General features: G+C 50.0%; 2 long non-coding RNA genes across 2 annotated transcripts; one reads left to right on the top strand and one right to left on the bottom strand.

Annotated features, from left to right (window-relative positions):
• Nucleotides 1–13,126: 13,126 nt before the first annotated feature.
• LOC309635617 lies at nucleotides 13,127–16,796 on the bottom strand. Its single transcript, XR_014248934.1, has 2 exons — nucleotides 15,008–16,796; nucleotides 13,127–14,694 (listed from the first exon to the last, which is right to left on the bottom strand). It is a non-coding gene; the product is annotated as an uncharacterized lncRNA (long non-coding RNA).
• A 23,010-nt stretch (nucleotides 16,797–39,806) lies between these two features.
• On the top strand, nucleotides 39,807–45,160 carry LOC309635745. The gene is made up of 2 exons (XR_014248990.1): nucleotides 39,807–40,122; nucleotides 44,559–45,160. It is a non-coding gene; the product is annotated as an uncharacterized lncRNA (long non-coding RNA).
• Nucleotides 45,161–71,543: the final 26,383 nt, after the last annotated feature.

Raw genomic sequence — 71,543 nt, 5'->3', positions numbered from 1 at the left:
GATGGATACACCCTCGATTCATACCCCAGAGCCAGTGTCTTCTGACACCGGACTGTGTCACACTGTGCTCTTCCCCTCCACCCCAGAGGGCATGGCCCACACAAGGCCACCCCTTGGCCTGAGTCCCAAACGAACAGACACGGGGTCCAGCTGACCCTCAGTCTATGTGTAATGTGAGCAAAGAGCGAACCTTGGTTGTTGTGGAGATTTGGGGTATGGATGAGTGTGGGCAAGCTAAGACTGACCCTATGGCACCTGGCAGACCACAGGCGGCCACCTCCCCGTCCACATCTGTGTTTGTGGGTGTTAGAAAGAGCACTGAAAGAAAACTTGGGTTCAAGTCTTGGTTCAGCCCTGCCTTTGCTGATAACTTTCCTCAGCCACCTTACCTCTTTGAGCCCCGGGCTTTGTCACCTGTAACAGTTCTAAGGACACCAGTGACCTCCAGGTCACTCAGGCCAGCGGGCATCCCTCCATCACTTTCCCTCCTGCCACATTCACCACTGGCCATCACTTCCTCCTGGACCACTCTTGCCTTGCCCCCTGTGGTGGAACGCTCATTTGCTCTCTCCTCTGGTCTCTTTTGTTCCATATCGTTTGCAAACTGTCCTCTCCTAAATGTTGGGGTCTTTCAGGGCCCCCTCCTCAATCCTTACCTCTTTTCATATGGTTCACTTCCAGGAGACCTCACGCATCAGGGGCTGTGATGAGCTCACCTAAGTGCTGGCTCCAAGACACACCTCTGCAGACCTCCCCTCTGCGGTCCACACCATGTATTCCATTCTGCATCTCCACCTGGATGTCCCAAAGACACCTCAAACGGAACACCTGCAAAACAGGACCCATGGTCTCCCCTTTCTAACCCGGCCACCTTCTACACCTCACCCACTGAAACCGACACTCACTGAGCCCGAGACCAGGAACATCTGAATCATCCTTGACTCGTCCCCTCCCCTGAACCAGCCACATCCAATCTCTAAACAAGTCCTGTCTACAGCTCTTCCTAAATATCTCCCCAATCTGCCGTTCCTCTCACCTGTCCCTCACTCACCTTACTCTAGGCGACCATATCTGTTCATCAGGATCTTGGCAATAGTCTCTCACTTGTCCTCCACCCCCTGTCCTGCCTCTCTCCAATCTGGAGTCCATTCTACTGTGAAAGCGATCTTTCAAAAATGGAAATCTAATCGTGTCATTGCCTGGCTTCAAACTCTGCAATGGCTTCTCATTTTTCTGAGGATAAAGACAAAACTCCAGCACCTGTCTATCTCGCCTCCTCTTGCACCATCTCCTCCTCTCCACTCCTCTCTCCCTGGCCTTCTCGCAGTCCCGCACATACATCTCTCTGCCCCAGGACCTTTGCACAGCCCATCCCCCCTACCTGGAATGCTCTTTCCTCCTCCTTTGCCTAGTAATAACCCACACAGCCTCCAGACTTCAGTTTAATGTCTGCCACAGGGAAGCCTCCTCCGATCTCCTGAATGGGACCAATTCCCCTCTCCTCTGAGATAATTAACCCCTGATTTGAATGCTTATTTAATGTGTCTCCATTTAAGTCCCATGAGGACAGGCATCATGTCTTTTTATTTTTTGCCCACTGTGGTATTCCCAGCCTCTAGCACATTGGGTGGTACAAAGTAGGTGCTCAATAAATACTTGCTAGAAAAACAAAAAGAATAAAATTGTGATTAATACCTACCACATGGCACTGTAGGAACCTCTGTGTGAGATACTACTTTGCTGGCTTCATTAGTAAACCAAGATCCTATTGGTCAGAAGCCAGTCTTATTCATCTTTGTTTTCTCCGGACTCAGCCAAGACCTGAGATTAAAACTTGGTGATTGAATGTTGTATGTGTAAATGCTCCCATCGTACAATTGTATGTCGTTAAAACTGTGTCCAGGTAAATGTGAAGTGAAAATACTGAGTGCAGAGGTAGTGTGGCTGATGGAAAAGCTTCGAAATGACAGACCTGCTGGAAACCCTGCCCCTGCCACTTAGCAGCTGTGTGGCTGTGTGAGAGGTGCTGTACCTCTCTGAACCCCACTGGAATTGAGGAGCTGGAAGCAGACTCTTAAATGTTCCTGATTGTTAATGGGCCAGAAAAGCCAATCCCTGTGTCCCTGTGTCCTGTGTCTGAATCAAACTTCTCCAGTCTGATTTCCCTCCTAAAGGCTCCAACCCTTGGTAATGTCCAGATTGAAACAGACACATCTGGATCCTTCTTGAACTACAGACGTCAGCCCTCCGTGGAGCCTGATCTGGGAGGAGGAAGGGGGCAGTCCACTGTCACTTTTCCTGCAGGACCCGGGGTCCCCTTCCTGACGGGCCGCTCTCCTGCTTTGACATCCCAGGTACCACGCCGGTAGCTCCACAGCAGAATCAGACTGGGTTCCAGGTGGTAGCCGGTGAACTGGATTTTCCCCCTGCATTTGCCAAGCCTCTTAGCACAAAGGAGTGCCGATTTCCTTTTCTCTGCCGCCCTAAACCCGAGAGGACAAAGGGACACACAGGCAGGTGGAGAGGCCCAGATCTATGTGGACATCAAGACATTTTATAACCGAGGGTGACCTCTAGCTCTGGCTGGAAGAGACTCAGAGGACAGAATAATAAAGTCAAGAATGAATCAGAACAGAAATAATAATCACAGCAGTCTCATTCAGCGCTTGCTTCCTGTGTCAGGCCGTCACAGGCATCATCTCTTGAACCTTCACTACAACTATATGATAAAAGGACCGTTTGCATCCATGTTTGACAAAGAGGGGAACAATCTCAAACAGTCCTGCAACCTGCCCACGGTTACACAGCTCATGACCTGCTGAACCTGGACTCAGGCTCAGGAGGGCTGGTTCCAAGCAAACAGTGTCTTAAGGTTATAATGTTACTGATGGCTGTCGTATGCTAATCATGTATGCATGCATTCATGCATTCACTCATTCATTCATCTCACTGTTGAGAGCCTGTTCTGTGCCAGGCTCTGAGCTTGGTGCAGGGGGAGACTGAACAAAACCTAGTCCTATAGTCGAGTGGGGAGAATAGTGACTCACCATCATACACATACATAATAATCACAAACTGTGAAATGTACCAAGGGAGAGGTACGGGGTCCTGGGCTGAGGGCTGGGGAAACTGTGGTTGGGGAAAATTCCCAAGGAAGGACCACTGGGCAGCACAGTTTGCTCAGAGAACACCAATGGTTCAAGGTCCACCAGGGGAGCATGCAACCGTGTTTCTGTGGCACAAAGGTGCCAGGGCTGTCCGGGCAGGTGCAGGCGGGGGCAGAGGGAGCAGGCAGAGCCAGCGAACTGAGCCTGACAGCCCCTGATTTTGCCCAAATGATAACCTGCTGAAGGAAATGATCTCCCAGGCCCCCAGACCTCCCGTCTAATTGCAAACCACGCAACCTTAGCCGCAGCAAGATCTGCAGATAGCGAACACTGTCATCGCCTCTGCCGCCCTCACTGGCGCCCGCCCCACCCTGTGCCCTGAAGCAGGAGGACGCACGCCTGCTCGGGGCTCAGCGCCTGGTCCAGGTGAACGTCAGCGAGCCAGGGACCCCAGCAGGCCTCTCGGGTCCTGTCCCCAGCACTCAGATCCCCCAGGACTTCGGCAGAGGATATGGTAGCGTTTCCTGGGGCAAAACCACTGGAGAGATGTCCTGACTGTTGACATCACAGAGTTCTCCAGAAGGGCCCCAGGGTTGGGCATCAGAGCAAGTGGAGTTTCAGAGAGGGCACGACACCACCTTTGGATCTCATTCCAGAAGGTAGAGACAGATCAAACTAAAACTTTCCTTACCCTTCGTCATGCTGCCTCTCTTGTTTATCACAAACAAACTTGGCCTTCCTGTGTTGCAGGTGGTCGACCTAACAGGAAGCAGGGCAGTGATGGCCAGGACTTGGCGTTTTGGACGCGAAAAACTGGTTGTTCCTTATGTCGAGAATCCTCTCTTCTGCGCCCCTTTTGTAACGTTTCATTTCTTAATTACATAAGAAATATACATATGTGAATTACAGAAAAACGAGAAAGAGATGAGCAAGAAAGAAGAAAATAGAATGTCTAGTAATTTCCCCATTAGGGGAACACACCTATGATGTTCAGCCACGTGCATGCTTGTGTTTACAAAACTGGATCATCTCTGCATGCTATTTGGAGTGTGCCCTGTAAACAGTTTTCATGCCATGGAATATCATTCTGCGATATCATTTTCTTGGGCTGCATACTCTTCTAATAAAGATCCCTGTCACAATTTATTCAACTGATTACCGGTTACTGGGCATCTAAGTTGTTTCCAGTATTTCCTATTAAAAGAACCCTGGGGCTTCCCAGGTGGCGCAGTGGTTGAGAGTCTGCCTGCCAATGCAGCGGACACGGGTTCGAGCCCTGATCCGTGAAGATCCCACATGCCGCGGAGCAACTGGGCCCGTGAGCCACAACTGCTGAGCCTGCGCGTCTGGAGCCTGTGCTCCGCAGCGGGAGAGGCCGCGACAGTGAGAGGCCCGCGCACCGTGATGAAGAGTGGCCCCCACTCGCCACAACTGGAGAAGGCCCTCACACAGAAACGAAGACCCAACACAGCCAAAAATAAATAATAAATAAATAAATAAATAAATTTATTAAAAAAAAAAAAAAAAAAAACCCTGTAAGGAGTAGCCCTGAAGCTAAATATTCATGTGCACTCCGGGCACTTTTTGCAGAGCCTAACAGTTTAGCTGCCAATTTCATTAATCAATGATTAACAGGGTACTGGAATGGGAAAAGAACAGGGAGGGATGCCTGTCTGCATTTCAAACCACAATTGGGGGTCTGTATCGGGGTATTTGGGGGAGGTTCAAATAGATGAGTTTCTTTTGGAGCTATTTTTATCTCGAGAATTCCAGTAAACAAGAAAATGTTGTCCTGAGGGGAGTTTAGCTTTCCTTGGGTAAATGCCAGTATTATTTCCCTGTTAGAGAACCCCCCCTTAATTGGCAGTTTCCACCTCCATAAAAATTGCTGAATATTAACCCAACGGGCTGGGAAGGAGAAACGACAGAACAGCCTAGTTCAGGCTGAGCGTGAACCTCAAATACCTTAGACTTTGGCGCCCATAAAATCAGAGCTAACAGTGGATTCATTTTCATTTGTAAAAAGGCCTCACTGATTTTTTTGCCTTGGGTGGCGTATCTCCAGAAGGATTTGGAGTCTTTGTTTGATTATTCATAGTAAGTAGTTTGCAGACTGGACTTCACTTTACACTCCATGCAAATAAAGGTCCTTGAAGGGTGGTATCACACGGGCAGACATACGTGCCTGAAGCCTGGAATTCCCAAGTCCCTGAGCACTTTGATAGAAGGAAAGGAATTCAAGTTTCTAAATGACAGTGGCAGAGAGAGGAATGGGGAAGGCCGAGTGCTGAAAGGGGGCAAGGAAATTGTCCAGAAGTCGTAGGTGAAGTGGAATTCGGGGCCGGAGGCACCCAGGCTGGCTTTGAACTCCACCTTCATTCTGCAGCTCATCGTACCGCCCTTTGCTTTGACCACCTAGATGAGGTCAATAACCCCCACCAATCCTGGCCCTGCAAATGGGGCCTCCGATGGAGCTAATGCGATTTCTAGGGCTTTCTATGGATTCTCTAGTTCTCTTGGAGAGCAGCACTTGGCTATTTGATCTCTGCTCCAGCAGGAACAAGGCACTTGTTCCCCCAGCCATCGAGAGTGTTGGCTCCTGATGGCTCCCAGCCGAGGTCCTCTCCTGGATTTGCCCTCTGCCAAGGGAGCTGCCTGGCCCAGGGTTCTGCCTCTCCCCAGGGAAAGGCCCCAGCTGGGGAGAGGCTGACCAGTGACACAAGACCCATCGCCCTGTCTCAGTTCAGGGCCACTCTGAGGGCTGTCCAGCTCCAGAGCGCCCACCCCCAGCTGAGCTCTCAGCTGCCACTCCCCTCATGTCAACGTCTCCCTCTGTCCCCCCTGCATCCTTCCACACCTCACAGGCACTGTTCCCAAGGGCACCACCCGTGAACTTTCACCTGAGTCTCTTTCCCAGGAACAGACCTAAGAGTCTTGCCCACAATTTTTTTTAATGCCATTTATTGAACCCACTGATTGTCATGCCTGTAAACCGTTTCAATCACTGACCCTTATAAGGTCCTACAAGGTAGGTGTTAACGTCCTCTCTTTATAAGGGGGAAGAAAACTCTGGAGAAGTTGGAGGTTAAATCATTTGACCAAGGTCACAGAGGCAGTCAGGACTTGAATCCAGGGCAACTCCAAGACTTGGCTCCTCTAACACATCATGCTCTCCAAAACCCTGCCCACAGGCCTTCAGGATGCCATCCATGGTTTCCTTGACGACATTCTCATTCTCCCTCTCTTCCTCTCTGTACACCCCTCCCCCCATCTCTCTCTGCATATCTCCTTGTTTATACCTCTTTATGGCATTTAAGTCCTGCATTTCATATGACTTATGGGTCCAAGGTTCTTACAAGCTCCGTGAGGGAGACCCTGTACCATACGTACTGTTGAGTCAACTATACTGCCCGTCACGCTGCCTGACACATAACAGACACACAGGAGACAGTAAATTGAGTTGATCGACTCTTCACAAAAACAAAATCCTCATCTCCTCAGGGTTTCTGGCTATAAGGTTTATGAAAAGAAATGCCTGCTCAGAGATCTGCATGACATATTAAATCGTCAGCAGCACTCATAGCAATGTGCTCTTTAAGGACAATCGAAAACCTTGGATTCAATTTTGAGATTATAAAAAAGACTTCTAGAAACAAGAACCCTTGCTCAGGTTTTGAATGCGACGCAACTTCTAAAGACATGTGTAAACAAATTCTAGGACATTAAACTCTGAAACAGAGCTCAATCCTAAAGGCCAAAAGCAATCACTGCATAGAAGGATGAAAAATCTCTCTCTCCCCTACCTCTGGCATCAGAGGGCCAGATCACAGTTTATTACCTGGCTGGGTCACCAATCTACAGCGGGTTTCCTATGACCCATGTTTCTCCTTCTGGAAAGCCATCATCCCTGCCATCTTTATCATTGACCGAGCCCTTGCCACATACCAGGCATTGAGCTAAGCCGTGTTGGGACATTATATCATTTGGTCCTCCCAAGAGCCTTCTAAAGTAGGTACCATTGTTATTCCCATTTTAAGGATAGAGACAGTATAAGCAAATTGCCCAAAGTTATACCACTAGAGAAGTGACAGAGCTGGGATTCAAAGCCAGGGCTATGACCAGAGCCAAGAACTAGCTGCCTGCCTGACATGGCAGAAGCACAGAAGTCCCTGAAGCATGAGCCTGGATCTCCCTCACCCTAGACTTGCCAAGAGGCAGATAAACATGCATTTTGCTCTCTAATTCCTTAAGTCTGTTGCGAGACAATTCTACATGGGTTCCTTGTGCCTCTGCGTGTCGTGCGTGACTACCTTTGTCCCGGACTATCTTTTCAGGGATATTTGAATTGTAAACAGCCTCGGGAAGCAGAGATGTGGTCTCCTTCCAAGGCAAAGGACAGGTTGCTTAACTGACCAGCGTCATAAGATAACGTCTGCCTTTGGGCCCAGTTCTGAAGGCGTGTTGCCCGCTCTAAAAGCTGCACGTGGCCTAAGCTGTAGGAACTGGGTCTTAGAGAACTGCTTCCAGTACTGATACACCGGCTCCTGCTGTTGCTCTGGGTGATAAACTATCCTCAGTCTCTGACCCAGCAGTCTCGTGTCTTCTTCCAGCATCCATGAAACTGCAGGAGACTCTCTTGTTCACTTACAAGTAGGATAAACGTCTCAAACCCTCCACAGCTCTTGACAATTTCCTTCACCCTGAAGCAGCAGCAACCCCTCTGGGCTGGGAGTCCCAGGAAGGTCCTCCTGAGAGGTGGGACCCTTGGAAATGGCAGCTATGAGCTCATCGCTTCCAACACTTTCTCCACCACTAGTCATCCTGAGGGAGACACAAAATAAGAGGAGCTCGGAAGCATAAAAGTTAAAAGTCATGAAGAGGAAGGTGATGATGATGGTGACAAAGAGGAGGAGGAGGAGGAGGGCGACAACAATTTCTAGAGCAGCTGCCATGTGCTGAGCACTTACTGCAAGCCAGGCACACACATCGCCTTGTTTAATATTCGCAGCAAACCTACAAGGTAGCTAGATGCAAAGTCCCTCACGTCCTTCAGAAATCCTTATTCCAATCTCACTTGCTCAGCGTGGTCACCCGCCCTGCTTAAATTACAGAATTTAATCCCCCCCCACATCCTTTTCACACACATGTTCCCAGTGCCCTTAACTTGGTCTATTTTTCCACATTACAGTTTTTACCTTATAATTTACTAATTCATTATGTTTTTGCTTATGGTCTATCTCTCCAAGTTGCATGGACTTTGGTCTATTTTATTCACAGATGTACCCCACATCTGTATGTAGAAGAGTGCCTGGTCATAGTAGACCCTTGATAAATATTAGCTGAATAAATGAATTTATAAACTTGGATGTCTGTGTTTGGGGGAGTGTCTGGACTTCCCTGGACTTTAGATTCCACAGCCTTGAAATGAGAGCTTGGTGGCTTCCCTGCTTGACCCATTTCCGAAATGCTGGGGGCTCCACAGATGTTAAAGCATTCATCTTCCTGTAGGACCGCATGACAGAGTCATAATTTCATTTTGTCAACCGTTTCAGCTTAGATTTGATTCCTTAATCAGTCACTCATTCATTTAATCAATTAAGAGTTTTCAAATTTCTGGTTCTGAGCACCGTCAGCGAGCCAGTTGGAGGGGTTTCTGGCAGATGCAGGGCCACGTGGAACGGAGACGGTCCTCATCATCGTGAGGCTCTGCATTTCTAACAGCTGGAGAGAGCTGCCACGCCCCTGGCGGCTTTGGCTCTGCAGGTGCAGGTGTGGAGCACAGCGGGCCTGGACCACCTTTCACCTCTGCAGAATTGAGGTCCTCACTGGGCACGGGGCTTGGAGGAAGTGACTGTATGTGTGGATCCAGGCTTTGGATTCTCTGTCTTTCTTCACTTCCCACTCTTCACTGCCCCCTCGCCCCCAGCGCACACACACAGCTTAAAAAATGGATCACTGTGTCACTGACACATTGAACTTGAATACAGTTTCTTACCAGAGCAGAGGAGGTGGAAGTTAAGAATGCTGCAGGTGCTGCAGAGTATTCAACAATGTGATAAAAAGGCTACTGTGTGCAAGGCTCTGTGTGGAGTACTGGGAACACAAAGATGGCTCAAGAGGTAGACACCCCCCAACACACACACACCTCAAGCCTGGTCCAGCTCCAACCATCACAGGTTTGCTGGCGGGGAGGCAGGCTTCTAAGTGAAAAATCACAAAACCTCCGGATGCTGGCTTGATCCCGTGCACAGCCCCAGGGGCATGCTTCTGCCAGGGCATCCAGGATGGCACACAGGAAGGGACTTTTGATCTGGGCTCAAGCAGATGGTGTGGAGTTTGACAGGTGAAGAAGGTTGGTGGGGGAGGATGAAGGTGGTCCAGGCAAGAGAGTCAGCCCAGGCCAAGGCCTGGGGGGTCAGGGGGCTCACCAGGTTCATTCCGTGTGGTCTGAGCACAGGGGATGTGGGGAGGGCGAGGGGGACTTGGACTCCATGAAGGCAGTAGAGCTGACATCGTATTCACTCTTCCGTTCCTGGGATCCAGCCCGGCCTTCCTCATGTATTGGTGCCTAATAAGTGTCGGTTGAACCAGTAAATGAAGAATTTAGATGGAGAGAAAATCTCTGCCGCACAGAAGAGCTTTGAGCTTTAAGACCTGTCTTGTCCGCCTGTTGGGCCCCCTCTGTGGAATTCCAGTCCCTTGAGGGCAAGGCTGAGTCTTGGTCTCTGCAGAGCCTCAGGGTCCAGCACAGGCCTGACCACCTGGGCCCTGGCACAGAAGACTTGGGGGGTGGGAGGGACCTCTCTGCACCAGTCCAGGCAAGGCCACCCCTGGGCAAGCCTGGGGGCTTTGGGAGACCCGTGGAGAAGAGGGTGACCCCGTTCAGGGGGGAGAAGCAGGCAGCGAAGTGTTTGGTTCAGCCACGGTTCCCTCGAAGGAATCACTGTACACAGAGAAGGTGGTGGGTCCCCTGGTCCCCTGTTTCCTTCCCTTCCAAGTGAGGCAGAGACGCTACCTAGCCAGGATTTTGTCAGCGTTCGGGCTCGAAGCTTAGCCTCAGGAGATGTTTTCCCAAACCCTGGAGACACCCTGTTGCTCCCTGGGCTCCAGGTAATATCCTGGTTGGTACAGACAGTGGGGCTGTTCACTTAAGGGGGAGCAGGAGTGGAGGGGCATCTCCACTCCCTGGCAGAGACCCCTGACAGGAGAAGGGAAGGGATGGGATGCTGGGTGGTTAGGAGTGGGAGCACCCCCCCCAGCAGGAGGAGAGCTAACAGCTGGTCCCAGTGCCCCCAACCTCATCCTAGGGCGGGGAAGACCTCCCTGGGGAGGACTCTGGCTGCCCGGCTCCTATCCTAGACCTCCCTTGATCTGTGACCCTGAGCAGTTACTGCCCTTTTGGAGCCTCAGTTTCCCCATCTCTACAATGGACGGGTCAGATGAGGCAGCCTCTGAGGTCCATCCTGGCTTTCAAGCGGAACGGCTCTTTGGAACCATCACTGAGGTTCCCGAGAGGGATCTGTGTCCAGAGCTGCGTGCTCTGTCTCTCAGCCACGCTGACCCTCGTTTTCCCCGGGAGTGGATGTGGCACCGGCTGGGGCACCAGCGGCCGTGAGGTGGAGGTGACGCTGAGAACACGTCGGGAGCTGGGGGCGGGGTGAGCAGCGGCCAGGCGGCCGGGGGCCTGCGACCGGCGCCTCGGGAGCCCGCAGCAGCAACACCTCTGACTTGGGACAGTGAAGGGTGCGGTGGGGGTGTGGTAGCTGGTCCTTGGAAAGCATCACGTGGGGTCCCCATTAGCTCTGGGGAAAGCAAGTCCACTTTGGGGTGCATGTGAAGGACTTCCCAAGCCCACTTCCTCCAGAAAGGAGGAGAGTGGCTTCCTATTTGGAAGCCACTTGTGTGTCCTCTCAACCATGTCCGCGCTTCCTCCAGTGTCTCCCAATTAAACCCTGGGCCCCTTAATCAGAAAGATTGGTGGGGATGGCTAGTGGACAGTGCAGGACGATGCCTTTCCCTCGTGTTAACCTCGAGTCAAGACAGAAGAAAAGAAAGGCCGGGCAGAGCACATCTGAGGGTCTCTGGGAGCACAAGGTTCCCTGCGGTTATCCTGCAGCGTTCGTGGAACCAGGGCCCCTGCTCGGCCCTGCCTGGGCCGTCCCGTTCTGCTTTCCTCGCCCTACCTCTGCGGCAGCGGTGCTGCAGGAGCTTGTCACAGCCGGGTCCCCCCAGGAACATGCTGCCAGCCTCCCGGGCTTCTGGCCCCTACCTCCCAGGGGGGACAGCGGGCGCTCTGGTCTGTAGCTACATCTTTTGGTGAAAACTTTCTTCATCCTCGTCTCTGTTCTCGTCCCCTCACTTTTTTGATTGGACACATGTAATTTATGGGCTGTGATATACTGCGTTTCAGAATTGATTTTTGTGTTCAACTGGTGTAAACCATTTTGGGTGGACCAGTGCCGCCAGGGGAGATGTTTCCTAGTTATTTATGTGTGCGCGGGGCTTTCGTCCCCACGTAGTGGGACCCTCTGGCCAGGGGTCACTCCCTGGTTCCTGGCAGCCAGAACACTCAGCCAAAGGTGCAGGCAGCCTTTTGAACTAAAGAACATATTAATTTAAGACACTGTTTCAACACGAAATTACAGGAGCCTTCAGGACCCTCGTTAGTTTGATTCAGGGGCAAGTCGTGCATATGTCTTAAGGGCTAAGATTGGCCAACTTCTAAGAAGTTTGTTTCTGGTGAGCTAACGAAGAATTCCACAAGCACCCCCAGAGCTTTGATTCCCCACATAACCATTTCCAGTTGATTTGCCTGGAAAATCTCTTATTGAAGAAAGAAAAACAAAAATAGCCCTTGTCTTATCTTTGGTGACAACCCCAGCTGGGCAGTCACTGGGCCCATAATTTCTGAGGCAAGAATTGGACCATGTGGTCTGCCAAACGCGGATGCACTTAGGGGACCAGAGGAACAGCTAGACGTTGTGACTTCATGGACGATATGGATCCCGCGGTCACTGTGCACGTACCATTCCAACAGCGGCTCTCCACGTGGCTCTCCACGGGAAGCCCTGGCTTTCCCCTCTCCAGCCACGCCAGGAAGTGAGGTTGACCCTGGGAGGGCGGGGCTGAGACAGATGCCTCCCAGGAGGCCAGTCCTGGTCCTATACAAGCTGCCCATCCCAACACAGGGCCAGGACGGTGACTCCATCTTAAACAAAGAACCGCATCTTCAGCGACATCTAGCTTGACCCCCTCATTCTACAGATGGGGAAACTGAGGCCCCGTAGGGCAGGGGGCTGAGCCAAGCGGAGTTATCTATTCACCTCTGGAGGACTTTCCCTTTCCTATCCCTGCCTGAAGAAGATTAGCTACATTTCACATCTATCTTTTAGTGACCGTTGCCTGGGCTCATCAGAAAGGCTTCTTGGCAAATAAAGTCCCTGCCTTTTATCCCCTGCCCAGGTTCACGTTCTCCTGCCAGGCAGAGCTCGGAGCCCGGGTCCTCGAGCGGGTGATGGGGAACACGGGCTCCGAGGGCACAAGCAGGAACGGCGCACTATCTCCACAGGTGCCGTTAATTTTCAAGCATCTCTTCCATCCCTGCTGAGGGATGAAAACCCCAGTGTCAACTGCCTTCTACTCAGCCCCTTCGGAGGCCCGTTTGGTACTAACATCAAAGCCTTCTGCATATTTATCATTCTTCCCTCGGCATTAGGTAAAGACATCTGACAGACACACAAAAGCTCTATGGTTTCCACTTGGACTCTAAAAAAGGCATCAGCAAGTTCAAACCCAAGTTTAAAATTCCCTCAAATAAGTATATTTTCTTTACTGGGAACCTGGGAAGGATTATCACTTAGCATCCTCTCCAAAATCAATTTGCGTCCACTTACCACTCGCTTCTGGTATAAAATAAAGAAGCTTATGGTTCATCATTCAGGATTTAATAAATGGCACCCGGCTGGCTCTGATGAGAACATTTCTGGGGTGGAGGATGGGATAAGAGACAATACCCTGTCTTTGGTCTTACTTTTTTATTTTCAAAAGCAATCATGTCTCCTCTTTGAAATATAATGGCAACATGTTAAACTATAGATTCAAGTATGATCTGACAAAGGACAATATTCAACTCTGGTTGTGCTCAAAGTACTTAAGCTTTCTTTGAAAAGTTAAGAAAAAGACAGTAATCTTGAACTTTGGGTGAAAACATAAGTGTGCATTTGCTCATGAAAGAAACATGGATAGAAATCAACCTCTAGGGTGAGTGATAATTTTCTTACTTCGTGTTAAAACGTTATGTCTTGGTTGTAGGGATTTGCATGGATGTGTTGGTTTTGCCTCTGGTGAGATGCAAAGGAAGCTTGTGTAACTTGGGGTTTTTTTCTTGCAGTGGGGACTCCAGTGCATGCAACCTAGCCGGTGGGAAGCATAACAGGCCCTCCTCAACCTGTGATCTGAGCACTGATCCTCCCTGCCGTGGCCCCTATTCTCTGCTCATGGTGGGACCCGTGATTTCCAGGTGATAAACAAAAACTGAATTTTCCAGTCAAGATGCTTGGGTTTCTGAAGAAAGCTGAGTTTACATATGGCCCAGCTGTAGACTTTGGGCCACAGTGATTTTCCCAGTGATGCTGCCGACTGCGGAATGCAGCACCCTCACTTTAAAGATGAGGAAACAAAGGCTCAGAGCAGGGAAGGGGCTGCCCAGCTCACGTCACTGGAGAAGGGGGTTCTCACGCTGGACCACTGAAGACCACCGGTGCTGGATGAGCACCCACCCGAGCAGCTGCTTTCTTACGTTTTAGAGATGGATTTGCCCAAAGCCACTAGATGAGAAGGTTGAACAGCAGGATTCGAGTCTGTCTGAGTCCTTGTTGGGAGTGAACCCACTGTGTCATGCTCCTGAAGGGGGGCCCTATCCGCCTGCTGGGCCACGAATGGAGAATAGCATAACAGGGCAACAAGGAAGACAGGCAGGGCTCAGAGAGCAGAGCAGCCAGGACCCCAGGGCCAGTATTTCATTCATTCATTCATTTATGCATTCACGCATGCACTAAATATTAACTGAGCCCTTGGTGTGCACCAGCTGATAGCAACTCAGCTTCCACTGTGTTTCAGCTGCTCTGAAAAGCACCTTACATGCATTATTTTATCTAATCTTCACATCAAACATGAGGTAGGTACTTTACTAGCCCATTTTACAGACAAAGAAACTGAGACATGGCGGGCAAGTAACAGTTGGACCTTCCCAATGCAAAGCTCCTGTTCTTTCCATGGAGCCTCACGTCCTAGGGGCACCAGCCCGGGAGGCCGAGCTTCCCTGGAATCTTGTTCCTTAGCTGCGTGGCCTGGGACAGCCTTGGGCATCTCTGAGTCTCAGATCACAGACTTTCTGTAACTCCGAGGCCGGGGACAACTTCACTGAGGACCAACATGCTCTCTCTCTCTGTCTGGCCAGGGTACCTGGGGCACCTAGGACACCCAAGGCACCCAGAGGCCCCAGCTCTACCCCCTCTCGAAAGGTTTCTGGAGCTGACTTCTTTACAAGGCATTCTAAATGACATTGGTTCTCATCCTAAAATCAGGCCTCGGGGGCTTCCCTGGTGGCGCAGTGGTTGAGAATCTGCCTGCCAATGCAGGGGACACGGGTTCGAGCCCTGGTCTGGGAAGATCCCACATGCCGCGGTGCGACTAAGCCCGTGAGCCACAATTGCTGAGCCTGCGCGTCTGGAGCCTGTGCTCCGCAACGGGAGAGGCCACGATAGTGAGAGGCCCGCGCACCGCGATGAAGAGTGGCCCCCGCTTGCCGCAACTGGAGAAAGCCCTCACACAGAAACGAAGACCCAACACAGTCATAAATAAATAAATAAATAAATAAATAAATAAATAAAAAATCAGGCCTCGGGGCTTGCCGAACAAAAGCCTCCTGACCTTCTTGACTTTGTCCTGTGGTCCCCCAATTTGCTGGGCTCCCTTCTGCCTCTTTAAAATTCGCAATTACCAATAATTCCCTTTGTTGCACCCAAATGTGAACCACCATATTAAATTATTAAATATAAGTGTTTCAGAAATATTTTATCTTGACATGTATCTCCGGAGTCAAATGACCCCAGGCAGTGTTCATAATTAATTTCATCAAAAGAGAAAAAAAAGTGCTGGCAAGGGACTCCCCGAATGACCTGTCCTGCAGAAATACAGCTGACACTCGGCTCACTTCTCCTTCCCTCCCCTTCCCGGGACTCTGGAGGGCAGGCAGGACTGCGGAGCTTCTCTATTCTCAGGATCCCAGAATTTCAGGCCTTGGGGGTTGGGGTAGGGGGCACGTGATCATTTTGGCCAACCCCGTCTTTTTCTGGTGGAAGAAATCGGCCCAGAGAGGAGCAGTGACCTGCCCGAGGTGGCAGAGCCAGGGGACAGCGGAGCTGGGCACACCACCCACCCCTCTCTCCAGCTTGGAGTTCCCAGACCACTCCCTCCTCCAAGGTGCCCTCTGGGACCAGAGGGTTGCATTTAAAGGAGTGGGGAAGCAGAACTGCTTCTTCACATCAAGACTCCCCCGAAACAAAGGGCTTTTTTGTACACCTCCCCCACCTTGCTCGGAGAGAAAGAGAGATTAAGTTTGAGGAGTCACTTTCCAATCAGAAAGCTACCATTTAATTACAATGCGCAGGAAATTACAGAGTGAATGGGCAGACGGGCGATAAGGGACTGCCCCGCAGGATGACAGGCCTGAAATCCAACCACTTCATCATAGAGCTTTATCACAAGAGGCTGTCTGGAAGGCTGACAATCTGATTGTACTGTCAACTCAATTCATAATTAATATATTTATCAAATTAATTACTGAAAATATCTCCCTGGCGCTCGCCATAAAACAGTGGCTGGCTTCATGGCGGGCGGGCTTCGTTTTCTGCTAATAACCGTGCTGTCAGTTTAATGAGGGCAGGGAGCGGCCCCTGTTTTGCCTGCCTGACAGACAAATTGCCCTCTTACAGGGAATGATCCTTAGAATTTAAGAGAAGAAAAGAAATATGGCATTGTTTGGTGACAGCCGCAATCGCAGACTTGTCTCGGAAACTTTGCATCAATTCCCCCATACAAGAAAGGGAGGGTCGGGGTGCTTTTGGCAGCTAAATAAATGCTTTATGAATTCCTGACTGATCCCTTCATCAGACCGGCCCCGGTGGAGCAGTTTCTGAGTCCTGAGTTAACCCCCAGCCTGGCCGGAATCTGCAGGTTGAAGTTTAGAGTTAGGGATTTAAAAGTAGAAGATTCTCGAGGGGTGGTTTTCTGGTAAGGAAGAAAAATCCATGTACCAAGGGTTCCCACTGAGATGAGTCGCTGGACCGTTTGCTCTCTGTGCAGAATGATAGTTTTCTTCCCTTCCCAGGGTGAAGAGTCAGGCCCTGAGAAGGGTTCTGAGTTCAGGTGTTTTCCAGCAGGAGCCCGAGCCCTGCGGGATTCTGAGGACCCCTTGCTGGACCCGAATCCAGCCCCTATCTTCGCTCTCTGGGCCGTGTTCTGCAGCTCCAGCACCTGGGCCCGCACTATCACTGGGCAAAGCTGGCTGGGGACACCTTGCCTGTTTTGCAGGAGCCCAGCTGCCCAGGTGAGAGGAGGCAGATAGGCCCAGGCCACGCTGAGAGCGGGGAGCTGTAGGAAGCCCACAGCTTGGCCAGAAGGGACGGCCATCCCGGGGCAGCTGCCTTCATGCCTCCAGAACTGAGGCCAGGCTCAGAGGCACCTTGGAGACCCCCCACGGGCAGCATAGTGGTCCCACCAGAGGGCTTCTTGGAAGAGGTAGCATCTCAGGAGCAAGGTAACAGAGGGAGGGCGCACTTGGAGAAACACATCCCTGAGGACATGCTTCCAATTATCCTTCTCTTGTCTGCCAGGTGAGGCAACCAGTTTGGACAGAGACCCAGGTCCCAGTGTGGGGAGGCCGGGGACTCATGTTGGGAAGAGAAGGTGCCTTAGTCAAATAAACCTCCTTATCTGTGTAAGCCCCCATGTGAAAAGTAGTCTGAAAAAATGCATTGCCCTCAGACCCTTGAGGCCCATTTTTATTCCAGCCTTCCTGCTGCACCTCGTGAGGGTCAGGCCTTATGGGGGCTCAAGGCCTCTGACACAATTCGATGTGACCGGCCTTGAGCTATTCCTACCCTCTGCTCCACAGGCCTCCAAACGCCAGTCTATCCTGCTGCTTCCTCCCCAGCTTTCTTTGTCCACTCTGTGCGTTGCCTTCCCTCTCAGGGGTCCCCCGCCCTATGCCTCCCCTCACACGTTCCCCCAGCCTCCCCTTTCCTCGGGGCTTCTCACCCCTGGAGGAAATCGCAATGGTCCTGAAGAGCAGAAAAAACAATCCCGTGCTTTTGTCAGAGGCCAGGGTGAGGGGACCTAAAAGCCCTGGTGGTGCCATACCCGTGCCTCTCCTCAAATCCTGAGGCTTCCAGAAAGCCCCAGCTCCCTTCCCCAGCAACTTGGCCTGTCGCTGCCCTTCAGGATCAATGCCTCGGCCATGTTCAGCCGCTGGCCAGCCTCTTGTCCAGAACCTGCCCTGAAACCTTGAGAGCTTCTGTCTCAACACGGAGCCGCTGAGTCCCCACGCATGTGTTGGCCTGACACCTTCGGTTACAGCTGCCTGGGAAGGCGATGCTTGTGGGTCTGGAGGGGACACTGATTGAGCCACACATGCTGGGAAGAGAAGATGCCTGAGTCAAATAAACCTTATCTGTGTAAGGCCCCATGTGAAAAGCAGTCTGAAAAAAAGAAAGAACTCCACCCATGGCCGGGTCTGGAGTCCCAATGACCACGGCTGCCCCGGCCAGCCTGGGCCAGTTGGGACCCCTGAGCTGCAGTTCCCGCTGGCTTGAGATGGTCTCTCTTCTTGTGTTCTGGGGAGGCACCCACACATGTTCTCCTGTAACCCAAGTAGGGGAAGAAGACAAGGGCCCGAATGATAATCAGCGAATTAAACTGTCACATTAATACTTTCCTTCTGCCTCTTGGTACTCCTCTGACTTTGGGGCCCAGCAGTGGTTAATTACTCGGGCTGGTGGGGCCTTTTCTGAGTCCCCCCCCATATTGACAGTTAAGGGGCAGAGCCCAGCTATCTCTGCCCAGGCTCCTGGCTTCGCGGTGCAATGCAGGGAGGCCCTTTCTCCCCGCCTCGGGATGATTTTCACCTGCAAAGATTGCTTAATCTCTGTACCTGCTGCCATGGTTTAGAGCAGCCCCAATTCTTTATGTCCCGTGTTGGGTTTAATGTGAAAGCACCATAGATTGCTCACTGCATTAACTTTACAGTGCCATCCCCTCTAGAACCGAGCCAAACGGGCAGGACTTGTCTCTGTTTTATGGGATCCCAGTCACTGTACAAGAAAAACTGGCCGTTTAAAAGATAGTTAAACGTAATATAAATTATCCACATCATTCCTACTAAAGGCCTTCTGAGAACGGGTTGCTGCACACCCCCTGCCCACCCCGCAGACCTGCTCCTTCCCTGACCACTGACTTGTGCCTGATGGCAGGGCGGGGAGGGCGCCCTCCCCCTGCCCGAGCCTGGGCTTCACCCAGTCCCACAAGCTCTTTCAAAAAAAAATTTCCTGTCGATTTATGTACGTTATATGTCTAATAAATGACACCATGAAAATAAAGCATTCATGCATTATACATTGATTAGAGACAACTAAATCCTTCAGCAATTTACAATTTCAAATTTAATACGACATCCTTCTTTTGAACCCTTCAGAAACTTAAAACAGGGAAAACACACGCAAAAAAAATAATCTTAAAGACGATTGACCTCTTTAACATGATGCTATGTATTAACACATCCTTGAACTTGACCCCACCTGCAGCAGTACAGGCAAACCTTGTTTTATTGCTCTTCGCAGGTATTACATTTTTCACAAATTGAGGGTTTGAGGCAGCCCTGGGTCGAGCAAGTCCATCGGCGCCATTTTCCCAGCAGCATTGACTCACTTGGTGTCTATGTGTCACATTTTGGTACTTCTCACAATATTTCAAACTTTTTCATTATTATTATATTTCTATGGTGATCTGTGATCAGTGATTTTTGATGCTACTATTGTAGTTGTTTTGGGGCACCACCAACCTTGCCCATATAGGACGATGAACTTAACCAATAAATGTATATGTTCTGACTGCTCCACCGACCGGCCTTTCCCCCATCTCTCTCTCTCTCTCCTTGGGCCTCTCTGTTCCCTGAGACACAACAGTATTGAAAGTAGGTGCATTAATAACCCTACAATGGGTTCTAGGTGTTCAAGTGAAAGGAAGAGTTGCACGTCTCTCACTTTAAATCAAAAGCTAGAAATGATTAAGCTTGGTGAAGATGGCAAATCAAAAACCAAGATAAGCCCAAAGTGAGGCTTCTCGTGCCAAACAGTTAGCCAAGTTGTGGATGCAAAGGAAAAGTTCTTGAAGGAAATTAAAAGTGCTGCTCCAGTGAACACACGAATGAGAGGAAAGCAAAACAGCTTTATTGCTGATATGGAGAAAATTTGAGTGGTCTGGATAGGAGACTAAACCAGCCACAAACATTCCCTTAAGTCAAAGCCTAATCCAGAGCAAAGTCCTAATTCTCTTCAATTCTGTGAAGGCTGAGAGAGGTGAGGAAGCTGCAGAGGAAAAATCTGAAGCTAGCAGAGGTTGGTTCATGAGGTTTAAGGAAAGAAACAGTCTCCATAACATCAAGGTGCAAGATGAAGCAGCGAGTGCTGATGTAGAAGCTGCAGCAAGTTATCCAGAAGGTTTAGCTAAGATTAATTAATGAAGGTGGCTGCACTGAACAGCATATTTTCAATGCAGAAAAAATAACCTTGTATTAGAAGAAGATGCCATCTGGGACTCTCATAGCTGGAGAGGAGAAGTCAATGTCTAGCTTCAAAGCTTCAAAGGACAGGCTGACTCTCTTGTTAGGGGCTAATGGTGACTTGGTAATAGGGGCAGCTGGTGACTTGAAGTTGAAGCTAATGCTCATTTACCATTCCAAAAATCCTAGGGCCCTTCAGAATTATGCTAGATCTACTCTGCCTGTGATCTACAAATGGAACAACAAAGCCTGGATGATTGCACATCTCTTTACAACCTGGTTTACTGAGTATTTTAAGCCCGCTGTTGAGACCTACTGCTCAGAAAAAAGATTCCTTTCAAAATGTTACTGCTCATTGACAATGCACCTGGTGCATGCACCTCAAGAGCTCTGATGGAGATGTACAAAGAGATTCATGTTGTTTTCGTGCCTGCTAACACAACATCCATTCTGCAGCCCAAGGATCAAGGAGAAATTTTGACTTTCAAGACTTCTTTTATTTATTTATTTTTTATTTGGTTGTGCTGGGTCTTAGTTGCGGCTCGCGGGCTCCTTAGTTGTGACATGTGAACTCTTAGTTGCGGCATGCATATGGGATCTAGTTCCCTGACCAGGGGTCGAACCCAGGTCCCCTGCATTGGGAGCACAGAGTCTTAACCACTGCGCCACCAGGAAAGTCCCTCAAGACTTATTATTTAAGAAGTACATTTCATAAGGCTATAGCTGCCATAGATAGTGATTCTTCTGATGGACCTGAGTAAAGTAAATTGAAAGCCTTCTGGAAAGGATTCACCATTCTAGATGCCATTAAGAACATTCATGATTCATGGGAAGAGGTCAATAGCGACATTAACAGGAGTTTGGAAGAAGTTAATTCCAACCCTCATGGATGACTCTGAGGGGTTCAGGACTTCAGTGGAGGAAGTAACTGCAGATGTGGTGGAAACGGCAAGAGAACCAGAATTAGAAGTGGAGCCTGAAGATGTGGCTGAATTGCTGCAACCTCATGATTAAACTTGAACGGATGAGGAGTTGCTTCTCATGGGTGAGCAAAGGAAGTGGTTTCTTGAGGTGGAATCTACTCCTGGCAAAGATGCTGTGAAGATTGTTGACATGACAACAAAGGATTTAGAATATTACGTAAATTTAGATGATAAAGTAGCAGCCGGGTTTGAGAGGACTGACTCCAATTTTGAAAGAAACTCTACAGTGGGTAAAATGCTATCAAACGGCTTTGCAGGCTACGGAGAAATCGTTCGTGAAAGGATGCGTCAAGAGATGCAGCAAACCTCACTGTTGTCTTAGTTTAAGAAACTGTCACCGTCTCCCCAGCCTTCAGCGGCCACCACGCTGGTCAGTCAGCAGCCGTCAGCATGGAGGCAAGACCCTCCACCAGCAAAAAGATTACAACTCGCTGAAGTCTCAGATGAAGGTTAGCATTATTTAGCAATAAAGTATTTTTTAATGAAGATACGTACAGTGTTGTTTTAGACATAAGGCTGTTGCACACTTAATAGACTACAGTAGAGTGTAAACAGAACTTTTATATGCACTAGGAAACCAAAAAATTTGTGTGACTCGCTTTATTGTGATATTCGCTTTATTGTTGTGGCCTGGAACCGAACACACAAAGTCTCCAAGGTCTGCTGAATTAACATGATGGCATTTGAGAGCAAGAAGGAATGACACCTGTCCTGTCTGCTCTAGGTGTGCAAGTAGCAGGCGTGCAGCTTGGAGGACGGGATGGAGGGGCAGTTCCAAAACAAATAGAATGTCCTTTGTGATCAAGTTCAGGGATATGGCATCATTCATGCATTTATTCATTCATTCAGTAAATAGTTTATCACCTGTTCTGTGCCCAGCTCTGGGCAAGGCATACGGCCGTAGACAAAATAAATTTCCTAAGTTGCCTCGAGCACATAGGTGCTTCAAAATCACCCAAGGAGCTTGTGAACGTGTGTATTTCTGGGCTCCATCCCCAGAGAGTGTTATATGGTAAGTCCTGGATGTTACCCAGGAACCTGCTTTTTAAAAAATGCCCCCAGGTGATTCTAATGCAGACCAAGATGATATGAAGACCAGGCTTTGCGAAACGCTGGCCTGGTGGGAAATATGAAAAGGTAATAACTCAAGGAAAGGATGCCAGGAATTTCCCAGAGATGTCAGCGTCCTAGAATTCAAAGGGCTACTGTACGGAAGGGGCAGAACACAGGGCCTGTGTTTTCATGCAGCCATCCTCCTCCTTCTCCTCCTCCTCATCCAATTGAGTGAACTGGGAACAAAAGATTGTGCTGTCAAGGACCAGTTCCAGGTGGATCACATCCTGAGCTTTCCACCAGTACTCAGGAAGTCCAAGACCCCTCTCAGGCCAGGGGGGTGTGTGGGCCTGCTGCCACATGTAGCATGTGTAGGGGGCTGGGCCGGGGGGAAGGGGATTCTGACAGCCAAGACCAAATGGCTGCCCAGGAAGAGACGAGAAGGAACTGAGGCAGCCTGGGAAAAGGTCTCCTTCAACTGGTCGGTCAGGGAAACACTGGGCTTCACAGCTACCAGATTGCAGGTGCTGAGACGCGGCTGGAGCAGAATCAAGGAGCCTGACCCGTGGTCCCTGTGTTCAGGGATCAAACTGCTTCTTCAGACACACACTCGATGCGTTGCCTGGTGACAGCACAAAGACAGAGATGGATCTGACAGGAAAGCAAAGGGAACCACAGGCCAGCGTGTAGAATTGCCACCAGAGTCCTCGGTGGGCCAGAAAGGGAATAGTGTGGAAATTGTTCTGGGCTAACCTGTAGATGGGCCAAAAAACATTGACTCAGAAGTTGAGAGCAACGAGCCCTCCAGACAGAGGTCAAACGATTGTGGGCAAAACCCTGGTCTAAGAGCGACAGCCTCTAACGCGCGTGTGAGTGACCTGGGGCAGGTCGCTGTCCTTCTCTGAGCTTCAGGTTCCTGGTTTGTAAAATAAGGGGGCTCAGCAAGATGTCTTCAAGGGTCCTCGGATCTCTGAAACCTATAAAATTATTCTTATTTAGCAACAATATACCACTGGGGGCTTCCCTGGTGGTGCAGTGGTTGAGAATCTGCCTGCTAATGCAGGGGACACGGGTTCGAGCCCTGGTCTGGGAAGATCCCACATGTCGCGGAGCAACTAGGCCCGTGAGCCACAACTACTGAGCCTGCGCGTCTGGAGCCTGTGCTCCGCAACAAGAGAGGCCGCGACAGTGAAAGGCCCGTGCACCGCGATGAAGAGTGACCCCCACTTGCCACAACTAGAGAAAACCCTCACACAGAAATGAAGACCCAACACAGCCAAAAAAAAAAAAAAAAAAAATCCCACTGAACTTTGCCAGCCTTAAGGGCTTCTGGTCATTAAAGCCATGATATTTAAGAAAATAAAGAGGAATAAAAAGTCTTACGAGGTCACAAAATGCTAAAAATAAGATTAAAATGAAAGCCTGGCCTGCATCTGGAGCCCTGACTATGAGCTGAGATAAACTCCGGTACCCACAGCCCTGCAATCCGCCCCATGTCAAGAACCCCATTCAGGCTGAATCTTTCTCATGACGGTAGGATTTTGTGTCGTGATTTAACCAATTTGCTTGGAGACAAGAGCAGAGCGAAGGGTGAGGCTGCTCCTCCACTGACGTCCATTCAGCTGGTTCTCCGAGTTCTCTGTGGGCAATGATTCCGGAGAACAAGACTCAGCACCAGGAATCACACGGGGGTTCGGGATTGCGTGGACACCAGGCGAACTTACCAGCTCGTCACTGTCAAGTGAGCTAATTGATAGACGTGTCACATCCCAGCACCACAGTTGTTGCCTCTACCTTGAGCGATAGCTCAGCCCGTCAGAGAAGGGAGCCCCCCCCGCAAAAGTGCACATCCTTGACTCTACAAGGATGTATGTGCTGGATACCCCTGTCAAAGAACTGCCCAAAGAACTGGAAACACCAGAAACAAGGTTTGCATGCAGTCAAATAAGGACTCAAAGTGGGTGAAGGAAGAACTTTGTAAGTAAGATATTACAGATATGTAAGTATTGGTAATACTCCTGTATTGATCATGTAAATAGCAAAGTGACACGTGCAATGCCTGGCATGTAGCAGGGCCCAGAGAGTGAAAGTGTGGGGATTCTATTTCCTTTACGACCTCACAGCTCTTACAGAACATTACCCTTTCCCATGATGACATGGAGTCCACTTCACCTCTCTTTTCCACCTGGGTGGAACTTCGTGACCGCCTCAATGAATAGAATGTGCCAGAAGTAACCCTGCCTGACTTCCCAGGCTAGGTCATGAACGGTGATACGTCTTCTTTCTGGCTCTCCTGGAACGTGCACATTGTGATCTCTGAGCTGATATTACGAAATCTGGTGACCCAGGAGCCACCATGCTGGAGAGAGAGATGGTGTGGAGAAACCACAGAGAGAGAGAGAGAGCTGTCCAGGGAACTCCAGCTGCTCCATCCTCCTGCCAGATGGGTCCTCCTGGCCTGGGCACCAGCTGGTGGTTGAGGCGGCTCCAGCCTCCAAGCTTCCAGCCACCCCCGCTTTTGCCAAGTACAGCAGAGGCGAGCTCTGCCCTTGAGAAAAGTCAGGGCTGTTGTTGTTTTTCAGATTGTGATGGTTTTGTAATGCAGCCTTCAACAGCTGGAAGAGGCTGCCATGGGGGCTGTCACTGGTCTGCATGGGAAATGCAGACAGGGACTCAGGGTTGGAGGAGGGCGGGAGGGATCCCACCTAGCAGGTATGTGGGAGAGACCCCAGATAATCAGAGCCTACCCTGGCCTATTTTTCCCAGCTCTAGTGGGCATAGGCCCATCTTAGAATGACCTAGGGCAGCAGGACACAGAAAATACCGAGAAAGCTAGCTAGAGAGCTGGAAATAAGTTACAAGACCCTTCCCATGCCTGCCCAAAGGAAAGGAGAGAGTAAGCCAAGTGCAAGCACCCCTGTCCCAGAGCCCCCACAGGCCATAGTGAGGTTCAACCAACAAGGGAAAATCCACCTATGGTAACAGCAGATGGTTCTGTTCCAAGCCCTTAGCCAGGATGGGCAAACTCCAGCCAGCGGGCTAAATCCAGCTGTCTGCCTGTGTTTGTAAATAAAGTTTTATTGGACCACGACCAAGGTCCTTTCTTTGCCTATCGTCTACAAGCGGCACTCAACAGGTGGGCTGGATGGTTGCGACAGACACCATCTGGCCCACAAAGCCTGAGATAGTCACTAGCTGACCTTTCTAGAAAAACGTTGCCGACCCCTGCCCTAAGCTATCAAAAGTGAAATCCTGATGCAAGATGCCCTGCCCTGGTGTGGTCTCTGCTCAGAAAGACCCTCTGGGGTCCACGCGTGCCATCCTATTTCACTCAGTCGTTCAATGCCCGTGAGCACCTCGTGCATGGCAGGCTTCCAGCTCCACCTTGGGAACAGAAAAACGAATAGATGCAGTCCTTGCCCTCCAAGCCATCACAGGGCTGTGCAAGGGACCGCCACACGTTCAGAGGATTATGGTGCCGAATGGTAAGAAGCAGAGGGAGGCCATGCTGCGGAATTCTGGCGGCCTAGACGGAGGCAACCGATCCTGCTCGGGAGGGGAGGCCAGGGCAGGCTTCCAAGGAATGATGGTGTCAGTGGATCCTGTAGGATGAGTGGGCTACAGGGACAGGTGAGGATGGAGGGCATCTGCACAGAGGGGACGGTATGTGCAGAGGCAGACGGGGAAAGGGGCGGGGCATCTAGAAGGGAGGCGAAGGTGTGAGAGGCAGTGGCAGGAAGGTTAAGACGGCAGGTTATGGAGGGCAGGCAGGACCCGAGGGCAAGGCAGAGATGGCAGATGCCAGGAGCTACAGCTCTGCCCCCACAAAGGACCCTGACAAGTACAAAGTCACTTAGAAGGGGAGAGGGTATGCACAGATCCCATGGGCTGTGCCTACCTTCACTGAGACACGGAGGTTTCTATGGGGATCTGGTTTTCTATCTTCACTGTAGCGCACCCAACCCAGGCCCCCGGCGCTCCCAGGCTCAGAGGGCAGGAGCAGCCGGGGTGGGCTGTCCATAGTGGGGAGGGCCACCCTTGCACACATCGGGGAACTTCCAGCCTGTGTGCTCTGCGTCCTGCCTGCCTTTGCAAGTTTCATCTCAGGCCAACTTTCAGGCAGGAAAGAAAGAATATTCACCAGGTAGATCACACGCATGGGGGAAGGGGGACACAGCTACATGACATGTGTCATCTTCAGGGGACTGCAGGTGACTGGTGCCCTCGAAACCTCTCTCTGAAAACGCAGCTGGACACGTGTCCCAAGGAACAAGTGCGCCTTTGTTAGTGGGCCTGGCATCTGGGAATGAGCGGGGAACAGGCATTTCATCCTTGGCCGGAACACAGTAGATTTAAACTAGAGGGCAGCCCGGGGCCCCCAAACCCTTTTGTTTCTGTATAATACACTCTTCTAGAATTGTGTTGTCCACCCACTTTTCCTTAATTAGAAGCAGATAACTTTATTGCTGTTTTCATAATATTATGGCTACATACAGAGGTGTTTCATGAAAACAATCCTACTTACAAATCCTGCTCCCCACCACAACCCCGCTTATGCAATTATTATTACTGTTGCTGCTGTTATTTTATCTAAAGGATTAAGGGGGCTCTGAGTCACTGCTATGAAGAGGACAAACTCTGAAACGGAAAACCTTTCCTCAGGGTCGGTGGGGGGACCCGGCTTCCATGGCACCAACCTCGGGCTGGACTTGATTTGCCAGGTGTGCTTCCCTCTGCTGAGAGCCTTGCTTTTCCTGTATTAAGAAAACAGAGATGCCGGGAATTCCCTGCGGTCCATTGGTTAGGACTCGGCGCTTTCACCGCCGGTGCCCGGGTTCAAGCGCTGGTCAGGGAACTAAGATCCCACAATCTGCGTGGCGCAGCCAAAAAAACAAAACAAAAGCAAAAACACAGCGATGCCTGGGACTGGGATGAATGTTCAGCTTGGGTGCAAGTCCCAGCTCCTCCCTGACATTCCGGGTGATGTTGGGCACCAAGTCCTTTCAACCTCGGTGGACCTCACTTTTCTAATCTGCAAAACAGGAAGCTTGATGATCCTTATACTAAGGACATCAAGCTCTTTTGCAAAATAAAGCAAATTAAATTAAATTAAACAGTAAAAGCCTATTAAAAACCTACCATCTTAATCCTCAGAGTTGAGAGGTATAAAACTTATACAAACCCATGAAAGCTACAGTACTCCTGCCGTTTCAGCTCTTAAAACAGTGTGTAATTGGGTCAAGGATCTATAGATGGCAGCCTCTTGCTAAGATCTAAGGAAAAAATGCTTCCGTTGATCTATACTTTCTCAGCAAGTGTAATAGGGCCAGAAAGGAAACAGAAACCAAATAGTTATTTATCTTCAGAAGTCACATAAGTCTCCCATAGACCAACATGGCCATTGAGAATGTTTAATCTTAAAAATAAAAGGTATGTTTCTAAAGTATAATAGTTATTCGCCAATCGTAGTTTCACTAGGGGAAACATATTCTGCAAACAAGTATGTAGCTGGTGAAATCTTATCACCTAAATGTTTAATCTTGCGGCATAGACTCCGTGAAAGGAGGCAAATCTTCTTTGAGATCCTCTTCAAACAAATCTCCCCCACCATCCCACCCACGTCTCCCCGCAGTGACCTCTTGGATGCCGCTCAGGGGTGAAACTTCATGTCAAAGGAATGGGGTATTTTCCTTTGTGATGTTTCACGTCATTCTTGAATAATCCCGTTTGGGTCTTTCTTTAATTCCCATTTTGTAAGCTTCATGCAAGCAGCTGAAATTTATGTACGAAACCCTATGCCATTTAAGGAGTTTGCCTTCACTGACAATCAAAGACTTTCTAATTAAAACAAAGAGATAGGAAGCAACCTAAGTGTCCATCAACAGATGAATGGATAAAGAAGATGTGGCACATATATACAATGGAATATTTCTCAGCCATAAAAAGAAATGAAATTGAGTTATTTGTAGTGAGGTGGATGGACCTAGAGTCTGTCATACAGAGTGAAGTAAGTCAGAAAGAGAAAAACAAATACCGTATGCTAACACAGAGATATGGAATCTAAAAAAAAAAAAAAAAAAGGTTCTGAAGAACCTAGGGGCAGGACAGGAATAAAGACACAGATGTAGAGAATGGACTTGAGGACACTGGGAGGGGGAAGGGTAAGCTGGGACGAAGTGAGAGTGTGGCATGGACATATATACACTACCAAACGTAAAATAGATAGCTAGTGGGAAGCAGCTGCATAGCACAGGGAGATCAGCTCGGTGCTCTGTGACCACCTAGAGGGGTGGGATAGGGAGGGTGGGAGGGAGACGCAAGAGGGAGGAGATATGAGGATATATGTATATGTATAGCTGATTCACTTTGTTATAAAGCAAAAACTAACACACCATTGTAAAGCAATTATACTCCAATAAAGATTAAAAAAATAAAATAAAACAAAGAGATACCGTGTTTACATCATACAAAAATGTGTGAATGACAAGTATGAGGTTGAGCCATTATGAAATGGTTGGTCAAAAATCAGCAATTTTATATGATTCTGGGAAGGATAAATTGGGAGATTGAGATTGACATATACACACTATTATATATAAAATAGATAACTAACAAGGACCTACTGTATAGCACAGGGAACTCTACTCAATACTCTGTAATGGCCTATATGGGAAAAGAATCTAAAAAAGAGTGGATATATGTTTATAACTGATTCACTTTGCTGTACACCTGAAACTAATACAACATTGTAAATCAACTATACTCCAATAAAAATTTAAAAAAAATTTTTTTATGCTTCCACCTCTGTGCCAGCATTGGTGCCAAGCACTTGTTGCATAACAGAGATCCAGACCGATGGGGCCCTGCCTTTGTAGGGTCCAGTGGGGTAACAGTAGGGTCAGAGGAGCTGACCTAGGGAGGTGGGGAACCACTTCTCAGAGGACGTGATGGCCAAGTCGGGACATAAGTGAGGAGGGGTGTCTGCTGTGCAGGTGAAGCAGGGGGCAATGTTCTAGGCAGAGGGGATGGCAGGCCTGGAGGTGTGAGCTCAGCAGTCTGACATCCTGGAAGAAGCCCAGTGTGCCTGGATCAGGAAGGTGGGGAGAAGCCCAGGGCGGGAGGAGACGGAAAGCAGGCGATGGGTAGGGAGGGAAGGGCCTTCCAAGCCGCAAGGGAGAGGGCGTGCTCCGTCCCGAGGGCGATGGGGAGCCGCTCGAGGCTCTGAAACTGACAAACAGCAAGATCAGATTGGCCATTTAGGGAAAAAAATCCCTCTGCCGTTAATGTAGAGAATGAATTAAGTAGAGTAAGAACTGGGGCAAGCTCTCACCAGCTGAGGTGAGAGGTGGGGATGGCTGGTCTAGGGAGGTGCCACTGAGAGCTAAACAGACGGAACGGAGACTGTTTTCAAGATGGACTCTCAGGATTTAGCAGTTAATGGATATGCAGAGAGAGAGGAATCTGTCACGGGTGATGTCCACTCATATGAGAGCACAGGGGGAGGACAGGTTTAGGGAGGAGATGCTGAGTTCGCCATAAGACACGGTGGTGTGGGTCCTCTGGGGTCCTCTGAGGGGGCTTGGGAGGCAGCAGCTGCATCCTGTGATCTGATGCTCAGTGGGGTGGTCTCAGCAGGAGTCAGCACCAAGCTTGGGGCTGGACGAGGCTGTTGAAGGATAATGCTCGGGGCTCGGTCCCCCCGCTTTTAATGGGCATGGGAATCACGTGAGCTTCCATTACGTTGAGCGTTCACGGGCTCCATCTCAGCCGTGCTAACTAGAATCTCAGGGGCGGTTGCTGAGAATCTGAGTCTCTAACAAGCTCCCTAGGAGACCGATGGCAATACTCTGGGACCAAAGTTGTAGGAACCCTCCTGGTGCTACGGAGGCAGAACGTAATAATAAGAACATCAGAGGAAACTGTAAAATTCTATTTCTTAGGAAAATAAATAACCAACATTAGTGAGGGTGGCTTTCATATATGGCTGTCGAGACAGGTATTGGACTTGTAAATCTAAAGACCTGAAATGATCATGAAAATATTAGGGAAGGAAAACTCAGAAACTAGCGTGGACTGGCTCTGAATTCATGTCTTCCTACCAAAATGCCCTCCCAACCGGTATTCTAATATTCAGTGAAACTTTCGTCCTAAAGAGCATTTATGATGGAAACCCAAGCTAGGCAGTTTAAACATACACAATACGCCGAAGAGAATCGAACTGACCATAACAGGGGAGAAATAGATTAAATACGTTTGTCTTGATATTCAGAGGAAGCTTAAGAAAACATCAGAGTTCCTTATGTAGTCAAACGTGTCAATATGCCCTCATTGGCTGAGCCTCACCCAAAAGGCTCAGATCAGGGAGAATATTCATCTCTCGCCTGCCCCCAACACGCCCATGGTGCTTTGTTTTTACCTCTATTAGAGCGCACAGCTCAGCCGGCCTGGGATATAAGTTATTTATGTCCTCGTCTGCTGGCCCACCACACCGTGCACCCCTTCAGGGCAGGGACCTCATCTTCATTACACCACGCCTGGCACCCTGGCTGGCACAGAATGACATTCAGTCCTTCTTTGCTAACTTGAGCTTTCATCAAGCAACAGAGTTTCCCAATCCTTGTCTGTAGTTGCAGAGTTTCTGTTTATGGCAAAGGTGGATTTGGAATTCTCTCCACGATCTCTTAACATTGAAATGATTTTAAACCAACCTTTAAACCGTTTTAGGAAAAGGAAGAAGGCACAACAAGAGCAAAGGCAGGACGATAGATTGTCTTGACACCCAGAACTGTGGTGCATGACAAAGCCTGTGTTGAAAGGAAGCGATTCCTGTGCAGCCCACTGATTTGGGATTCACTGGCGCACCCGCACTTGCACTGCGCTCTTCTGATAAGCTGCAAAATCTAAAACTCCTTATTAAATGTCAGATAAATTGGCTAGCCTGGGGCGAAGAAGGCATGGGCGGTGTGTGCTCCAGTCCGGTCCCCTGTAATTGATGGGCTCTGAATAAGCAGAACCAATCCAGGCTGATTGTGGGTGAAATGACTACAGCCAGCAAAGTTCAAATAAGAAATATGTGAACTTTAAAGTACTTGAACAGAAATCAAGACAGTGAGTTTTTATAAAAATCTTTACTAGCTCAAACCACTGCGGCTCAGAATGACCTTGATCCTTGGGTTGAGTAGCTGGTGGTGCAGGGAACGTGTGCACCGTGTATCAGGCTCCGAGCCATGGGAGAAGCGCGGTGGGAGAGAGAATTTGCCAGATGCAGTGCTCCCAGCCCCCGCGTCGGTGTCTGCGTGGGCAAAGCAGGCAGAGACTTGGAGATGTTAACTGCTCTCCACTGCTCCACCTGAGCAGATTTTCTTCCTCTTTTGCTGGGTGCTGGATGGGGTTTTACACATTCCCTTGCCCTTTGGATAATGCAGTCAGGACTCTGGGCTGCCGACCCAGCTTCTTGTCTATGCCCGGACACAAGCAGGGCGTTTGGGGACACAAGCAGGGTGTTTGGGGAAGCCCCCAGACCGGGTATCAGCTGAACTTGCAACAGTGCTTCACACAGCACTGCAGAGCCCGACAATGCTTTTTAGGGCAGCACCTCTTGTGCTAAACCCTTCGTAGGTGTTTTCCCCCCACCCAAGCCTTCCCCCACCCCATCCCCAAGAGGAAGCACCCTTACACCCCTTTCACATATGAGGAAGTGGAAGGTTCTGAAGGTCTTAAGCTATGAAAAGATAGAGCGGATTTCCAGCTGCATCTGTTGGGCCCTGATCCCCTGCTCTTTCTACCACACCAAGCTGTGTCCCTTTGTGACAAATGAAATGGACACCCTTCTGTCTTATTCTAAATGGGATGCTCCTTTTCACCTTCACAGATCTCCCAGCTATTTTGTGAGAGCACCAGATACAAACACCTCCTAGAATAACAATACCATACTCTAACTTCTCAGACACCCCAGGGTGGTAGAGTTGGTCCTTCCCACAAAGAATTTAGGCGAGGGGGGAAAAGACCACGGTTCATTTTATCCCAAAGGACTGGACAGGTGGATACAAGAAATGTAGCTAAGGGGAGAGCCTGCTTCCACCTGAGGGGTAGGGAAGAGGACAATCAAGAGTACTTCATGGAGGAGGTGGCCCTTGTAGGATGGTTGGGATTAGGATTTGTAGATGGAATAGAATAAGAACCCTTATTACTTTCACCATCTGCAGTAATGTAGATGGACTTGGAGAGCATTATGCTAAGTGAAATATGTCAGACAGAGAAAGATAAATACTGTATGATATGGCTTATATGTGGAATCTAAAAAATACAACAAACTAGTGAATATAACATAAAAGAAGCAGACTCACAGATATAGAGGACAAACTACTGGTTACCAGTAGGGAGAGGGAAAGGGGGAGGGGCAAAATACGGGTGGGGGATTGGGAGGCACAAACTACTGGATGTAAGACAGGTTCAAGGATGTATTGTACAACACGGGGAACAGAGCCAATATTTTCTAATAACTGTAAATGGAAAGTAACCTTTACAAATTGTATAAAAATAAGTTAATTTAAAAAGTTTTTAAAAAAGAACTCTTATTACATGTCATGCTCTGTCTTCTAAATGCCATACATGTATTAGCACTTCTGTTCCTCAAAACAGCCTTACTAGGTTTTATTGTTACCTCCATTTCATAGATGAGAAAACTGAGGCACAGAGAGTTAAAGTAAATTACCCAAAGACACACAGTGGTAGAAGCGAGACTCAACCCCAGGCAGTCTGGCTCCAGGGCTCGTGATTTTGCCCACCGTGCGAGGCTGCCTCTGTCTGAGGGAAGTGGACCATTCGGGCAAAGGCAGAGTGATCTGGAAAGGAAGGGGAGTGTGTGGGAAGACCTGGCCGTCCTGTTAGATGGCGGCATGTGCTACGTGAAGGTCAAACAGAGGTTGAAAGGTGCGATGTACATGGAGTTGGTGACCATTCCTTCATCAAACCAGTGCTCACTGCGCATCTACTTGGCACTGGGGACTCCAGTGGGCACTGGGAGACACAGTCACAAACCAGTGTTTCAAAAACAGCGTGAGAACAAACGGATGGACACCAAGGGGGAAAGTGGTGGTGGGGGGGGTGTGATGAATTGGGAGATTGGGATTGACATGTATACACTAATATGTATAAAATGGATGACTAATAAGAACCTGCTGTGTAAAAAAACAGATAAAATTCAAAAAAAAAAAAAAAAGCATGAGTACAAATGTCTAGATTAGTCTGGAAAGGGATTAGCTTTCCAGACTAATCTAGACGTTTCACACTTACCCTTTGCTTATGGCTACCTAAAGCCACGGATATCAAAAGCAAAATCATGTATCTCATAGTAAAGATTCAGAAACTACTTGAGGTGGGAGGGACATGAGGAGGGGTGAGGGGTAAAATACAGGATACCCAGTTAAATTTGAATTGCAGATAAACACCAGAAAATTTTTTAATATAAGTGTGTCCCAGATGTTGCATGGGGCAAACAGATGCTAAAAAATTCTTCATTGTTTATCTGAAATTCGGGTTTAACTTGGTGTCTGCTATTTTTATTTGCTACATCTGGCAACTCTAAACCTGAGTGATCTTTTCGCGGAGCTGCCCCATTTTACAGATGGGCCAACCGCCTTCCACGTCCCCAGCTAGAGGGACCACGATGCAGGGACAAGCTTGCAGATGACCAAGTCCAGCCATCCAGCCTCAGCGTGTTCCAGACGCCTTCCAATCCCAACGGGTTAATTATCCCTTTGGGTCAGCAGCAGTGTGGCAATAGAGCAGTTCTTAATTGTGGTGGGAAAAGTAAGAATTTTGATAATGAAATTTCCCCAGGAGTCAGAATTGCTCTGACCGTGGACTCAAAGACCAAAGCCACAATAGAAAGCAGGTTAGCCCCCAGGATTCGCCCCGCCCCTCCCCCAGGTGTACTGTGACCGGCGTGGCTGCATTTGGTGAAACGCTTCAGGGAAAATCACAAAGTCATATCAGCCACAGCTTAGGGGAAATCAAATTTTCCCTTCAGAGCAACATCTCAGGAGACCGTGGCCAACTTCAAGGTGCCTTTATCTGAATACATTCCATTAGGAAAGGAGCAGGAAGAAGCACTGGCCTTTCAAGGTAACTCAATCAGACTCTGTGGCGTTCACAGGGGTATCGGTTACCATAAGCCTCTAGGGGCAGCAAGGAGATTAAGACGCGGATTACCTGCCACTTACTATGTGTCACCAAGGAAAGAGCTGCTTCGGCTACAAGCCCTGCTTAATCGGGTCCCAGCAGGCTTTTCTCAAAAGGATGGCTGACAGCATTTCTAAGCACGTTTTAAACTGCCCATCATATCCGTGATGGAAACTCACCAACAGAGAGTGACAGCAATGTCAACAGTGGCCATTAAGGGAATTTCTGACAGGTGGCCCTTTGTGAAATGACGAGGAGTGTGGCCAGGGAGGTGCTGGGCGTGTGATGGAACCTCGGGGCCCACTTACATGCGCCCTTGCAGCCAGCGTCTTCAGGCATGTTTCAGCTTTACATTATCCGCCTCCATCGGTGTGTGCACTTGGCCAAGACGACACGGCTGTCAAGACAGACATAGCGGGTCTGACACCATCTCTGGTGACAGAGGAAGCCAGCAGAAGTCCCCGCTCTGAATCTGGGCAGCCAGACCGAAGCAGGTTTTCCTCTCCAGGGATAGCCCCATGTGAAAGCCACGAAGCATGGTGGCCTGGAAAGAGGGTTGGGTCCCAAGCCATTCTACAGTTGACACCAGCAGTCAGCAAACTATGATGCGTGGGCCAAATCCAGACTACCAGCTATTTTTATAAAGTTTTGTTGGAAGAACAGCTACACATCATTTACATGATGTGCTTTCATATTATTACGGTAGAGTTGAGTAGTTACTGTATGGCTCACAAAGCTTAAAATATTTATTATCCAGCCTTTACAGAAAAATGGCTGAGCTCTGGTCTATACCGTTCCTTAGAAGAGATCTCACAGCCTTGCTTCACCTCAGACTTGTGCTGGGGTGAAGGGGTTGGAGGTCATGTCTTGACACATTCTATTGAATAAATTCCAAGATGCTGAAGGAGTAATTATTGAAGAGAAGAGCTTACTGAAGCCCAATAGCTAAGAATCGCAGGTGGAGTCATCCCAACTGAGTTCTCTCCACAAAGAATTTCAAATTGACCAAAAGAGACAGAATACCCACTTTTGATGATTTTCCTAAAGTGGAATGCAGATCAGGATCGGAAATCTCAGGTGGCTTCCCACCGCCGAGGGGAGTTAGGAGGGGCCAGCTTCTGACCTTGACCTTGACACAACACACGCCCAGACCCCCTTACACCCTTACCTGCCACACTGTCACGGTATTGCGCTGTTATTACTCATTCTGAACCTGCTTCAGGCCTGTCACATGCAAGAAGTTCAACATCAAGACGGTCAGGCCAACATCTCTCTGCACTTTTGGGTCTGCACCCAAGTGGAACAACTAGATATTCCATGAACACAAGCCGTTCTCGTGCTGTACCCTCCACAGAACTGTCCTTTCCTCCATCTGTACTTGCTGACCACACCTGTCCTGCAGGGCTCTTCTCCAGCGTTTCCATGAAATCTTTCTTCATGCCTCCAGTCAGATGGTTCTTCTCACTCCCTGGGCCTTCAAAGCAATTCTCCCAAACATCTCAGGTGGGACTGATCAAATGCTACCTGACCTTGGCCTTATCTGTAGCCAGAGAACCAAGGCATTCACATATTAATGGTCTCCACTATACCCGAGTAATACCAAGGTGCAGGGGTGGGCGTGGTGAGGAAGAAGGTAATGCACTGTGGAAACTCTAGCTACGACCCCGGGACCCCTTTCAAATTAAGTGCCCGCAGGGAAAGTTGGTGGGTCCTTAGACAACGACTCTTGTCTCTATGGCTAGGGCTGTGCACGGAAAAAGGAGTGTGGACCTTCAGGGGTCAGAGCCAGGAGGAAAAGCCCGACAAAGAAGGTGGAGGCTTTGTGGGGTCTCCAGGCCTGGGTGAAGCTCTGCCTCATGAATGACCAGCCACTAGGCAGGGAGGGAAGTCCTCTTCCGCACCATCTGCATGGGTGGGGGGAGAGGACCGCTCCCCAGCACCACCTCATCCATCCCTCCCTCACGTCGAGGAGGGAGCAGAGTGTCAGGTCACCTGCTAAGTCAGCAAACATTGACTGCGCACCTACTGCGCGCCAGGCGCCGGGGGAGGCGGGGAGCGAGACAAGGCAGCTGCCTTCACAGCGCCTACGCTCTGACCCCGACCCAGGCCCGGGACACCCGGGATCCCGGGGGTTCTCCAGGTGAGCAGGAGCCACAGAGCCTTCCCTCTCCACCCAGAGAGGCTCCGGCATGCGCTGCCCAGGACTGTCCGGGGCCTGAGAGGGACAAAGGCCACTTATCGCCTCATCTGAACGGGCCTGCCCCGCCCACCCTGAGGGCATCTTTCCTCTGGGTCGGAGGAGTTTTCAGAGAGTGCCATTGGAATCTGGGAGGGGAGAGGCCGTTGGGAAACACATCCCCCTAGCGCTCTTATGATGCCGCAGAGAAGAGGCGAAGGTGGGAACCTCGGGTCTCCCCACCCTTTCTGGGTTTCAACCTGGCCCCAGGCGGTAGAACGGCTTAATCGCCCTCAGGGCTGCCTCGGGGTTTGGGGGAGGCCTGAGGAGGTGGCCCAATGGCCGCAGAGTTCAGACTAACTCAGGTGTCAGGGTCATTGCCCCTAAGGGCTCTGCACCACGGCCCAAAGGAGGAAACTGGGCTCAGCCTTGATAAGGGATTTGCCCAGATGGCTGGTGGGGGGCTCAGCCCAGCCCCTGGCTCCCAGGACAGTGCTCCCTGCACCCAGTGACTGCTCTAGGGTCTCTGGTTGGGGGGCAGATAGATCAGCCTCTGTACTGGGTGACTCACCCACCTGGGCTGCCCTGCTGGCCTCTGGCTGGGAGGGAGGTTCATGGTGAAGGAGAGCCTCAGGGGCTTTGCCACAAACACTCCAAGGCTGTGAATGCCGCTAGCTGCCCATGAGCCCGTCTAAGGCCAGAGCAGGTCCCATTCACTTCAGGATCCCCAGACCCTGGCACGATACCTGACCCTCTGTGAGCGCTCCAAGCCCTGGGGGAATGAGCCTCTGTCCCGGCTCCCGCCCCCTGCCCCCCAAGAGGGCTCCTCTTGCCCTAGACGTGGACCCTCTTCCTCTCCTTCCCTCTGGGCTCACACAAATGGCAATGGGGCTGCCCTCCACTGGACGAAGGAAGATGGTTTCCCCCATCCATCTGGGAAATCCTTTAAAAATATGATTCTTTGTCTCTCCAGTGACCACAAATTAGGGTTAGGCCTGGGGTCTGACTTTCTAAGTACCACCTGGTTGGAGAGGCCAGGCAGGTAAGACTGGCCGCCCCGTGCCCTTCTCTCTACGTTTGTCCAGTCTCTCACCACCTGCGGAATTTCCAGCGTGGTGGGTACCCGGGCATCAGCACTCATGCGGCCGCGCGGATGGTGAATCACAGGCAGGAGTGGAAGAGGGGGTCGGGCCTCCCTAAAGGGTATCTGTAAGGTAGTCAGTCCTCTCTCTCTCTCGATCTTGACTCCTGCAGACCCTAAGCCCCCCACCGCGCCGCCGAGAGTCCTCGCAGACTTGGACCTGGAGCCTCTAGCGCCCTGGCCTTTGCTGTGATGCAGACGGACTTCACCTGCCACTGCCTCCTCTTCCCGTGGAGAAGGAGACTTGTCTGAGCAGAATCAAAACCCAGCGGAGGTCAGTTCATTACCGTGCTCTGAGTTCCCCAGCGACCTTTCCAAATGCCAGCCCCTGCGGATGCTCGTGCCCGAGGTCGGCGCCTTGCAAGGGTCACCTGTGAGAGGCTGTGCAGAGCGGGGAGGGGAGCGCTCAGCACCCCGGCTCTCCCCACCCCCTGAGCCTTATCCCACCCAACAGCCGGCTCAGGGTGCCGGCTCCCCCACCAGGTGCTCCAAATCGCCACCGGGGATCTATCCCGGGAGCAGCCAGTAGGCAAGTGCCCTGCAGCAGGTCCCGAAGCCACCAGACTCGCCCGGCCTCTGCGCCCAGCCGGTGCCACCCCCCTGCCCGGACCCGCAGTCTCTCTCCGATCTCCGACCCCGAGGACCACGCAGGCCTCTCCGTGTCACCGGGAAGTGGAGAGCAATTTGTTTCTACCAAACACGGTTTCTATCGCCCCTTTCCTACCCCGTTGGCTCCTGCGCTAAAGTCGGTCTTTCACTGGAACCGCCGTGGCCTCCCCAGCACCGCAGAGAATCGGCCCCTTTCTCCCTCCTCCCGTTGCTCTCCTCTCTCTCAATTTCTCCTTTTTTCTGCCTGGCACAGGTAATTGTGAGACGGTGAGGGAATGCCCTGGAGGATTCAGTTCCAAACGCTCCCCCGCAGTTCTCAGAAGGGCACAAAGAATCGCGGTGAATGTCACATTGAGTCCCTCCAGCTGCACCTGCTGGCCGCCCGGGCCCCTCTGGTTCACTGGGGGGTCACCGAGTGCTCGCGGAGTCTCCGATGGCCGGGAGAGCTACTATGTTTTCAGTTCACAGTGAGATTAAATCTACAACGTTTGACCCGTCTAATTTATTGTGTGGCTGACAGAGCAAGGAAAGCCCATAGGAAGAGCTGGATGCATTTCTCCCCCTTAAACAAAACACACCGTGGAATTTGCAGGAAGCCGTCAGCAGCTCGACGTTTCATTCCAGGCCTGGAAGCGAAAAAGGGTTGTAATGAGCATTGGATTCCACAGCCTGGGCAAGAGTCAAGCAGACCTATCATTGTTTTTTACGAACTATAGACTCGGGTTGATCAGCGCTGGTAACATGAGGCCCCGATGGTTTGAGCACAAGCTCAGGGCTGCCAACCCCGTCCGAGGTCAGACCCTTATCAAGATCTGCCCAGAATTGGCCGCACCCTTCAACGCCCTTCTTGCCTCCTACTGCCTTGTCCACCTTCGGGCCGAGGCTGTTCCTCCATCCCCCAAAGCCTTGCCAGTTCTCTCCTTCTCCGTCCTGGGGACCAAGGAGCCCCCTCCCAGCCATAGAAAACACGCTCACATGTGGTATCCAGGTTTGAGAAATTAAATTTCACTTCCATTCCTACCTGTTGAATATCTCCTAGTGGGAGGCTCGTTCCTGGTTCTCTAGTGACCATCACTGTGGATTCTAGAACTGCTTTGTCAGCGGCAGAGCATCTTTTTTTTTTTTTTTTTTTAATGAATCATAAGCGGGACTCCAATAAACCAAATAGATTCTGGCCAAGTTGCTCAGCCTGGGGCGTGGGCGGGGGTCTGGACTTGGTCCCATCAGCCCAGGCCCAGCCCTCAGGGATGCTGAGACATCGCCGTGGACCTCAGTGGAGATGCTTGGGCAGCAGAGAGAGACAGAGGCGCTGATAGCCAGAGGAGAGCAACGGGAGCACGAAGGGCTGGGTGGCACTTGCTTCTGCCGGACAAGGGGGTCAAAAGGAAAGGTCCGGCAAAGGTCTGGGCAGAGCTGCCCTGAGCCCAGGCTGGGCAGGAGGGGTGTTCAGGGCTGCGGGCAGCGTGAACGCACACGGGAGGCCTGAGCATGCCCAGAGCAGTGCAGGTCTCCTTTGGCGTGTGGGAGAGAGGTTGCCAGGAGACCGGACCGTAGTCTGGGTCAGGTTGGGAAGGCCCGGACCTGTTTCCAGAGATCACCACGAAGTTCTCTGAGCAAGTGGGAAGCACTGAGAGCTGTGGTTTAGAAAGACAGGCCTGGCAGCAGTGGGACAAAGTGTGAGGCGGTGAGCATTCAGGCCGGAGCCCAGCGAGGACGAGGGGGCTGAAAGCCAGAGGAGGCGGGAAGAACAGATGCGGGGCGGGGCCTGAAAGGGAGAGAGGGCCTGGTCCCCAGTGTGTGAGAGACAAGGAGGAATAGGGGACAGGAGTCAGCTCTCTGCTGGGGCAGAGGATCTGTGCTGCTGCTTATCGAGAGAAAACAGGAGCAGAGCCGAAGGATGGAGATGGCGAGTTCAGGGAGGGCAGACCAGCGGCGCCAGGGTGATGGTGTCAGCAGCTCCTCTTTGTTGAGAATTGGCCGAGAGACTCTGCAAAGCACTTTGTTTTGTCTTATTTGACCCACAAAACAACAAGGTAAGGAGGACGTTGTTTTCCCTTCTCTTTTACGGATGAGGCCACTAAGGCTCAGAGAGGTGAAGGCATTTGCCCTAGATCACACAGCTAAAAGCAATGGAGGCAGGCTCTGCATCTACATCGTCTGACTCCAGGGCCTGGCTTCTTAGCTACGACCCTACATTACCGGTAGAAACATAAAGACGTGGACCCAGAGTGAGGGAAATGGGGTCCGGGGTCCTCTTGTCGGGATGCCATCAAGACTCCAAGAGCAGGGTGTTCACAAAGGTGAATAAGGGATAGGAGGTGTCTCAGGTCCAGACCCCAATGCGGCTACATCAAATCCTCTACCTGCCTCGGAGTTCCAGGCCCGGCAAGGAGGTCCCTGTAACACTGAAGAGTCTTGAACTACAGGCCCAGGAACTATAGCTCTGCCAAGATACATGTGCCCCGTGGGACCAGGATGTGCATTTCAGCTCAGGCTGGGGCAGCACTAGTTATTAATTATAACACATCAATTATGACATTTGAGGAGAGCTCAAAAAGGAGGACGGCAACCCTCTCCCAAGGCCATCTCTTGTCTTGTATTTCTCACTTGAAGCCGTGGCTAAGGCATGGCATTAAGGGCACATCAATCCTCGCGCTGGTTGGCATCTGGATGGGCTGAGAGAACCACGCCATCGCTAGTCCGACTTGAGAACACTGACCTTTGAACAAGAGAAGCTAAAATGTATCGAGGTATATACGCAGCAAGGAGTCCAGGGAAATGTGCCTTCTAATGAGAGGGGATGACCCAAAGAAGAGCCAAAACTGGGCAAAAATTTTAGCCACAAAACTGTGAAGCAGATTGGGCTTGTGTTTTGTGTAGAAAGAAAAAGCTTGTGTTTTCAATAATTAGCCCAAAGTGAAGGAAGTAAAAGAATCGAGAAGGCAGTGCTACTGCCCACTCTTATTTGACCAGTTTTTTTTCCCCGACCAGTTTGGCCAGTGTATCATTGAAGGGCTGGAGGAGGGGATGCTGGTGTTTCCAGAGAGGGATTTCTAACTCCCACCTCAGCTCCCCAGAGGCAGGTAAGAATAAATTTAGCAGGAGAGTCTGCAGTGTGTTCCTTCTGGCATGGCGGCATGATATTAACAGCTAACATTCTGGGGGCACTAATTATGTAGCGTTCAAATGCGTATTAATGGATTAACTCATTTAATCCCTGCCACCATCCTGTGGAGACAATATAGTTACCACCACCATCTGACAGGAGGGTCGAGGCAGGATGGACCTGCCCAGTGTCCCCAAACTAGGTTGCTAGAGCCAGGAATTGAGCCCGGGAGGTCAAACTCCAGAGTCTGTTTCTGACCCTCTGCCATACTGCTCAAATTTTAGGAAGTGTAAGAACCACCTGATGTATATACCCAAGAGATTTGAAAATGTTTGTCCTCACAAAAACTTGTACATGAAGGTTCATAGCAGCATTATTCATGGTAGCCAAAAAGTGGAAACAAACCAGATGTCTACCTACTTATAAATGGATAAAATGTGGTATATCCATACGAGGGAATATTATTCACCCATGAAAAGGAATGAAGTGTTGACACTTCACTGCTACAATGCGGATGAACCTTGAAAACATTATGCTAAGGGAAAGAAGTCAGAGCAAGAGATCACATACTGAATGCATCCATTCATAAGAAATGTCCAGAATAGGCAAATCCACAAAAGTAGCTTAGTTGTTTCCCATTGCTGGGGAAGGGGGAATTGAGAGTGACTGTAATAGGTATGGGTTGCTTTGCAGAGTGAGAGGAATGCTCTGGCATTAGTGGTGATGGTTGCCCAGCACTGGGAACACACGAAAAAAGATCACTAAGTGGTATACTTCCAAATAGTGAATGTTACGTTATACGAATTATATCTCCATTTTAAAAATTGCCTCCCCCCAAAACTCCATCCCATTTGATACATCACTGAGAACACTTTGAGCTTTGCCCTTGGCTGGTCCCTGGGTTACAAGATGGGCACCCCAGTTCCAGGCATCACACAGACACAACAGCATTTAGTGGAAGGAGAGAGGAGTGTTTCAAAGAACAAGGAAACCCTTCCGCCAGCACCTGTCCTGGCACGTCTCCTTGGTCAATCCTGGGCTCCTGCCCTCTGCTAAACCTGTCACTGGCAGGGAGATGAGGGGCTTCTTGATCTGTTCAGACCAATCAGGATTTGCCCCTGAGTTTCGTCAGGGAAGGGTGGACCCCTGAACAAAACAGGATTAGGTCAGAAGAAAGAAGGGCGATGGCCGTTTGCAGTCACTGAGCAGTGTCTGGTACCCCCGGTGCTCGTTAGCACACAGATTCCCAGGGCCTGGCCCCCGAGCTTCTGATTGGGCAGGTTTGTCATGGGTTTCAGAACCCTGCGTTTGACACGAGCCCCTCAGACGCCTCTGATGGGGGTGTCCCCAGACCACACTCTGAGAAACATTGTTCAGTGAGGTCTGAAAACACACTCCAGCTTTCCGGTTACCCCAGGTCTTCAAATAATCCCACTGCCCCCATCCTGTCTCCCCGCACACCCTCTAGAAAAAGCTCTTCAAAAAATGAAGGAAAGAAGGAAAGGGTGGGGGAGAAAAGAAAAGAGGAAGATGAGAGACATCACCATTTCCTCAGCTTCTCTCCTGTGCCTTTACACACATTCCACAATGTCACTGCAAGGCAGCTATTACTCTGCCCATTTCATAGATGTGGAGACTGAGGCTAAGAATATCGGCAACTTTGCCCAAGGCCACGTGAAAGTGGAGGACCAGGAATTCAGACCCGGGGTCTGGGTCTGCATCTGGAGGTGCTGCCAACAGACCCTCCTCCTCACCAGACACACGGACCAATAGACCAGAGGATGGTCAGGTCCCAATGAGTGGAACTTCTGGAGTAAATGCAAATAAGCTTGGTTAAAAAGTGATCATCTCTTAGCAAAGACAGTTCAGGACTCCTACCTAGAATATAAGGTCTTTCATTTTTTCATATCAAAAAAAAAGGAAAATTGCTCATTCTCCCAATATTAAAATTGTTCACCTATACCCTTTGACCTTTTCTGCTTTATTAGTACATTTTCTCTGCACTTGGCTTTGATGTTACTAAAAAGATGAGCCTAGTGCAGTCACTCCCCGTGGATTTATGCTGAAAAGATGAGCATTTAGAACACACCACTTCCGTTTATGTAGAGCTAGATGTCGTGTTCTCCAGACCTGTGAAAGGGCAGAATCGTGGGGAAGCTTCTATTCACAGTCACAAAAATGGGTCAGAAAACATTTCACTAAAGAGACACATTGACACAGAGCTGCTACCTGGGAAAGGTTTTCACCTGGAACCAGGTCATTCCTCTTTTCAATCAGAAGCACTTATGTTTTCCTCTGTCCAAGTCTCTCTTTTCTATGGATCCAAACCTCTTGAGACTAAGGTTTTAGGAGAAATAGAAATCTGAATTTGAACGTAAATGTCAACTCTGCAGCACAATTTCCCTTGAGAGTTTCCCAGGACTGTTCCTAAGGGAAGAATTCTGAAACCTCCTGCCTTCCCCACTCCTATGGGAGACTTGTGGTTCTTAGAAGGTCAGAACTGTCTGGCCACAAGGAAGACACATTGGAAGGTTTTGGGGTAGGCACATTTGGGCATGTTGGCCTTCTCCAGGGAAAGCTGTCATCTTGGGCTGGGACTCTGAAATGCAGAACGGGGCCAAGAAGGTCAAGCTCTGAGCATCAAGGTGGAGGTCTTATTTGTGCAAATCTGCCTGAGTGGCTGGTGAAGTCACTGGTGAACATAACCTGTGTGGGTTTCAGGATGAGTCGTGAACCTGAAGGTTGGGTGGATAGAAAGCAGCTCCAGGCAAGGCTGGAATTCACTTGAACCCTGGCAAACAGAGGGGCGTGTCCATGAAGGAAGAAGGCAGGGACTTCAAGTGTAAGGGTAAGTGCTCATGGGCAGAGGTTTGCTGAGTAAGAGCTGGTTGGTGCCCATGCAGACCAAACTGGAAGACTGAGAGTTCACACAAAGACCCTCTCAGCTAAATCGGATTCATTAGCCTTAAAAAGTAAAGTATTTCTGGGAGCGTCACTTGAGCATCAGGGAAGCCCAGATGCAATGTCTCCCCACATAATGCAGGTGAGCGATCCTTGGGGTCACGTTCCAGTCCCTGAGGCAGGATGCTTTAAGCTGATAGGGTAGTTTAATATAACTTGTCAACAAGTTGGACATGTAAGGACTCCCTGTGAGATGGGCGATGTTCCATGAAACAAAGTCATAAGGAATTAGTGTCGGAAGGCATGGGCATGGGGTCACCCCAGATGTACGCCAGTGCCAATGTGGCCAGCCTCCTGCCAGTGTGCCAGGTGCTGCTCTAAGTACTTACCCTGCGTCATGTCATTTAATCTGCTCCCAACAACCCCCATAAATATTCTCTTATTATCATTCCCATTTTACAGATGAGGAAAGTAAAGCTCAGAGAGGAGAAGTAACTGGTCCTGGTCACATGGCTCAGAAATAGTGGAGCCAGGATCTCAACTCTAAGAACCCCACTCCAGTGCTGTCCTCCTCTTACAAAGAGCTGAATCGATACCTATTGGACTGAATGTGAGTCAATGACCTCTTTCCTGTATTGATCTAAACAATCTTCATTAGGGGTGTGACCTCCAGGCTGACCCCTCCCTGAGGACCTTCATTGAAGCTGGCACTGATTCAGGAGGTAACATCCAGGCCACACTACCTGCCATCTTAGGTCATTACTTGAAAGAGTTGAAGGCAAGCCTTCCGATTTATATGTTTGCATCTCACGTTGGGGAGTGGCATATTAAAACATGAACTAAAACAATGCAACTTTGAAAAGTCTGGGGCTAAATCTTCGCCTTAGACGTATGCAAACCATTCCCAAATTACACTACTTGCTTTGCATCCTGCCGTTAAACTGTCATGATGGGAAATAAATAAAGTCCCAGTGCACTGTTTGGCAATTAGCAATTATATCTCAACCCCTTCGGTAGCCTTCACACTGCTCTGTAATTGTGAGATTAAAAAGCTATCATTTACACGGTTGGCTATGAGTGTGTGGATATCTTGCTATGACAAAGCAATTACCCAAGTCATTATCCTCATAAGGTAATCTGCAATTGTAGGTAAATAATGATTATGTGGCTGACAAATGTTGCATTATTGACTCTTAAAACAAATATTAAGATTTATCTTTTCATATGGCGGTCTATGATATATACTGCAGGCATCCAAGGTAGGGTCACTTTAAGCTAATAGAACATGAGATAGATTTATATGCCACTTCAAAGTCTGGACAGTACTTTAAGATATATTTTCCTAACTGGTTCACACAATTATGACATAAAGAAGGCAGAACAGGTAATGTCTTGTCCATGTTTTACAGGGAAGATTGAGTCTCAGAGAAGCTAAGGAACTCAGCTAAGCAGATGTGAAATTCCTTTTCTCAGGAATGTTTAAGTAGATGAACATTCCCGAGACAGCTTATCTTTCCCCTCCAGAAGGCTCATAGGCTGATACAAAGGACTCTTCCGTCTCTGTAGAAAGCTCCTGTCCATGTCGATGAAACAGAATAATTCAAGCTGTAATGACACCCCCACCGTCAAGAAAAAATCAAAAGGCACTATATACTTCAACTATATTTTATTGCCTTGTTCAGTAAAGTTGGCCAAAGGTCGTAATTCTTTCATTGTGTCTATACAAAGCCAAATGGCCATTTGAAAAATGTGAAGCTAAAAATGTTCAAATGAAATGATTCCATATCTACCTCTCAAGTTTTATTACTTGCCTCAGTGTGACCAACATTATAATAAATGCGGTCTTATTGCTTTGTAAAGACAGAGTCAAGAGCCATGGCAAGCACTGGAGAGGAGAGGAAGTCTCCAGAGCCTCTGGCCCACAAGACCAGATTTCAGATCTGAGCTACTCTGAAAATGTGCATTCAGAGACCCTGGGGTGGAAACAGGATGGGCTTTGTTCTACCGTAAAATGGTCATGGAATCTTGGCCATTGAGAACCTGACTTTTCACTGATTCCTACCTTCATTCAACAAATACATATTGAAGGTCTACTGGGGGCCAAGCAATGGCCCTGGAGCTCCTCCCACACCCCATGAACAAGATGGGTGTGTCCTCACAGAGCTGGCAGAAGGGAAAAGCAGGAAGAGGAGAGGTGACTATTCCATTTAATAGAAGGTGGGAAAGCTGTTCAAATACCAAAGTTTTATTCATTTTTTAATATTTCTGTTTCCGTATGTTAAAAGTGTTCCAGGGGTTAAACTTGCTTCATTAAAACCAAATAACGATCTAACAAAAATCATTTGAGTCAAACGACAGGCAAGTGTCTATCACCCTGGTGAAGCCATTCCCAAGTGGTCCAGTCTCTGAGGGGCACTGTGGTCAAATGAACGTGATCTGGCAACCAAAGTCATTTCAACATGAAGGCATCTCCACATGGGTTCATTTACTCACATAGGCATAAGTACACTCATAACGGGGCACATGGTCCAGGCAGCACTTCTTAAATTCTCCCTTTTCCTTCACATCATTTTTGCTCACACGCTGCAGCTTCTCAGCTGCTCCTCTCTTCCAAATACCTAGAAAACTCCAGTAGCCTCCACTACGGCCCTCCCATCAACGCTGCCCCTGTCCCGAGCCCCTCTCCCTTTCCTCCTTCTCCTGAGTCTATCACAAAAGCCCAAGAGACCTCTGCAGTAATGGAAGGACCTTCCAAGAAGGGCAGGAGAGGACAGAAAGGTAAGTAGACAACACCAGGCCGTCCCCATATTAATAAATGGTGCCCCTTCCTATGGGTATTTGCAACCAAGCTCCCGCTATATGATTGTTTCAGTAAATCACCAAAGTGTGTGACCGTTGAAGAATTTAGAATTTCCCTGCCTGGAGATAATGAAGAAGAAAAATAGGAGATTCACACTGGGGCTGATTGGAGCCATCAAAATATTTGTTTAACATCTGCTTTAGTCAGGATTGTCAGACCTGGCCACAATTGGTGGCATTGTTCCCGGAGCTAATCTCATAGATTTACCCCTTTCTTTATTTTTAATTGAGTTGCCCTACAGGTAAATACACGGAGCCCTTTCCAGCGCAGACACCCTGTGCGTGGGTATCATCCTTGCCCTGGATTCTTTGTGTGTCAAACGAAAGCCTCTCCAGACCCCCCGAGTCCAAAGTAGTTAATTAACAGAAATCAAAGGAGCCTTTGTTGCCACCCCAAATCTTCCTCTCTTCTCCAGATGGGGACAGATTCACTGACAATTTAGTTCCATTTCTGAGAATGGTTTCTCAGGTTTCCCTTGTCGGTGACTAGAAAGGGCCAGGTGCCATCAAGGACTCCTGTTCCTGGAACTGTGCCAAAGACCAAATCAAAGGAAGCAGAAGGGCCCCAAGTCAGTGGTCCAAGACCCATCAGGGGCTGCAAGTCTTTTGGGCGGGGACCGAGATGGGGGATGGGTAACCGGCAGAGAGAAGTGCTGGCCGGGGGTGTTGATGGATGACGTTACAGGGCACTGCGCTGAGAAGAAATCCATGGGGAGGGGGCTCCGAGCCCCAGGCAGCTCCTCTCAGATAAAAGCTCCTGGATCCGCCCACCCGAGACCCATCGAGCGGGGTCTGAAGGGCCCGCGTTTGAGCTGAATGAGTCTCTGCTTACTTGGATGAAAGATCAGTGCCGGGATTAGCTTTAAGAGATAAAAAAAAAAAAAAAGAAAAGAAAAGGACCAGCTTTATGAGATCCGCACAGTCCAGAATGAGCAAAGTGCATTCATTCCTTCTGTGTTTACCAAAATCCAGGTTGTAAAGAGGAAAGATTAGCAGGGAGGTGCAGCAGGGAGGACACGGTCAATGGTCAACCGTCATGAAGGATGCGGACATGTGACCCAGGATGTAGACCCAGGACGCCAGGAGAAGAAAAACACCTCGCGCAACGTCTGATTTAACTATCATGAATCCCGGCAAGGTGGATATTAACCCAGGAGAGGACTGACACTCGGAGAGGAAATAGTCATTAGGTATTCCAGCACAACCCAGCTGGGGTTAAACCCGGGACGCTTGGGTTCCAGAACCTACACTGTTCCCAAGAAATCATGTGGCTTCCTGCACAAACTAGAAAGCACCTTTGGAGCTTGAAGGAGACAGTTTTTAAAAATGAAAGGAGGTTCTGCTTCATACAGTGTGTAATGAGGTGCTAGGGTTTCTTTTAATGCTAAGAAACAAGAGTAAGCTGAAAATAGATGTAGATTCAAGAAAATTTTCAAGCTGTGGTTTTCAAATGGCGCTCATGCAGACCGGGGCTGGATGGAGATGGATGGGGTAGGGGTAAGGACACTAGCATCGCGGGGAGGCTGGGGAGGGGGGGGTGCAGCAGGGCCTCCTTCCTGCCTCCCACAGGCCCCGAGCAATATGTATGCTTTTCACCCCAAATTGCCTTCAAATTACAGTACTGAAAAAATAAGTTTTAAATAAACAGTTTTGGTCAATCATTTTTACCAGGTGGATCCGGGAAGGCTGGGGTACTTGGATAGACAAACAGAAAGAAAGGGCTCGCTCTCCTGCTCGGACCATGACGTTCTGCTCGGAGCCTCCAACGTGGCATGAACCAGGGGCGCTCTTTTAGACCCACGAACATGCAGAGTCCATGTTTGTTTCTCTGTGGGAGCCAGAGTCTCACCAGCTCCATCAGAAGGAGGGGTTTGGGGTGATCCTTGCCAGAGTTACACAGTAACTCTCTCCCCATTGTGTAGGTGCCATGGTTGCGCTTTCTCACTTGGGTAGCCGTGGGGTCTCAGAGTCCCCATTTCCTCATCGGTGAGATCAGTATCGAGAAAACAATACCCACTTTGCAGAATTCAATGAGAACCAGTGAGATGCTTTGGTCAGACCCTGAAATCCTGTCAGGAACCCAGGATACGCGATGCGGTTGGTGTTGAGAGAAATGACAGAGCTTGCAAAGTTCCACCCAACCCCGTGGCCCATGTGAAGCTCCCTTCTCGGCCTCCCCTTCCTGGAAGGGAGATCAGGAGTGGGAGGCCTTGCAGGCTTATTAGCACACGTGAAGTAGGGCTTTCCCTTATTTGTCCTAAATAAAATAATTGTTGTGATGAAAAGTCAAGGAGTTCAGGAAACAGTATTTTCTGAAATATAATGCTCAGTGAATTGGGAACAATACGAACCAAAACCAAAACAAAACAAAAAGAAAAGAAAAATGAATAGAATCTACTGAAACCAGAGGGGACAGAAAAGTCTCAACCTCAATATTGTGTCAAATTGAGTAATAAAGTGAATTCCCAAAACGCACCGAAGGGTACTTGCTGGCTGCCGGAAACTCCCCTCCCCATCAGCCTCCGCCCCCTCCTCCCTGAGTCACTCCCACCATGTTCCAAGGTCACCGAGATGGCACCCTTCTAGGTTGCCAGGAACCTAGCACCATGCCCAGACCTCAGCTGCTGTGTTCCTGCTCCCCTCATGCCCCCCACCCCTAGTCCTCCCTGAGCCTGGGTCACATTGAATGATCTCCAGTTCCACAAACTCTGGGCTGCACTCTCTCCCACCTCCATTTTCTTGCAGGGAACACTCTTCCTTCTTCCAACACACCCTCCATCCTCACCTTCCACCTGGGAGACCCCGAGTAACCCTCCATTGCTTCGTCAGTTTGAAGTCCCCTCCCCCAGAGACCTGCATCCCCGCAGGCAGGTTGCCCACGGGTGCCAGAGGCACCTGTCCTGCTGTCACACTGCTCTGTGTGTCTGCGTCCCCTCTAGGCCGCCCATCACTAAGGGCAGGGCCCGGCCACCCCCCCACGGCAATCGAATGCCTAGGTCAGTGCCTGGTACTTAGTAGGTCCTCAACAAAGAGGCATTTATAGAGAGCAGTCTGCAAAGCCGGGTCTGAGCAGTCTAGCCTTCCGGCAGGAGATGTCGTGCAATCACTGACTGTCACTTTTGGCCTCTCCCCACTCAGAGGAACAGGCAGGGCACAGCCCATGTGGCCTCCTAGCTGTCTCAGTGGAATTTCTGGGATTTCTTTCCAAATCCATGGTTGGAGACAACTACATTATGAACCTTCTGGAAAGCACTGGCCTTGCCCGACATTGTCGTCTGAGCCTCTAGTCTACGCTGGTCCCCACAGCACTCCCCACGGCAGCCAGTCTCTCCTTCCCGGACCCGCCCCCTCCTTCCTGGGTTCTCCAGATGCCTCTGGGGCTTAACCAAATTGTGGGTGTGTGTCTTGGGGACATTCATCACACAACCACAGCTCCAGAATCCCGCTTCTGTGGCTGTGACATGATGACTGTGTATTTCACGCCTTCCAGTTTCCCAGCTGGTATTCGGAGATTTAAAGACATGGGAGATGTATTTTTAAATTTACGAGAGGGTCATTGATTTAATTAATTGTGCCCGAAGAGTATATTCAGTCACAGTGAAGATTCTTAAAGGCAAAGGGGACCAGAGGAGGGATAATGGTTTGGGGCTGCAAAGCTTCAGTTTCTTTGATAAAGCGAGTGGTGCTAAGGATCTGGGTTAAAATCAATTCTTTTACAGGCTTGTCCGTAGCAGGCATTCTGAGAAGTGGCCGGTTGCGCACACCAGAACATACGTGCGGTGGCATACACCACAGCAGCTCGTCTTTGAGGGTCTCCATGTAATGTGATCCTTCAGAAAGGACAAAAACCACTTCAGCAACCAGAAATAGCCTCCGCTTTCACACGGCCCCCCTCCGTCATCTGATTGGCACTGACTGCGCCAGAGCACATCCCTGGGCTTCTCTGAATCGGGCTCTCCCTAATCAATTACACGGAGGAACGTGTTCTCCTATTGGTTGACCCAGACCCAGAGTCAGGCGTCAAAGACACCTATAGCCGGCCTAGTCCAATCTCCTCATTTTACAGCTGGGAAAACTGAGTCCCAGAGGCTTTGCCTGTGAGCCACAAGCCAGGCAGGGTCCAGTCTCCTGATCCCGCTCCCGGCTCTTTCTGCTGCCTGGCGCTGCTTTTTGGCTGGGAGGGTGTCAGCTGGTATTCCTTTCACAATGTCCAATTATCTTCTTTACTTTTAGACCTCCTCTCTTGCATGGAACAAAATTGTTAATGAACTTAGCTATTTTCTTCCAGAATTACATCGTATTTTTCTCCTTATGTGCACCTGAGCAGAGATGCGGCCTCATAGACCCCAAGCTTGAGGCTGGTGTGACATTAATTCCACTGCCGGGTGTGTCTTCTAGGACACACTTACCGGGGCCTCCAGAGGAGGGAGGGATGGCAGAGAGAGAGGAGAGGGCAGCCGTAATCCGGATGTGGGCGTCATCAGAACTTGATATTTGCATCTCTAAGAGGACTCTGTCAACATGGGAGAAATTCTGGCTGTCATCTAGAGATGAACCCAGGTCATCTCGAGCCAAGGGCCCCCATGAGGATGGGCAGGAGAGTCATATCTGAGGTTCAGAACTGGAAGATGGTATGACCTCCCCCGGAAGCCCCTTCCCTCCCATCCCCCCTCATCCTGTGTTTGTCCTGTCTTCCCAACACCAGGTTTATCTCTCTTCCTAAATTGCACAGGCCAAGCTGGTGTCTGCTGACCTGCTTGCTGCCCCACTGGGCAGGGACGTCTTTGAAAGCAAGGACCTTATCTACCCTGTTGTATCTTAGTCTCCTAGCGAGTGCCCTGCAAATCATGCATTCTCAATAAATGCAGATGGCTGAAACGAGAGGTCTGGCCCCGTTCACTCATTTTATAGAAGAGGAAACTGAAGTCCTTAGAGGTCAAGTGGGAAACTGGAAGTGAAGCCAGAGCAAGGATTAGGGACCCAGCCTGGACTTCTCTGGATTCCAGATCTTTGCAAATAATAAGGAAGCAATAGGAGTTTACTTGAACCACTCAGTTCTGCTTTCCCAGGATCATGCAGACTCCTCTCTCCACCTCCCCCTCCCCACCCCACCTCCAAGGCCTTGGAAACGCTGCAAGTTTTCATGCAAATGACCTTCCAGGAGCCTAAAAGAAGCAAATGTTTATTTTTTCATTCAAAGGTCCCAGATGGGTTTTATCTGCTGGGCCGGCTTAGGCCCCTGCTATCAGATGGGCATGCAAATGACTCCCCGAGAAAAGACCTGGAAGAGAATAGCTCTGTTTCAAAACACACAGACATTTGCCTGGACATTTCCCTAGCTCATTTTCCTTTTCCACTCCAAACAATGCGGAGATACCATAACTGCCCTGCCTAATAAAATTCTAACAGCAGGTAGATATAGGCCTATTGACTGGGAAGAGCTTAACTGTCTTCCAGCCAGGCCATGAGAAGGGGCCTAGCCTCAGCACCCAGGAATTCTCAGTCTAGCAGGAGCCCCATCTTATGCATTTGCCACCAACAGGGACCCAAGGGCACCTGTGGGGAAGCACTTTGAGGAAGGCTATCAAAAAGCACCATTGCAAACCAAGGGGTTGTCAGGTTCTGAGACATCAGCCCAGCATATTGAGAGTTTTTAAAATACAGGCTTTATGCCCAGTTCTCAATCTGCCTTGGGAAGGCCTGAGGGCTGCCCTCTGAGCCCCATGAGACCTCCCAGGGAAGGGACCGTCTGTGGGTGAAGCACGGGCCTTCCCCATCCCAGGAAGATCAGGCTCAGGACATCATCGTAGCATCTTTGGGCTGGACTCTCATGGATCCTGGAGTAAGCCAGACTCAGAGAGCCACGTCCCAGGCATAAATATGACAATACACTTACTGTGTGACCCAGCAATTCCACCTCTAGGTCCAGGCACGGACTTGTACACGAATGTTCATAACTGCTCTATTCATAATAGCCCCAAACTTGAAATGACCTAAGTGTCCATCCACTGGGAAATGGATAAACAAATTGTGGGCATATCCAAATAACAGAATACCACTCGGCAATAGAGGAATAAACTACCAAGAGCGCCAGCATGGGTGAATTTCAATGCATTGTGCTGAATGGAAGAAGACAGGACCTAAGGCAGAGGAGGCTTCTGTGAAAAGGTTCGGGAGGCTGTAAGGAGATGGGAATGTTTTATACCTGGATTGCCGAGGTGGTTGTACAACTGTGCACCTGTGTCAGAGTTTATCAGATTATTCACTTAACATGGGTGAATTTTATTGCATGTAACTTATGACTTTTTTAAAAAAAAAGAAATATCATGATAAATTATGTTGAGTTAGAGATTAATCTTCTTTAAGGAGTCTCATTTTTCTGCCTGAAAACTGGTATTCAAAACACAGACCAGCCAAGAAACGCCCTCCTCAAAGAGTCATAGGAGAGGAGTGCCAGAGAACACTAATCCACCATCTTTTTAGCCCAAGATCAGCTGCTCCGACAGGTTGAGAGGCAGTGGCCTCAGAACTTAAGAGTGGGGATTTTAAAACCTGAATTTAATGCCCACCTCAGCCAGTCAACTGGGAGGACCTGCGAAAACCATCAAACTCTGTCCCTTTTCTATGAAATGGTGCTAAAAATAGCACTTCTGAAGGTGAAACAACCCAAATGTCCATCAATGGATAAATGGATAAACAAATTGTGGTTTACCCATACAGTGGAATATTATTGGGCCATAAAAAAGAACAAAATACTGATACATACTACAACATGGATGAGCTTTGAAAACATGCTAAGGAAAAGGGGTTAGTCACGAAAGGCCACATGTTACATGATTCCATTTATATGAAATATTCAGAATAACTAAATCCATAGGGACAGAAAGTAGATTCGCGCTTACCTTGTGCTGGAGGAAAAGCGGATCGGGGAAAACTGTTTAAATGGGTACAGGGTTTTATTTGGGGTGTTGAAGGTGTTTTGCAACTAGATAGAGGCGGTGGCTTCACAACGTTGTACCAAATGCCACTAAACTGTACACTTTAAAATGATTAATTTTTTATCATGGGAATTTCACCTCAATTAAAAAATACAGCGTTTCCCTCCTTGGTGTCAGGAGGAATCAAGAAAGCTGATAAGGCGAGAGGCACAGACTCTGGGGCAGAGCAAAGTTCAGTGAACAGCTACTACAAGCACGCTGGGCTTCCTGGAGGAGCCCGCCTTCCGGGGGCTCTGAACTTGGGGGAACACCTCTGGCTCATGGGAGTGGCCTCCCAGAGAGGCGTCTGCAGATCCTGGAGAATCAGAGATGGGGGGTCACTTTGCCGGCCCAGATCCCAGCCTCCAGACCCCTGGCCCTGCCGCCCTGCCCTGAATCTGGGCTTGGAATGGAAGGTGAGCCACTTAGGAAGATACCCTCGCTTGTGTCGAGGACCCAGCCGTGCCCTCAAGTGCTGACATTTGATCTTCATCCTCTGCCCCCCGGCTCTGACCCGTGCCTAATCCCGTGGTCATGCTGATAGCGCACAGACCTGCCAGGAAAGCAGCTTTCCCAGGGAGGCCCAGGCAAGCCTTGACTCACAGCAGCTTGTGCCTTTTGAGGAGGCCTGTTGGGCCAGGTGTACAGGGCACAGGACAGCCTGGAGATTTTTAACAGGCTCATAACGATGAGACTAATTAGTATCTAATCAGAATCTTACTAGTGCAGGAACGTATAGAGGAATAGTGATCCACAGTCATTAAGACTGTGTTTTGTAACGGAAATCAATGAGTGGCCTTCAGCCAGGGAACAGCTCTCAGTCCAAGAGTGAAGGGAAGGTCCAGACTTGCAGAGGCTCCAGAGAAAGAGCTTTTGACCCGAGTCTTCCTGGAGCCGTGCTTCGGGCGCCAGTACCTATGAAATGAGCATCCGCACCCCCAAGCCTATAGATGATTTTGAGGAAGGGTCTACCTGCTGAAAAAGAAAGGCCTCTTTGGACTTCATGGGCCCCTTCACCCTTCCGAAGCCCAGGATTCTCATCGTTAAAGTGAAAGGGTTGTTCCAATTGACCTGTCTCTGGGGCTTCTTCTAGCTCTTTCTGCGAATCTCATTCACCGTCCTGAGAAAGCATCAAGCTTTCATAGAATCACCGGGCACCAAGGAGAGGGCCAGTCTGGAGACAGAGACGTGGGGATCGTTCGCTCCTGAAAGATTAGAAAAGCTACAGGGATGATCCAGGAGAGTAGAGACCAGAGCTCCCAGAGGCACCTGGAAGGCTGATTAAAACACAGTGCTGAGCCCATCCCCAGAGTTTCCGATTTGGTGGGTCGGGTTTCTAACAGGTCCCCGGGTGAGGCTAATGCCGCTGGTCTGAGGACCACACCTGGAGGTCTTCTGGTGCGGAACAGCAGAGGAGAATAAGGGGGCAGGATAAGAATACGAAGGGGACAGGAGGTCCCACCCGGGACAGGAGCCCCATCAAGGACAGGAACATCCCTGCACGGTTGGGGCAGGAGGGTGGCCTTCAAGGGAACAGACAGGATGGTCCAGGAAGAGGCGGTAGTGTCCAACCTCGAGCGGACAGTGTCCCAGAAGGCAGGATGTGCTCAGGTCATAGACAAGCCCAGCAAAAGGAAGATAAAAACCAGGGGAGAAGCAGCCAGCAAGCTCGGGGGACCGAGCCAGGATGCGGGGGCGAGGAGGGGGAGGGGTTCGGTCCATGAAGGCAGTGTGCTCGTCACTCCCTGTGTTTGGCTGTTCTGTTTGAGAGAGACCTGTTCTGCTTGGCTCAGCGTCACATTTCTGACACGTGTGTTCTAAGTATGACAGTTAGTTGGCTGGCTCTGACTTGCAGAAGAATCCAAGCCATGCTGCGGTTGAGGGAGGGCTGACACTGTTCTTGGAGACATGGAGAGCCAGAGGCAGGGCCTGGATTCAGACCCAGGTCTGTCACCAGCAGCTCTGTCCCCACTCCAGCTGCCTCTCAGTTGGGTCGGGGGGTGACTCGTGAAGTCCCCGCTTCCAGGGGCTTGTCTTTGGGAAAAGGACTTGGCTGCCAGCCTCTTCAGCATCTTCTGTTAAATGGAGGCTAGTCTCGCCGAGTCTGAGGAGTGAATCAGCTCACGCAGTAAAACCGCGCTGTGTGTGGGGAAGCATCACACTTTAACGTCAGCATTTACTAATAGGCACTAGTTAATGATTATTAGCTCTAAACAGCCATGATTATGGTTGCTGAAGCTGAAGCGGGATTTTACATTTGGGGTTTTGCAGGTCCGTTCTTGCAGATTCAGGCCAAGGGCGTAGTTAAGTGTTTGGGCAGCGGTGATGGCTGGATGGAATTTTCCTTCAGCGCCGAGCCAGGCAGAGCCCCAGGGCAGGACACTCCAGGACCGTGTGTGAAGGAGACAGTCAGCTCAGGGAGGGGCCGGGAAGCTGGACTAACTCCGCATCCCCGAAGATCAGTAAAGGAGGCTTGTCAGCCCAGGAGCGGAGGAAACTTTCCCCGTAGACTGCGAGGCACCAGGGAGCCTAAGAGGTCACTGGCCTAGGACCCCGAGAGCCAGATGTTATCACAGACTCAACCAGCGAAACCTGAGCCTGGACGCCCACACGGCAGATGACATCCCGGGGCAGGCGCCAGGCGGCAATCAAGGCCAGGAGCTGTTCCTGGCTCGGGTGCTGGGGATGCCGACGGAGGGCTGCAGATCACTTCTCTCTCCTTCCCCACCCCTGCTCTCTCCTCCCTTGGTTGGTACTCCTCCTCCAGCACCTGAACCGGAGAAGTTGCCAGGTGGCAGCTGGGTGATCCTCGGGGACTACCATTGGTCTTGTGTTTGCAGGTACATGAGACAGAAACACAAAGACCAGGCAGAGGGACTGAATCCCCACAGGGCGGCTCCCACCCCACTGAGCACCTTGGCTGGGCTCAGAAATGCCTCCAGAGCAACCACTTGGCCACACTCCCCTCCAGTCACTTCCTCCTAGAAGCAAGAATGAAGCCCGTATACCCCGAACTGAGCCTGGACACCAAGACCCAAAACCACACTTGTCTACGTGACCAACACCATGCATCCCTTTGCTTCATCAGCATGACTTTGTTTACCTGGAAGCCTCTTCTCCAGGAAAATGGCTTGATTGCTCATTAGAGGAACTTCCCCAAAGACACAGCAATTCTTCAATGGGCAGCATCAACAGATGCACCCTAGGTTTGTACCCTAAGATCTTTGAATCCCTTACCTCAAAAATGCTTGCCTTGCTGTTTCCACCATTCCTAGACTGCTGGATCACAATCCTTGTCTAACCCTAAACCAGCCTTCCCACACCTCTGCACTGAACCAAACTCCCAATTGTCAATAAATTCTGACCTTGCCCTCCCCCACAAAGCGCTATAGAGGTGGGGTTCTCCCTTACCACGGTGATCAACAGACACTGCTTTGTCTTGTTGACAAGTTGTGTTAGTGGTATTTTGGGAGCCAGCATTCAACAGAAACATTCAATAAGGATTTTTGGAATGGTGAGTAGATGGGTGGATGGATGGATGGATGGATGGATGGGTGGATGGTTTAATGTGAGAGGATGGAAGAAAGGGTGAATGGGTGACTGTGGATGGGTGGACAAACTGATAGTTGAATGTGGGGACGATACATGAATAGGTAGGAGGATGGATGAAAGGATGGATATATGGGTAGATGGATGGATGGGAGGATGGATGAGTTGCTGGAATTCTACCAAAGCAGACAGAGCCTTCAGGTCTGGGCTGAGCCTAGACCAGGAGAAGGTCCTATTCTAGTCTCATGAGGACTGGAGGCCTGCCTGATCAGAGGAGCCTCATTCACTCTGCAAGGAAGCTCCTTAAAATTACAAAGGTTAATTCTCAAACAGCAAATCAAGATGATATGCGTTGAAATTTGCAACTCAAAGGCAGCATTTGAAAACAGCCCTGGTGAGTGAGTGGGGCTGCCCACCAGGACTTGATGCCATGCGTGTAGATCAGTATCAAATTAAATTTCCCCATTGTACCTTCTCTGTGGTGGGCACAATGCAGGGTGTTCCTCCCCCCTGCCCCCTCCTCTTGGCAACATCCTTTTCAGCTCAAATTATACAGAAGCAAATAATTATCAGGGCCTGCTGTTTACCCTCCTTAGAAGATTTAATTTATCCCAATAAACACGGGGAGGCAGACCTTTTGGATTTGAAATGACATATAATTTACTTCTAACAAATGCTCGTGGTCCAGGAGAAAGCCCATTCATCAAGTCGATCTGAATCCCAGGCAGCTTACCAAAAGGACCTTTTGTCTAATTGTTTTCCATCACAAACAACGCGTGGGGAGGAGATTTAGGTAATATTTCCAAACACTGGGAGCTACATAATTATTGTCCTCAGCAAACCTGGTGATAGTGCTAGAGTCACAATAGCAATTTATCTGCCTAATCCCCCATTCACTATGGCCCATCACAAGCATCGTGCAGTTGAGGAGGCATTTAATAATGTTCCATTCAAACCCTAGTTTTAAATAACATTAACGCAGTGACACAGGCCCAACAAAGCCCGGGAAATCCAAAGGGGGGTGGGGGGACCAGCCTTGATGCCTGGCCTCTGGCCAAGGGTCCCAGGATGACAGGGAGAAGACCCTGGGCTGACACCCTCTCCAATCTGGACCAGGCACAGAAGACATCATCCCCAAGAGTAGAGTCAGTGGCTGGGCTCTGTGCTGACTCACCTGCCCACCTGGTACCCATCACCCACTGGAGGTGGTCAGCCTCATTTACAGCTCTTTTTTAAGCCACAGCAGCGTGGCTTCGACAGCTGCCTGTGGAACGATCTCTGTCTGAGCTCCTAACTCAGTACCTGACAGTCCACTGGCCACCACATCCCTCCTCGTGTTTCACTGACACCTCAGACTCAGCCATCGAAAATTCAGTTCTCATCTCTAAACCTCCATCCCTCGCCCTCAGTTTGCTCCTCAGTGAATGGCCTCACCATCTCCCCAGCCAGCCAAGCCCAAAGCCTGGGGGCAGACTCCACGCCTCCTTTTCCCGAATATCACACGCTCCATTGGTTGGTTGGCAAGCCCCCCGCCATTTCCAGCTCCTCAACATTTTCAAGTCCAGCCCCATGGCCACTGCCCTGGTACAGGCTCTTGAATCTGACTGTACTGCTGTAACTCCTCCTAGCTGGTTTTCCTGCCTCTAGTTCTTACCTCTTGCAACCAATGCTTCTCAAGAGAGTGGGCTTAAAATGCGATTCTCAGATAGTAAATCAGGACTATTTTGAATGAAATACGCAACTCAAAGACAACGCTTGAAAGCAGCCCTGTGAGTGGGGCTGCCCACTCCAGCGGTAAGATTGCGTGGGGTCACTCCCTTGTTTGATAACTGCAAAAACTTTCTGTTATCTTCAGACCCAAGTGCCAGCTGGCCCTGCCATCTCTCTCACAAGTCTCCAGTCATTCCAGAAGTTTCCCACATGCGTCACGCCCAAAGCTTCAAAATCAAGAAGATTCAAACCCAGGATGCCTCATGTCTCCGTGAACTCCATCTCGGAGCGATGGGTTGGGGGTAGGGGTGCCTGAAGAAGGGCTCTGGGGTGTGGATTTCACACTAGTCTTTCAACTTCAATTAGCTCCGTCAATTTCCAAATGGAAGAAGCTAGGACTCTTCTACTAACAAGAGGAAAAGACTGATTCTGCCCCCTACCAAATTCAACAACGCTTTTGAGAGACCTGAGCATAAAGGACTACGGAGAGGAGAAAACATGGGCTTTAAGTTCAAATGAACTGGGTTCCAGTTGCAGCTGCATCAATACCCAGCTTGGCGTCTTAGGCCAAGAAGTTACTGGGGTTTTCCATGCTATTGTCTCAAAATGGGGATGGTAGTAGAATCTGTTGCCTAAGATTGTAGTGAGGGTTAAATCAGAATGCTCATGCCTGCACATTATATCCCCTTCTTTGTCTGACTAACTCCTACTCTCCCTACAGAACCTTACCTTTCATGTCCCATCTCCTAGGACACCTCTCTGCCCCCCAGCGCCCAGAATGGGTTTGAAAGTCCCCATACTGGCACTCTTCTTGGCATTTTTCATTCTGGTCTTAGTTGCTTTATTCACCTGCCTCTCATGTGGGACCATGAGCTCCACAGGGTAGGGACCGGGGCTTGCCTGTCAGTGTGTCCCTTGCCTGACTCATGCCCATACTAGCTGACTGACTGAGTGCCAGCTCACTGTGCTAAAGCACCTCACACGATGCCTCAGGTCTCAACAGAAAGCCTCCCCATCACTGTCTCTTTCCTCTTCTCATCTGCTTGTCACACACTTGGAGTAATTTTTATTTTGTGCCTTGAGATCTTCCATACAATTTTCTTTAAAAGCTAAAGGAAATGCCCCACCTTTAAAAGTTTTATCAAGTACAACCTCAATTACAGATACCTGCATGGGCTCTGGCAGATCCCAGATGCCTCTGCCATCTCTGACTGAAGGATGCAAAATGGCCTGACCAGCAATATCACACTCTTCTTGGAGACACCTTCCTGGGCTCTGGGTTTGCCAACCATCCAGTGACTGTCTCTGGCCCGCAAGGCGGGTCTGGCTGCACCTGCAGGTGATGCCGAAAACTTGGCCTCTGGGCACCGGTGCCAAATCGAATCCTGGAGACAGAGTTTTGGGTGAAGTAGAAAAGAATAACTTTGTTGCTTTGCCAGCAAAGGGGGACACAGTTTTCGAGGGCAGGAGCCCGCTCTGTCCCCCTTTGCCTGGCAAAGCAACAAAGTTATTCTTTTCTACTTCACCCAAAACTCTGTCTCTGAGATTTGCTTCAGCACCGGTGCCCAGAGGCCGAGTTTCTGGCATCACCTGCAGGTACAGGGAGCAATCCTGGCAGTGAGATGGGGGCTTGATAGACCATCACGGTTCCCAAGTAGCTGTTATGCTCGGCTGTGGGCATTTTTCTTCATGTGCAGGTCATTGATCCAGTCTGCAGGATGGAAGTTTGTGGGCGGGGTGCATGGGGCACAGTATCCCACTGCCTGTGTCCATCGGTGAGGCTGGGTCAAGGCTGAGGAATTGTAGACAGTACACCCCTGAGCTATCCTACCAAGAGACAGGCCAGCTGGATGATTAGGCACCAAATCCCAGCCTTCGTCGGTTGAAGGTGTTGCCTGAGGGGGTTAAATTCCTGGCATGAAGGGCTGCCCAAATGTGGGCTAAACACACTCCCAGCACCCAAGAAAGCTTTCAAGCCAAGAAGCAGAGAGACTGGAGCAGACGTGGAAGTGGGAGGCTGTCAGTGAGCTGGGAAGTGTCCTTTGCTGCTGCAGAGAACTCAGAAGTAGCCCCAGGAGACACAGGCCCGGCCACCAATGGTGTCTACCACACCAAGTACTCCTGCACATGTGACAATCTTAGAGTCAACACATTCTCATTACTATGGTGATGCCTTGTTTACCCAGAGAGCATCCGCCCAGCAGCTTTAATGTTAAGAAAACTTTAGAAAGCAGCCTAAAAAGTAAAAATATATAGGAGTCACAGAATTCATGTGCTGAAGTTCATTCAACAAGTTTGTGACTGCATATCATGCGCCAGGTGTTACACACTAGAGGTGCAGTGGGGAACAAGGCAAATCTGCCTCGCCTTTGAGGAGTTAACATTTTACGAGGAAAGAGCAGTCCCCAAATTGGATATGTACTAAGAATAAAAACAAGGGCAGCCATAGAAAAAGGAGAGGATGGGAGGGGCCACCTTAGTAGGATAGTCAGGAAAGGTCTCTTTGAGGAGGTGACTTTTAAGCTTAGAACTAAAAGATGTGAAGGAACTAGCTAGACTCACGGTAGGGCAAAGGGTGTTCTGGGCTCAGGAAGTAGCCTGTGCAAAGGCCCTGGGGCAGGAAAAACCAATGATGTTTGAGGAGCTGAAGGTTGCCTGAAGTGGTCAAAGGGTGTCTGAGCAAAAGGAAAAGAATAGTCGGGCAGGAGGTTGGAAAGATGGGCAGGGTCAACTCATGGGAAGGCTACCGGCAGGGTTTTGGGCTTTACCCTTGGGGGTAGTGGGGAGCCACTGAAGGTTTTAAAGTAGGAAAGGGATGTGCTCTGATATGTAAATCCAAATGACCACAGTGTCTTCTGAGCAGGAAAGAACTGAAGAAGGAGAGGGAGGAGGAAGTTATGGAAGGCCATGGACAGAATCCAGGTGGGAGGGAAAATCACCATATTTTATTCATAAAGGAACCCTTCCACCCCTTCACCCAAAGGTGACTTACTGGTAAGTTACACTCTATTCTAACACCATGGTCATCTTGGCTCCTGGTCCAGAGCACAAGAAAAGTAATTGTAAAAGGACCAGGAGGGGAACTCCAGGGTGAGTCCCTGAGTAAGTCTGCTGGAAGAAACTAAGGAAGTCACGTAAACCTGAAAAGCAGACTCGAGAACTAAAGTCATTGTAAGGGGCCACTCCGTGCAGGACCACACAGCCCCTGCACCTCACCGACGTGTTCCAGAGGTGCCATCCGACGCCTGGAAGCAGCATTTCCTTGACCTTGGACAGCTCCCCAAGGCTGGGTTTGCGCATTACTGTTCCAAAGGGCTGGCTCCAAGCACAGTGGCTTATCTTCCCCAGAAAATTCACTCCAGTGCTGAAGGGAGGTGAGCCAATGGTGGATGCTCACAGAAGTAGATCCAGTCCCATGGCACTCCCTGTGCCCGTTCCCAGCACTCTGCGGGCAGTAACTCGATCCCCACAAGAGCCTCGTGAAGTAGGTACCAGCATCAGCCCCTGTTACAGAGGAGGCAGCCGGGGCTTGGGGATGGTGAGGTGACTTACCCAAGGTCATCCAGACAGTACGCAGAGGAGCCCGCTCCAGAATCCAGGCAGTCTGGCTCCAGGGCACATGGTCTGCTGTGCAGAGCTGCTGGCCACACGCATTCTAACCCAGCCCACAAACGCAGAGCTGCTGAGACCTCACTGCCTGCAAACCCTCTGCTGGGCACCCGGGGTCCTACCCTGGGAGAGCTGGCCATCTGTTGCCCGGTACAGAAGCGAAGCTGTCAGACAACAGCCACGACCCAAGACAAGGTGATCCTCCTTGGCGTTCCTCACTGGGTAACACGCGATGGTTCATTTATCTGTTCCACATTCACGAAGCACCTACTGTTTACAAAGTCCTACTTGCAGAGCAAAGCACAGGTGCTGGAGTCCGATCCGAGTCCTGTTCTGCTCCTTGCGTGTGTTGTGACCGTGGACTGCTTGTTTAACTTCTCTGAGGCTTGGTTTTCTAACTCTAAAACAGACATGGCAAGGGGTGTGATGGGGACTTCAAAAAGAAAAAAAAGAACTGAATGTGAGAGCGGCATGTAAGCGGTAGAATCCTGGGTCGTTGAGTGGATTTAATTCTGCCAAGCACACGTGACTGGAATAGTTGAGGTGCTGGGGGAGAAGTCTCTGGATCCACTTTGGCTTTTTAGTCCTTTGGGAAAACAAAGCTGACAAAAGTTTTGCAGTTTATAAACGTTAAATATTTGGGTCTTAGGTGCTTAGATGCACAGAGGAGAGGTAGGTGGAAGGCTCATTTCAGCTGATCCAAATTTCCTTCCGTAACTCGAATCTCTGATCCATCCTATTTCCTCCAAGTGAAATCAACTTGATTACCTCCCAATGTCAGGAACCTCACTGCCTACAAGGCAGTACCTTCTTAGCCGTCCTTTTGCAAGCTCTCTTTCTCATGCTCTGTCTTAATTGGGTCCATTCCCCACACCCACAGTAACCTGTTAGATGAATGGCCTTCTCTGATACCTCTCACTAAACAATTACAGGTCAGAGGAGGGTCAGGTAGCCGAGAAGTTAAAATCTAGGCCCTCCACATGTCCCAGATGGAGACCAGGATATTTTAATAAGGGTATGATTTATGATGAAACCTGTGCTTCCCTCCTTATTTGAAAATGGTAGCAGGGGCTCTCTTCATGTCGGCTATAAGATGGATCAAGTCCCCCTTTCATGTTTTTCTGGATACTCTGCTCCTTTTGGGGAAAGGCTGCTTCCCAATAAATAAATAACAGCAAATCACAAATAAAATAACACCCCTGTCCTTCCAATCCTGGGGTTACACGTGATTTACCAGGACTGAAATTCACGACCTAACAGCTTCCGAATGGGGCGGGGGAGGGGACAGGGGAGCAAGTACAGGGGGCCTCTGTAGTGTCTGAATCCCAAATACATGCCTCGAAGGGAAGGGTTTAGTTTCTCTTCTCCCAGAGAAGAGAAGCAACAGAGAAATAACGATAGTGTGCAGTGAAGGGAACAAAATGAATACATAAGCCCACTATGGGCTGGATTCAAACATTTATTTTACATGAAAGAGGGCTAATGACATTCAGTAAGATAGAGGAAATCAAAGAGTCACAGCCAGCAGCCACTCTTTTAAACCAGATTTTGAACACAACCCCCCAAGGGCTGTTTCCACCAATTTTGCAATAAATCACGCACTGACTTTTAGAAGAGACAGATATTTAATTCGTGCATTAGAACCACCGGGCCATGACCGAAGGCTGAGGCCCTGGCAGCCCACACTCTTCTTGCACAGTCCCTTAAACCACCCGGCTATAAAACGATGCTTTAATTGGGTAATTAAGCACCAGGCAGGCTGCAGGATGAGGGGCTGATGGCTGACCTTTGGAGCAGAGATCAAAGTTCGAGGGTTAAAGGACTTGCCCCCTCGGGAGCCCACAGCTTCCTCTTCTGCTTCAGGTAGTTAGATTATAATTAATTATTTAAACAGACAGATCTGTCCAGGGGTTGAAATACCCGGGTGAGAAGCCAGAGGACCGGAGAGTGTTAATTGCCTGCTCCCGGTAGGAGACGGAGTCAGCCTCCCGTGTGCATCCGGGAGGGCAGGTGGCAGAGAAGACACAGTGCCACAGGGACTGGTCCTCCAGGCAGCACTCTGGGCCACAGGAAGGGCTGAGGTCCTACCCCTGAGCCTGGGCGTTCCGACCCCACCCCACATACACGCACTCTGCGTTCATCTGCATATTCAACAGTGAATGTGTGTCCTGGACAATCCGACAGGGATCAGAACCTCACAGGGCTCACGGTTTGTCCAGTATCACGGAGAGACGAAGTCGTCACGGCCTGATCCAGCTTCCCAGAAACAGAGCAAAGGACAGGAAATTCCAGTTCTCCGCATTTCCCAAATCCCAAATACATGCCTCTAAGGGGGAGTATCTCGTGTCTCCTCTCCCTGGAGAAGGACTCAGTATGGAAATAAAGGCGGTGTCTGAGAAGGGGACATGCACAGACCTCCCTGTGGGGGAAACGGCCCCGGCAGGGAAATCGGGGGCTTCCTGATGGAGTGAGGAGCTGAGATGCGAAGCATAGGACTGGCAGGGCCCAGCACTTAGGGGAGTCAAAGGCATTCCCAACAGAGGGGACAGCATGAGGGGACTCACAAGAGAAAGGAGACCCAGCACTGGAGTGGAGGGGGTGGAGGTGGGAGAAAGGCTGGGGAGGCCCCGAGAGAACCCACTCCTGGATTTACCCCGCCACCATGAGAAAGGCACCGGAGGGTTTACATAAGTGTGTGTCGGGTGGGATGGGCAAGTAAGCCGGTCAGATTTGCAAGGTCTCAACAGGACCCAAGTCCAAATCCAAGGCAGAGGCCCTGGCCCAGCTAGGAAGAAGGATGCAGAGGGTCCAAGCACGCCCATGCCCCTTGCATTTGAAACAGCACACCCTTCTCCCATCCCGTTCCGTTACGGCTGGCGGCGTGGCAGGTGGGGTGGCAGGGAGCCCAGCCACGGGCAGGTTTGGAACTCCTCTTGTGGAGACCCTGCTGCGAGGGCACCATTGTCCCTGGGCCCTCTCACAGCAGCGGAAGAGCAGAGGCTCCACGGGCAGGCCTGCTGGGGGGACCAGGGCCTCTCCTGGCTGCTGGAGAGGCTGCCTTCTCTGGCCTCTGGACCCGGATGACACTGGCTGGTGCCAGAGCCTCGTGCAGGAGAACCCAGACCCGGCCTCCCTGTAGCACATATGCCACACCCATGTCACCACTGTGGGCTTCCATGCCTGCCCCCCCCCCAGACAGCGAGCGCCTTGAGGGTCTCCCTCACCGCGCACCCTCAGCCCTCAACACATGACCTGGTGGGCAATGTGAATGGCATTTTTTAAGTGGCAGCCCTGTCCCCTGCCTGCCACCTCCAATCACTGCTGCTTCAGGGTGGGAGGTGAGGGCTTTCTCCCCATCAGCTGCAGGATCAGCCCCCAGTCTTAGAAAAAAAGCTTCCTGGACCCGTCTGAGCCAGGCCAATAGGGAGCCACGGAGGCTGGGAGGCCAGTGAAGGCCACGCCGGCTGCTGCGGGCATGGCCACGTTGCCACAAAGCAGCACCCATCCATAAACAGAAGCTGTGCTGCAGCTCTGTCGGCAGCTGGAAATTCTACCCTGAGCTTGCGCCGTAATAAAAGAGACAACGGAGAGGTTTTTATTCCCCCCAACCCCGCAGGGTAGAGCGCTTGCCCTCAGATATAAATGAGGCACAGGCGCGAGGCTTAGCAAATCCACAAATTACAACACCTCTGAGATGCCCATTGTGTCCAAGCTGACTCAAGCAGGTTTGCATGTCCCTGCATCCCCAAAACAATAGCTCAAGTAGTCATCAGATGGCCAGAAAGCAAAGCCACCATCATTAATATCCAAGAGGTGCTATTAATTAAAGTACCCCTTACCCATTATGTAGAGAGAGCTGCTATTTCTATTTGAAGCCTGCTAGTTGCATAACTGCTTCCATTAAAACAAAAAACTCACTCTGAGATACGGTTTAACATGCAATTGCTTTGGGGTTTGAGACCGGCTGCCTGCGCACGCTTCTGAAACACACACACAACAGATTCTCAGGGCCCGCAGTTCCCAGCATCTATCTGCTCACAGGCTTGCGAGGAAACAAAACACATCCTCCTGAATTAAACTCCGCTCGCCATAATGGCAGTGCCAAAGCCAGCAAAGGCATGCCAGAGGCTGGAAAATTGGCCAGCACATCAGAAGTCAGTCATTCAGAAATCTCATTCATTCATTCATTTGTTACTTTGTTTGGTTTATTCGTGGTGCATGGGGTTTGTGTACCTACCATGGGGCTGGACCCTGTAACAAGCACTGGAATAGTACGGTTAATCAACCAGACCCAGTGCCTGCCCGTGTGGGGCTTACGCGGAACCCAGGAGCAGAGACAGAAATTAAAGCAGTGACAGCACAAACTAGTAGACCGGAAGTTCCCAGAATTCAGGGCCCTGCCCACCAGCCAGTGCCTCTGAGACATGAGGGGCTCAGAAATCTGCATGCAGAGCCCCAGGGACCAGCAGGCACCAAATGTGGTCCCTCGAATTGTCCCCATGCTGTCAACCCTTGGAGGGAGTGAGATATTCCAAAGGTCTTTGCAATCTGATGAATTCAACTCAAGAGCTATAAACTAATACAGAGAGATATGTGAGCAGGTGCTGTACAACCGGGACTGTTTTAAGGATCAGAAAGCCCACCTTGAGCCTCTCTCTGTGCTGGTGATACTTTAACTTGAGCATCTGCTGGCTCTTCCCTGATGGTCTGCTGTGAGATGCTCTGACTAATTCTGGAAACAACCAGTCCCCCAAAGCAAGAGGCTGTAGAGACTAGTGTCTTCCAATCAGCCCCCAGGCCAGGATGAAGGCTGCCCAACTCATCAACAGTGGTGGGGAAAACCTCTTCTCTCAGGACAAACAATGAAACATCACCCAACTCCATGGTATAGGCTGGGGCCAGTCATATCGAACCTGAATCCCAGGTCCTGAGTTTGCAGGATGAGGGGTAATTGGAAGGAAGGGAGGAAGGAAAGAGGGAGGGAGGGAAGAAGGAAGGAAGGAAGGAAGGAAGGAAGGAAGGAAGGAAGGAAGGAAGGGAGGGAGGGAAGAAAGGAGGAAGGAAGGAAGGAAGAAATTGAGGGAGGAAGGGAGGGAGGAAAGAAGATGGGAGGGGAGGGAGGAGTAGAAGGAGGATGGAAGGGAGGGAGGGGGGGAGGGAAGGAAGGAAGGAAGAAAGGAAGGGAGGGAGGGAGGGAAGGAAGGAAGGAAGAAAGGAAGGGAGGGAGGGAAGGAGGGAGGGAAGGAAGGAAGGAAGGAAGGGAGGAGGGAAGGAAGGAAGGAAGAAAGGAAGGGAGGGAGGGAGGGAAGGAAGGAAGGAAGAAAGGAAGGGAGGGAGGGAAGGAGGGAGGGAAGGAAGGAAGGAAGGAAGGGAGGAAGGAAGGAAGGAAGGAAGGAAGGGAGGAAGGAAGGAAGGAAAAAAGTCCAGGTCCATTTTGTTCAGCAACAAATTCACTGCTTGACACACACTGGGCACTCGACAAATATTTTTTAGAGGAGAAATAGATGAAGTCAGTAGATACAACCAAGGTTAATCTAAACTTGCTATAAAATTCCCTTTCAGTATAGTATAAACTGCAAAATCATTGATTCACTAGTATTATTCCATGAGAACAAATGATTGCTGATGAAAGCCACTGCAGGTGATAAAGGAACTTGAAAGGCAAAGGCTGCCAGCTTTGGGTTTGGAAGCAGCTGCGTCCTTAATTACGTTGCCTGATTTATACTCTATTAAATCTGTATATAAGTAACCCATTTCTCTGAAAGCATTTAAACCTCTTATATTCCACCAAACACAGTGCTTTTATTTGAAATAAATGTATCCAGCTCTTTGGGGAACATATGGTATATTTCTCTCTTATTAATAATTCAGTTCAAATGAGCAAAAATTAGTTGGTGCAGTTACGGCTGATTTTGTCCTGAAAAGATCCGCATTAATTTTAGACATTTTGTAAATTGGGCTATTAAATAAAAGCATTATATGTGAATTACCCTTTAAATTTTAAGCAACTTGGTAGTTTAATGGTATTTTCTAGTCAGATTCATTTTCAATCTTTAAAAAATTATAGTCATTACGGTAAGACAAATTTTTGAAACCTGCTCCTTCTATCCAATTACATATTGTTCTAATAAGTAAACTAGAAAACTTTTATGTTCTCATTTCAGTGCTCAGTCCTGCTTTGCGCCCTCTTTTGCTGGCATCAGTCTTCTGAGACGTTGCCTAGAGGGAGGCTGGTCCTGCCTGAGAAGCTCTGATGAGGGGCCGGGCTCTGGGGGAGCTGAGTTCATTCAGGAGGGGATTTATCATGAAGCTCCCGAGTTCGTCTTTAGGGTCATTAGCTCTCTGCTGATGGGGTCTCCTCTCTGGATGGTGATAATTCCTCACTAATGGTGCAGAGCTCTGGGCCTGCGGAAAAGCCAGCAAGGCCCCAGCCAGGCAGTTTTGCTGGAAAGGCCAAGGGGTCCTAACTGGCAAGGGAGATGTCAGTTATAGAAGATGAATACAGAGTTCATCAGCTCTGCACTCAAGCCTGGCAGAGAGCACCAAGGCCAGGCCCACTCAGTGGTCCCTCCCCAGCCCCCCGGGAGCGGCAGGGCAGGTATGTGAAGGCCCAGTGGTCCTCCTGAGGAACTTCCCTTGTTTGGTCTCATTCAGAGGGCCTGGGAGGAATGACAGGGCTCTGGAGATGGCTAATATCTCAGCTCTACAATTGGCTGTCTGTGTGATCTTGAATGAGCATGGCTCTGGGACTTAGTTTCCACAACTGCAAAATGGGAGCTGTTGGAGGGCTATGGAGAGGAACGAATGAGATGGTGCTTGGGAAGTGCCCAGCACACACCCGCCCGGCACAGGAGAGTGACGGGGAGCTCACAACTCCTTCCCTCCCTACTTCCCAAGCTGGTGTCGGTTTTCCCTTTTCCTAGTCCAGCCGACTGTCCAAGCACAGTGCCCATCTGGGACAGCCACGCTTCCCGTCCAGCTGGCCGTGGCCCCTGGAGAACACACTGTGCTTACACCGACTCTCCCACCGTCTCGCCACTCACAACAGTAACTCCAAGACTGGCACCCTCTGTCATCCTTTCTCCCAGTCCCCAACTCCTTCTTGCACTAGGGTCTGTGTTTTCCAAGTGGCTCACTGGACGCTGAAATAGGCAGTGATGCTGCCATGGCCATGGGCAGCCAAGGCGAATGGGGAACCCATGTGGGGTCACACACAGGCACCCAGCCCAGCCCTCCTGCCTTACCCTGCCGCTGAGCATGGGGAACCCATGTGGGGTCACACACAAGCACCCAGCCCAGCCCTCCTGCCTTACCCTGCCGCTGAGCATGGGGAACCCATGTGGGGTCACACACAAGCACCCAGCCCGGCCCTCCTGCCTTACCCTGCCACTGAGCACGGAACTTCCTGGAACGGTTGTGGCAGAGAGATTGAGGCAGAGCAAAAATCCATCCTTATCGCATGCAGGCAACTCTCAGATCTCTACCCCGTGTGGTAGATCTGCCCCTACTGCGTGAGTCTAGGACAAGGAATGACACAGCCTCAGAGCAGGACCTGGAGCCCACGGTCAAGGAGGATCCCCTCTGGGGAGGAGGAACTCTCCAGGCCAGTGCGGGCAGCACAGGGAGGACTCCCATTGTACAGATGGGGAAAGCAAGGTCCTGGGAGGAGAACGGGCCTGCCCAAGGCCACCTAGGGGAGTCTGGGGACCACTCTGTGGTGAGAATTTACACAACAGATCCTAAGGTCCTAAGAACCTCCTAAGGTTCTTGTCACCTGTGATGGTCCCCTGCCACGTGTCAGCCCCTGGGAGCCGACCTAGAACAGTGGTTAGGGACACAGGTTCTTGTGCTGGCCATCCCACCACTTACCAGTGTGTGGCCCTGGCAGATCACTCAATCTTCCTGTGGCTCAGGCCCCAGCTGTAAAATGGGAAGAACACTGCTGACTTCATAGATGGAATGAGTTAATACACACAGAGTGCTCAGAAACTCTCCAGCCAAGGATTTTTTAGGAAAAAAATGAATAGTGTGAACCACCAGTTGGGGTCTCCGTGGCAGGTCTACATCCTCTGCTCCTAAATAACAATGTCTGAAGGGCCGTTTCTGAGGGTGGGCTCACCCCCGGCCCTGCCCCACATGACCCAACCAGACACCAAACCACTCCTGGCTTCCCATGTCCCATTTGCTTTGAGAACATGACCCAATCTGCCCAATATCACATCCACTAAAGGAACACTGCCTTGGTATCCAAGATGGCCGTGCCATGGGAAAGGCCCAACTGGAAACACCACCCTGATGGGCTCAAGGTGGAAGTCTGGGTCCAAGAAGGAAACGATCATCAGTACAGATTGCTTAGCTTTGTACATCACTTTAACACTTTCAAAGCACTTCCGCACACACTTTGCCATTTAATCTCCCCATCAGCTGGGGGTTATTCTTCCCAGCAATTATTATTTCCAGTTAATAGTGAGGTTAATCTACTTCCCCGAGGCCTCGTGGTAAGAAACGGAGGAACTGGGGTTCTAACGCAGGCTCCAGACCCTCCTTCTTGGTGATTACACTGTACTGTGTGAAAGATCAAAGGTCTCCTTGTCTGTGGTCCTCAAAACAGAGCAAGGGGGCTGTGATGGCTGATAATGTGTCAACCTGGCTGGGCCGTGGTGCCCAGATATATGGTCAGACATTATTCTAGATGGTTCTGTGAAGGTGTTTTTGGATGAGATTAAATCAACGGACTGTGTAA

The sequence above is a fragment of the Balaenoptera borealis genome (assembly GCF_965194805.1).
Source record: "Balaenoptera borealis genome assembly, chromosome: 10".
Lineage (NCBI taxonomy): Eukaryota > Metazoa > Chordata > Mammalia > Artiodactyla > Balaenopteridae > Balaenoptera > Balaenoptera borealis.
The sequence above is the reverse complement of the archived record's forward strand: the minus strand, read 5'-3'. Positions and strand labels throughout refer to the sequence as shown.